At 38.3% G+C, this 72,089-nt stretch overlaps 2 protein-coding genes across 2 annotated transcripts; one reads left to right on the top strand and one right to left on the bottom strand.

The window, feature by feature from the left end:
* Positions 1 to 5,141: 5,141 nt before the first annotated feature.
* On the bottom strand, positions 5,142 to 13,215 carry PRDM13 (PR/SET domain 13). The gene is made up of 4 exons (XM_072638445.1): positions 13,075 to 13,215; positions 10,963 to 11,094; positions 10,687 to 10,807; positions 5,142 to 6,985 (listed from the first exon to the last, which is right to left on the bottom strand). Exons 1-4 carry the CDS (start codon positions 13,213 to 13,215, stop codon positions 5,142 to 5,144), a joined length of 2,238 nt encoding a protein of 745 aa, XP_072494546.1.
* Positions 13,216 to 48,944: 35,729 nt separating this feature from the next.
* Positions 48,945 to 69,507, top strand: CCNC (cyclin C). The gene is given in 14 exon segments (XM_072642927.1): positions 48,945 to 48,986; positions 48,989 to 49,081; positions 49,084 to 49,367; positions 51,948 to 52,054; positions 54,076 to 54,160; positions 54,388 to 54,457; positions 55,880 to 55,931; positions 58,067 to 58,122; positions 59,168 to 59,203; positions 59,901 to 59,992; positions 60,677 to 60,744; positions 64,440 to 64,519; positions 65,374 to 65,492; positions 68,246 to 69,507. Coding segments are annotated over 14 exon segments (1,239 nt in total). The 3' UTR covers positions 68,301 to 69,507.
* Positions 69,508 to 72,089: the final 2,582 nt, after the last annotated feature.

Genomic DNA, 72,089 nt, shown 5'->3' with positions numbered 1-72,089 from the left:
ACCATCACCCCCTTCCCCCCCTTCCCAGTCACTTTGGTATTATAGTTCGTTTATTTATCTTTAACTTCTCTTCACTCCTCCCAGAATCTAAATCTAAAAAACCTCCGTCTCTTTCTCCTCTCCCCAGCCTCTAGCCGGGAAGATTCCTCTTAAATCCAAACACGGGCAACAGTTCAGGATAAGATGGAAAAATCGTGGCCAGGGAAACAGGATTCTTCGGGGAGAACCAAGTTGTTCAAAGGCTACCCAGGACCGTGAACAATGAACGTGAACTACTATAGACTTGCAGTGGCACAAATGTGTCAGCCCGAGACAGGAGCATCAGCTTAACTACGAGCTGAATTCGGAGTCCGCGGGCTGCACACTTCCAGAAGGGGTGAGAATGGAGCAGTGAAACACTCATCCTAGATCCCCCGCTTTTTGGAGAAAGGACAACCCCCCCACCAATCGCAACCCAAGCTTTAAAAACCAGCCAATGGGATGATACACAAGTTAACTGGTCTCAGCCAATCACTACCTTCTCTGTACCACCAATCCCTACAGCCAGCCCTCTAAAACCTTCCCTAGCCCCCCCCAACCCTTCCTACCCCCAGCCCCCACCCAACCCTGGTAGGAGTTCGAACTCCCTCCCCTGCACCCCAAAGACCGCTGGAACTGGCCCCGAGAGCGTCCCACTCTCCCTCCTCCGTGTCTGTCTGGATTAGAAATGTACCCCGAGGTAGAACTACATTGGATTGCAGGAGCAGCTGGGTCTGGCCTCCTGCAAGATTGTCAAGCACCTGGTCTGCCGGCTCAGGGTGGGGGAGTGGGGAGGAGGGGAGGAAAGGCGGCAGTGAGGGAGAGGGAACATTGAAAGTGGTTTGGAGGATGGGGAGGAGATGAGCGAGGGTTAGTCGAAGCCGCTGGATCTCGCTGCTGCTGCAGACTTCTCCGAATAGATCAAGTCCTCACCGTCTCCCTTCACCATCAGAGAGACCATCAGAAAGAAGGAGAAAAAGGAAAGGAGGAAGAAAGGAAGGAAGGAGCGAGAGAAGAAAGAAAATAAAGACACTTTCCATGTACTTAAAATTGCAAAACATAAACTGGACAGCTCCAAAACCTGAGCTTAGGGTGCAGGAACTATGGTGAGGGACTACCTTTTCCTCCTGCTGTTTCTGAGAATTAAATATCTTCTAATGATGCTGATATATAATTTAGGACTAGGAGGAACAGTAGCCAAGAACTTTTTGATCAAAGGAAAAAGTTAATGCGATACAACTGTAAAGAGGAGCTCTAAAGTGTTTACATTTTAAAAATTGAATTGCAGGGCTATTTATCAGGAAAGGGTTTCAGCTCCTTTTTATGGAGGGGTAGAGGAGATCGAAATTGTCATTGAATGGATAGGGGGAAGATTCTAGAATTACAGTATCACAATCAATGTGCCCAGATGAACTTACTGTATAATCATTTACTCCGTATCATAAATGTAGAAGGGACTTTACAGGTCTACTCCAACCACTTCCTTTCATAGATGAAAAAAATGAGGATAAGAGAGGTTGAATGTTTTGTCCAAGGTCACACAGATGGCAGAACTGGGATTTAATCTAGATCCTCCAGATTCTAAATCCAATACTCACGATTGAAGCAGTTTATTAATATTGTTAGTATTTATTATATTATATAATTATATATTTATATAATATAATTATATGTTATATAGTAATATATTACATTTTTATACATAGCTAATATAGTATTAATTATTTATTATTATTAAGAATAATGCATTTATAAAGTACTGTTCTCACAAAAATTCAGTAAAGTTATTGTGAATTTTATCATGCCCATTTTATGGATGCAAAAACTGAATCTCAGAATGGTCCATTGCAATGTCCATACCCAAGTAACTAAAGTCAAAAAATATGCATATATAAATGCATGAATCCCAGTTCTTCACAGTCTTTATCACACCATGATAACACAGAACATGAAGAAAAAATTCTAAGAATTAGTTGTATTAATTAGCATTGTGCTCACGTTTGCATTAATTGATATCCAAATCCCATTGTAGCAGGAAAAGCACTGATCCTAAAATAAAGGACTTAGTTTGTAATTATTAAGGTTCTGTTTTGTGATCAAACAATTGGGTGACCTTGAGCAAGTAGCTTAATCTATCATGAATTTCCTGTTCCTAATCTATTAAATGTAGAAGTTAAACTAGATGATAATGATAACAGCTATATTTTCAAGTTGGCAAAGCTTTGATACATCTATTATCTCATTTGATCCTCACAACTAATATGTGAGGTAGGTATTATTATAGCCACCATTTCACTGCTATAGAAACTGAGACAAGTTAAGTGACTTGCCAGAGTCACACAGCTCATAAATGTCAAAATCAGAATTTGAATTTAGGTCCTTCTGACTTGAAATCCAACACTCTGTCTACTTCATCACCTAGATACCTCAGTGATCTCTGAAGTTCCTTTACTTTGGGGGGAGGAGGGGAAGTAATGACAATGAAAGAAGACTAAAGGAAATTGTATCCATCTGAAAGTCCTCAAAGGAAGACTAAAGTCACTTTGACCTAATAAACCTAACAATAATAAAGTAGTTTTCTTTAATATGTACATGTGGATAGAAAAAGTACATTGTACAACCAAACTATTAAAATGCACTCCATTTTACTTGCATAATTCTACTTAAACTCATTTCTCTATGGACTTCTCTGCTTAGACTTATTTAAAAAAAAAAAGCTATATCAGGGACTTAGGGGACTTGTTCCCTTTAACTGGAGAGGGGTGAGTCCATTTTAAACTGCATTCCTTCAGAGAAACTATTCCTAGATTATTAATTTGCAAGCTTTGCTCACACAAAATCACAGTTTTTGAAATTAGTAATGTAATTCGGGAGGTAACAGGGAGATGAGAGAACATCTTTGTATTTAGGATGTCTTCCGTAGGTTGAAATCACAGGATCATTCAATTGTCTACTTGGCTTGGTTTTTAACCACTTTACATGGAAAGGGGAAAACGTCTAATTCAAAAAGCTAAGTATTCTTCTTTAAAAGTGGGTTTGGTTCAAAGTACTAAACATTACAGATCTAATGTTCCAATGATAAATACCCTTCTGAAATTTTTTTTTAAACTAGACAGCAAGCACATTTTTATTCTTTGAGCTTTCATTTAAAATACAAAAATGTTTGCAGGCACGTTGTATTGGCTCTGCGTGTTGTGAATCCCAAGAACAGAGTATTTTATCTCAAGGCGGGGCATTGTGACCCTTCCTGCAGAAAATAAGCCATTGATTTAGAGATTCCACACTGGGCCTGCTGCTGTGATAGATGAGAAAGGACCCTTGCACCACCAGTCAATATCTACCAACAACAGGATCACAATCGGTATTCAGGAAAAACAGTTCTTTCAGGACAAGAGCATCAGGCTAACTATCATGGAGCACCAATGGTTATATCTCAGTGTAAAAGGTAACATTGAGTTTCCTGAAGAGCACATAAGATTGAGGCTTATTCATTCAAAAAGTAAAATACAAATAAAAGATTTCTCCAGATCCTACAAAAGTCAGGAAAAGATCTCTTGCCCTACCCATCAACTGAGTTGAATTGATTCCTTTCTCCCTTCCCTGTGGGTGATATAAATGGTCTAATGTGAACTTTCGGAAGTAAATATGTAGGGTTTGTTTACTGGATTATTTTTGTTCTTACAAATCCTATCAATGAGTAATACTGAACTCCAACCCCAATTTCACTCAACAAAATAATTTCTTTTAGTAACTCCTTTCATAATGGCAAATGTGTGATTAATGATTTTCATTGCCTCTATCTTAGAAATACCTATTTTAGCTATTAACTAGGATTTATCCTCCATCTGACAGAAAAAGTAATGTCCAAATAATACTCGATAAGAAATATCTTCCTTGGGATAATTTATTCCTACAGATTGTCTCCTTTTTCTTTCAGTAAGTAGGAGAAAAATAATTACTCAGAATGGTTTAAATCGTTTTTTGTGAAAATGCTCCATTCTTGCCTCTTATCTGAAAACACTTGTGGCATGCGCAGGTGTCTTGAGCCTTGTTTTTCAGAAAATTGATTTATTTCTCAGCTACAGTACTGAGAAGAGTGGACATATTTTTGACAACTATTTGTTTCATTAAGTTCAAGAATTCTGAGATTCATTTCATTCCTAATTTTCTATGAAATTTTGTTTTCAATTTTTAAAAAGATTCTTTAAGATAGACATCCTTTATGTTAAGTGAAAACATAGCCAAACAGTAGTTTGTCAGTAACTTTATTAAAAAAAAAAAAAAAACAAAGAAACGCACGACAAACTGGCACCAAGACCAAAATGCTGTATGCACTTTACATCATTCATTATAAAACAAACATACATCACATATGTATTCTACCAAATAACATTTTCATTAAATTTATATATTTCGTGCTTTAGTCATGCTTTTGATATTTATTTTACAGTTGTTACTCAAATATCATTTTGTTATAAATAATTACAACTTGGTCAAATTATATATCTGTTTTGTAGATATATTCAGTGCTGCAATGTTTATTTTTAGACAGGAGTGACCACACAGGAAGTAGAAATAAAGTGTTTCGATGCCTGGTCTGCAGAATTGTGACTATAGTTTATTTCTGGAGAATGAAATGCTAATGTAAAATACACAGAATATCAGTTGTTTCAAAAGGCACAATTTTCTCAACACAAAAGTACTTTTTTTCCCCAGACAAAAATATGTGACAGTTAAAATATTGGTGGCAACGTGGCCTTACAATATTGGGTTTAATTCGACTCTAGACTCTTGACAGGTGAATGCTTTGGCCGACCAGGTGGGATGCCTTACCAAAGAGCAAAAGAGTGCAGGCAACGTGCCCCCTCTTCTTTATCCCAGCGGACCGGGATTGGCTCTATTTTATGTCAGCTGAGCCCCACCTAACCTTTTGCCTTAGCACTTTGCGGAGAGCCAGAGAAACCCTTACGCTGTTCCAAATCCTATGCAGGAAATTCAAGAAGGATTCTCCTCCTAGACCACATCTCTCTTCTACTGTGTGGATTCTCCTTTCCATCCAGGACGGGCCCCACACCCTCCCTTCCCTTGTTTCCTTTCTCCGAGCTTCCCTTTTGGAGAGGAGGTTACGAATCTCGGTCCCTACTGCCCCCAGTTTCCTGATCGCTCTGATCGTCTGTGAAACAGACGTCCACGTCGCTGTCGTTGTCGCTCTTGGGGTCCCTAGTCTCTGGTGGGTAGCCCTGGGCACAGCCCTGCTCTTCACTCGCCTTGGCATGCATGCTCTGGCCGGGGTGGCGGGACTTGACGTGTCGCTCCAAGTCCCTGCGCCTGACCAGCACCTTGCCGCAGAATTCGCAGCGGTACGGGGTGTTACCTTCTGCGTGCAACCTGATGTGCTTGTTGAGGTTGCTAGGATCGCCGAAGGGCCGCAAGCACACTTTGCACTTGAGCGGCTTGTAGCCGGTGTGAGTCCGCATATGGATCTTGAGCCCGTATTTACGGGAGTACAACTTGCCGCAGTACAGACATAGGTGACCTGTCTTTGGCTTCCCACCGACCCCGGGACCTCCACCCCCTCCACTGCCTCCACCGCCTCCCCCGCCTCCTCCTGGGACCCCGATGGGCTGCAGTGCCCCATCCAGGCGGCCGCGGCTTTTCTCCGCAGCAATCTCTGACAGCTGCTGAGTGTGCATGGCGATCTCTCGGTCGATGCTGGCCAGAGAGCCCAGCTCGCTGGGATTCAGAGCCGCAGCAGCAGCAGCAGCTGCTGCCGCCGCAGCCGCAGCCGCCGCGGGTCCGCTGAAGTAAGACATGGACTCCGGGTACTTGAGCAGGCTGCCGAAGTGCAGCTTGAGAGGGTAGTAGGCGGCAGCGGCGGCCGTAGGGGAGCCGTACAACAGCTCCCCGTTGTACACCGTGAAAGCCGGCATGACGGCTGGGAGGTGGCTGCATTCTCCAGGGTAGGACTTGAGGCCCCCAGACTCAAAAGGAGGGAGCGAAAAGCGCTCCAGATGCAAGCCCGTGGACTGGGGTACCTGGGCATAGCGGCCGCTGGGAAGGCCGCCCGTCGGCAGGGCCCGCTCCACGTGCTTGAAGGCCGAAGCCTCCTCCAGGTGCCCGGAGAAGAGCGGGAAGCCCCGAAGCGCCCCGGCGCAGGGCAGCACGGGAGGAGGGGGTGGCGGAGGCGGGGGAGGAGGGGGGACAGGGGGGCCGTCTCCTGCGTGCAGGCACTTGGCGTGGTGGTGGCTGTGGTGATGATGGTGGTGGTGGTGACCTCCGCTGCCGCTCGCCACCAGGGATTCGTGCCCAGGACGGCCGCCGAGCTTGACCCCGCCCAAGAGCTTGCCAAAACCCAGACCGCCTCCTGCCTTTCCAGCACCTGCCCCGCCGTCCTCTCGGTAGGAATCGCCGCCGTGGGCCGCCACCGCAGCAGCAGCAGCAGCCTTGGCGAGGCCCGTGGGCTTGAAAGCAGAACGAGCCCCGGGATAGAAAGCCAGACCTCCCGACCCAGACGGGGAACCGCCTACCATGCCAAGAAAGGGGCCATGCCCCCTGCCTGGGCCCACACTCATGTCCAGGGCGCGTTCCTGCTCCTCGCGGCCGAACACATTTGCCTTCTTGGCCGAAGCCCCTAGCTTGCCAGAGGGCGGCGGCGAGGTGGACGACGACACCTCGCGCTTGATCCCCTCGCGTGCCCCACAGGCCTGGTGGGGAGGTGGCGGCCCTTGCGAGTGGTTTCGCGGAGGGGCCGCGGGGGCAGCCACAGAGAGCTCAGAAGCTGCGGGTTTGGGGGAGAGACGGAAGCCGTCTAGGGCTGGGGCAGCCGCTGGACGAGCCACGTGCTCGTGGGGCAAAAAGGGGCGACCCCCGCCGCCACTGAGCACGCAGTGGAAATGCAAGTGAGCCTTGAGGCTATTGGGGTACCGAAAAGTCCTCCAGCAATACCAACAGATGTAGCGCTCCTCCCCTACGAGAGAAAAACAGGGTAGCAGGTGAAGAGACTGAGGGACTCGAGGAGTGTGATACACTTTTCTTTACTCATTTAGGGAGGATGCTTAGATGGATCGCTCTGCCTTTAAATTACCGTTGTCTATGCGCCTGCCTATCTGAAAGTTTCTTGTATCCCTAGGAGAAATAAAGACCCGAGGAAACCTTAAATAATGTTTAAATCTCATCTGAACTCAAGTACCCTACTATAGCCCCGGGGCTGTCGACCTGGCTCGGTCCTGCTCCCACCTCCTGGGAATCGATGAAGGGAACTGAGGTAGACTGGACTGATCTGAGTAAGGTTGAGTATGGACTAGGGCAGTGCTGAGCTGATCCGGCTTGTGTGGGGAAAGACCAGAACAGCTGTTCCCTTAAATCATGTGTCGAGGCTTGTGGTGTGCCCTGGCCCATCTGTTGACGTTTACAGAATAGGTGGCGTATGTCAAGGAGTTTGGATAAACTGAACAAAGGCCAATCTAATGGTCGTGAGCTCCTCATTACCAGGCGAGACAATATCCTGTATGTATGGGCCATATGTAATCATTCCTTTTCATAGGACAATGTCTTTTGTGTTCACCACCCACCCATCCCTCTCCCTCCCAGCCTTAAACACTTTGCCTGAGGTTTTCCTGGAGCGTGACAAACCAAAAGGACCACGTAGGGACTGATTCGCTATTCTTCAAAATTGTTCCTGAGTTGTTTTTTCTCCTTTGCCCCCTTTTAATTGGATAGAAAAAAGATCTCAAACTAGACAGTCCAAAGATTTCATTGTCTTACTATCTTAAGTCGAAGTAACTATCTCAAATACTTTAACGTTAAGAAGGAATCCATAAAGGCTTGGGAGGAAAGCTTTCTATATTATTCTAAAGAAAAATATGGTTAATCCTACCAAAGTATGCGGATAGTTTACAAGTGAATTAATTCCTTAATCAATATTATTGAAAATTTAATAGTATATTTGAGCCACAGCACAAGTAATAAATTGAAAAATCCAATACAGTATAGTCTTCATGACACCTCCAGTTTTTTTTTAAATAAAATATCAAGTATTCAGGGATTGTTTCCCCTAAAGAAACAATCTTTTTGTTTCTGTGTTAGGCAGGGAAAATTATCTTTTGAATAGGCTCACTCCATTAATAATTCTAATAACTTATAAGGATGAGGTGGATGAGCCTACTGAGGAAGTTAGTTGACAAAGATATGATCACAACTCTTATCAGTCTTAAACCACAAAAATGCTATCATCCCTATATTTTCATAAAAAATCCAAGTTTTCCTCAGTATATATACATATTCAGTTAGGCATTCAGAATGTCACCCTCAAAGCACACACTACTCCCAAAAATGTTTAAAGATACCATCTTCCCAGGAATGAAAATATCCTTTTTGTCATAGGTATCACTGATTGAAACAGGTGGTCATGAACATCCTAGATGAAAGTCAAAAGGCAGGGTCAGGAGTTATTCCATCTGGATAGAAGAATTGAACTTTTTGTTCTAGAGCAGCTCTATACACGTGTGTGTGGGCAGGTATATCAGGAAAAAAAATGACCTGGGCTCTGTTAATGTAATGTTTTTATTTTAAATTGCCCTGACACCCCCCTAGAACTTTTTCTAAGTGAGGATTTTTTTTAAAGTCTTTGCTAAATAATTCAGCAACAGTAAGGCCCAAACTTAGCATTGTTTTAATGGTAGAGGGCCAAAATTATCCTATCTCACTGTTGTTTTGAATCCTGCCAAAATTAACAAATACATAGAAATGATAGGTGCCCCTTCTGTAACCTGCTCAGCCTTGAGTCAATGTTCTATTTTCAATTTTGAACATGGAAAATAACCTGTGTTTAATGCTGAACTAGACTCCTCTACAGTTATCCCCAATGCCTAGAATAGTTTTCTAAGATCCTACCCATGAGCAAAATATAATAAATGTACTTAACGTGTGATTTTTGTCTTGTTTTCTTTCTGGGTGCCTCATGCTGTAAAGGTTTCTCTGAAACATCTGGAAGCTGGGGAAAAGTTGTTATTCAGAATAATATAAGAATGGATAGCTAAGGTTTTCAGTTCCTCAAAAAGACTAATGAGAATTGTGACTGCTATTTTTCCCTTATTAGCAGATGCTCATTTAATCAGTGAAAAGAAATCGAAAACATTAAGACCATTATTCCAAAATTTGTTCCCGTGACCATTAGTTATCGCTGAAGAGTGGTCTCAGGTTTTTAGATTCATGTGTCAGAAGGACAGTTTGTGCATATACATTTGAATGTACTTTTTTCTTTTACTGAAAGTTGATAATAAGATTTAGCTTAATGTGGTGCATAAAGCAAAAGTTCTTAGAGTAATTTTATCTAGACATTTGCATGCATACATACACAGAAAGCAAAAAACAAAACAAATTAAGTGAAACGAACTTGTACAATATTAAGCAAATTTAGGAAAGAGCATTCAATGCACTTCATTCTGCTGCCTCATTTTCAAGACATAGTCCCAAAATTGTATTAAATTCTTCAAATCCTCAATATGTAGTTTCAGAAATGAGGTGATTGAACTGATAGACTAAAATGAAGTATAGCTGTGTATTCTGATTCAATAAAATCCCTTCTTTTACTTTTTGATGTTGTTTTTTATGTTTCTGATATTGATTTCAAATGGCCTGAAGCAACTGAAATATAAAGAAAATCGATGGAAGTGGTGTATTGATGGTGGGGCCTAGTAACTTAAATAAGTCCTACTCAGCTCCACTCCTCGGCTCCTCCTTCCGGGGAAAGTATTCTTCACTTTTCTTCTAGTGAAGTGAAAACGGTTTCATCTTTAGTTACTGCATCCTGATTTGCATAAATAGGCTGTTGGTTTTGGAAAGGATCGAATAAATCTAAGTAGAAACTGGGAAAAGTCCCAAATTCAATTTAAATGGGGAGGGGGAGGAATGAATAAATACAATTTAAGTGTGGGGGAACCTGAAGGAGCAGCCAACTGGCAGAGTGGGAAGTACCGTAATGTTCCTAAAATGGAGTAGAGCAAAATTACCCATCTCTCTACTTAGGGAGTATATTTCCATCAACTAGAAGAGTCTCTATTTTTATGTCATACTTTATTGTATGACATTCTTTAATGTCATACAATTCTTTAATGTCCAGTTATTGTGTTATATTTTCTTTATCTGTGGGTAGAAGAAAGGGTCAAGAAAAGATCAAGAATAATTTTTTCAAAAAATTGAATCCTTAATATTATTAATTAAAAATTGCAATCAGAGCACCGGATTTGAAAATCGCATGAGATAAACCTAAGCCAACCTCCTCGCTTTTACAGGTGAAGAAACTGAGGCCTGGAAAGGCACAGTGGCTTCCACCGAATCTCACACCTAAGTTTGGCAAAGGCGGAGTTTCAGAACCCAGATCTCCGAACTTCTTATGTGAATTTGTGCAAGTGGTGCACTGGGGACAGTAATTTCTAGATGACAGCTAAGCTTGTCGTCCTTTACCGTCGGTGGAAGCTAATAACATTTGCAGACAGCGACTTTAAAACTGCTTATGTTCCGAAAAATTGCTAAAAACCTGTAATATTTTCTCCCTCAACCTTAATGGAGGTGCATGAGTCATAAATGGACGATTATAACCCCATCCCAGAGTTGCTATCTTCCGCCCCTGCCTCCGCTCCCCTCCCCCCCCCCCCAAGTAGTTAGTACCTTTCTCATCATGCGTAGGAGTAGCAGTGGTGGGTATGTCAAACCATTGAGCCAAAGAGTTCGAATACCACACAGTCAGCTCTTCACCTGGCTGGACATCTCGTAGTGCTCTATAGAAGATCTGTTAGGGAAGAGATTTTAAACAGCGTCATTTGATCTACAATTTATGAAAAACACAATTAAGATGTAAAGTAGCTGCGCTTTCAAATAAAGTTTTCGGAGTGAGAGGATTGGAGAGATTTTGTTTCAGGAGAGAAAAGAGGTGAACTCAAATACCTGTCCTCCTGGTAAATCCGCAATAGCTTCCAGAGTCTGCTCCTGAGTGTTCCTCGCCGCTCGAATTAACCCTATCCACTCCAGAGGGGATCCTCCAGATTCATCCACTAACTCTCCTCTCACCATTCGCACCTGCCAACAACACGCAATAGTCATTTCGCTTCACTCTAAGACTCAAGCCAAAGATGATGGAGGATCTTGCTTACATCCCACCTGCATTCCAAAAAATGAATTTCTTAATCATTCAACATCTAGGGTTTTTGTTGTTGTTGCGTTTTGGGGCGGGGGGGGGGGGTGAGGAGAAGTCATGGAAGAGTAGCAGGGAGAGGAGAATTCTTAGAACACCTCCAACAGTGGGAAATATAGATGTTCGTTTCAACAGTTCGGTTAACTTTCTGCAGCAAGCAAAGGTCCTGTATTCTCTCTGGAGAGTATGAGTTGCTTTTTTTGCACCCATTCCCACCTCCTCGCACCCCAGTTTTGTTTAATGTTGAGTTTTGGACTACACTGGAAAAAAGCATTGTCTGGGCCAAAGCTCTTTCCAATCTTAGATTTCTCCTGTGGGAGAATGATGCTTCCTACAGACCCCTAACTCTCTCACATCATAATCTGCCTCACTCTCACAGAGAAAAAGAAGTATCAGATCATTTAAGAACCGTGCAATAAAAGTCATCCGAACAAAGCGACCTAAAGAGAGAAACCAATAGCTCCAGATGAGAACTGAATTTGAGAGGCCTGGTAGAACGTTTAAAGGTAATTAAAAGGCATTTTCAAAGGAAAGGCATGGTGTGAATTCAGCTCTCCCTTTACCTCGAGAGTAGGGAGCGTATATTTGAGACAGAAACCGAAGAAGTACAATTGAGGGCATGAAATTACGGCAATTCCTGAAGAAGAGGCACATTTAAATTGTTTCCCTCTCTTCCCAATTTTAATCTCTTTCAATTCTATCAATTTTCCTTTGGACACCCAAGTGAGAAACTTTCTAAACCTTCCTCCTCTAGGGTGAGTTCATCCGTCCTTTTAGGTGCTCTTCAGCGTTGAACTCTCTTTGGTCAGGTGTGCCTGCGGAAAGTTTGAAGTGTTCTCCCAGACGCTTACGACTTTTCCTATTCCTCCAACCTCTTGTGCCTGGGTGGGCTTGTCATCTATAGCGCTCCATCACTAGGATATTAATCAGTTACCCTGGCCTCTGGACTGAGCTCCAGAACTGACGCTTTCTCTAGAGCTGGGACTTCGATGGGAACCAATGACCCAACCCAAGACAGTTCACTGCTCACTTAAGCAGCATCTAGGACAAGACTTTGATGGACGGTGTCATTTTGACCCTTGCAATGGTACTGGCGCTCTCTCGCTCTCGCTCTCTCCTCCCCCACCCCCATTCATTACCGTCTTACCCAATCCCGAATTTTTTTATGGTTGCCTAATGAGCTGGGGAAACGCGATGGTACCTGAAATAATAATATAACTTTTTAAATCTCAAAATAGGAATTGTCTTTCACAGTGACTACAGGCCAATACATCCCTCAGCTCCAAAAGTTATAATGTACTTACTCCCTCTCACTTCATTGCCCTCCTAGAGTCAGGGAGGAGTAAAAGGTGACAGGAGTATTGTTTGCGGCTGAGATCAGTGCCCACACTCTCTCCGGGACTTCCTCTCCCTCCCCTCCATCAGGGAACAGGGAGATTCGTTTACCTAGCCAGATGCCATCACCACCACCCCAAACCACAAGCCTGAGTGACCCACAAGCTTCAGCACCAAAACAATCTGAAAAGGGAAGTTTGAGACCTGGGCTCGGAGAACACTCTATCTCTAAAAGAGTCAACTAGAATTCCAACTTTCTGTTTCTGCTCAGCGTTATCCCACCCCCACACCCACCCCTCCTACCCCACCAGCCCAACCCTCCACTCCGGCTTTCCTTTAATTATAGACTGAACTGAGAATAGGACTACTCCTAAAAGGCAGAGCAGACAGGGAAAGAACAAACCCCCTTCCTCTCTCTAGCTTTCCTCCCTTCCTCATCCCCGCCCTGGGATGGGAAAGCTGTGTGCAACTGGGAAAGGAGAAGGTTGTCGGAGCAGAGGCAGAAGAAGGGGGCAGAGGACAGAAAATACCTTTTTCTTGGGTCCTGGTTCCCTGCGGTCTGACAAGTATTTGCCCAGTTTGAAGATACCGGGCACAGGACCCAAGCGCAAACCGGCTGGGATGCAGCTCTCTGCGCTCACGCTGATGGCGGCAGCCCTGTTTGTGTGCATCGCTGCCTCTGGGTACAGGCAATCAGGAGCCCAAACTACTTAACAGGGTTGGAGTGACAGAGACAAGCCAGGGAGAAGGATGAACCTAGGCGTATCTCCGCCCGCAGAGTGACGCGGCTTGTGGATGCACGCCGGCTTTTCAATTGGACCAGGAGGGCTCCCCTTTTGGCACGCTGAGGCTCTAGGGCGCAGAGTTTGGTGAGAGAGTTGAGCTCTTAGAGCAGCTGCAGAGTTCCATCCAAGAGGGTCACATGGAGTCGTTCCCTCACCCCCCTGCATAATCAAGTCCTCTGAATGGCTAGCAAACAATGGTCCAGGCGACCTTCCCATTCCTAAAAATCCAATTTGTCAAGGGCAAAGAAAAGGCGCTGGTGAATCAAAGGTCTGGCGGGACCATTAATCCTCAGCATGGGGTATTGTTCCCGAGACAGTTACGATATTTTAAGTGACAAATCCACTGTATAATTTCTCCATAAATTTTACTTCCTTTTATTGTTCTCCGACAAACCAGTTTTGGAAAATAAGTGACTACTTTAAGTCTACTTGGCTGATTCTTTTGAGGCTGAGTATACTTCAAAGATTTTTAATTCTCTTCCCTTGGCTTTATTGTAAAGGAGATTAAACAAAGAGATGGAGAATGTTTTGAGGACTTGTTAACTTCTATTGATTCCTGGCGTGTGCCATACAGAAATTGGGCAGGTACTTGATGGGAAAACACCAGAAAATACCTACACTTTTTAAATAACGACCATATTACCATTTCAGTGGATTGGTTTCAGGCCAGTAATCTATTTATAACCGCTTTATTCTTCCTTCTGCTCCCATTTTCCCCAAAATATGAAGCATTTGGAGGCCTTTTAAAAGACAAGAGGTTAGCTATACATCATTGCACTTCTGAACACAGAGGGTATGACTTTATTTGGCTTAGTGGGAAACCCAGCTGGAGAGTCACATAGAGTACTGGATAAACAAACCTCCCAGGCTACGGAGTAACTTAGGGTCCAGGACCCCTTGGGGGTCCCAGAAAGTAAAATTTGTGGACCCAGTTATACCTCTCGACCAGAACACCTTCCCTCAGATGCCAATCCACCCAAATGCCTGTGTTCATAGAAATACTTTCAAAGCAGTCCATTAAGAGATCTGCCCTCCCCTGATACAATCAGAATTTTTACTAAAATCCAATTTTTCATATACAAGAAGAGAGGTAGTTAAATATTGATCACTTGTACAAGGAAAGCCATTTTGATAACCAGTTTCTCTAGTTAGCGAACTGGATCAAAAAATTATATCACATCTAAAGAGTACTTCTTAGATGTCTGCTTTCTCTTTTAACTTCTGCCATCATTTAAATTTTAAAAATTTAATGGCCTGAAGACTGATTTCCTCAGATGCTCATTTTTCAGGTGAGCAAATAGTAGAATGGAAGGACTCCCTGCTCCCCATGCCACTTCTATTATTTGCTTCAGCCATTACTTCTTCTAGAAACACCGTCTTCGGAAGACTGATTGCTCTGTATGGGATCATGTATATCTCACTAGGATTCACCTTCCAAAAGAAGACTTTGGGTGGGAAAGAGGCACTTCTCTGAGGAGAGTTTGGGGCTTCATTTTTTCTACCATTATTGATGGTAGTTAGGACTCGGGTCCCTTGTGAGATATAACACCAAGGATGGACTCCATTCTTTGACAAAAAGAGAAGAGAAAGGAGGAGACCAAAAGGCATCAATAGTTCCCCATTTCTTAGAATCGAATAATATATCTTTGGTAGCTACAAATTAATAAATCTGTATGTAAATGTCTACAGTTAATGAATTGTGCCAAACTGCTAGGATTTCCCTACCTTCTCCAATCTATTCATCAAGCCAGTTGTCATTAGAGTTAGATGACCAGTCTGTAGTATTCTGAAGGTACAGAGATTTCAAAATATGGCATTTGAACCCAATTAGGTAAGATAGGGTCATCGGGCAAGTGTCTGTACAGATTCTCCAATGCCACAGAATGGCAATTGACAAACAGCCAGCCTCTTCCACTTGGGTTCTTATTAAAGTCCTACCGAGGTGCCTAAGCCTCTGTGACCCACCAGTCTCGATAGAGACAGGTTGTGAGGATGATGAAGTTGAATACAAAACTACACCTCTTCTTCTTGGGAGAAGTCCTTTAGGCAGATCTAAGGGCAGCAGGAGGGAAATGGAGAGGGAAGGGAGTGGATGTTACAGGTTGCCGGGGCTCAGTCAAGTTGGTGTTGCCTCTTCCTATAGCATCTGTACAAAATTCACACCTGACTTTGGGACTATGTAAACAAATGATTCCTTTCCTTGGTCATCGACAATGTAATTAAAAATAATTTTTCACCCCCCAACTCCACTGTTGTGGTCAGTCCTGGCTGGACTGCTGTGGGGGAGGAAGATGGCTCCTTTGATCATACTCATGAATGGCAAAAGAAAAAGGGGTGGGGGCGGGCAAGAAGAGAAGAACCAAGAAGTAGAGGGCAATAAATTTAAGCCATGAACATGTCCCTATAACCTCTGGCCTGGCGACTCTAGGATGACACCCAGTTTAAATTACCAGAGCTGCTGAGGGAAGGGGGAGAGAGAGACCCTACTGCTTGGTTTGGGGAGCCTCCCTATCCCCTCCTTAATGAGTCAAAAAGCGTGAACGACACGCGAACAATTTTATCAATAGGACCATGTAAAGGCCGACTGTGAGGAAAGTTATTTATTAATATAGCCAATTGTGGCTGGTTCCCATCCCCCGAGAAAAGAAAGACCCTGCTCTAGAAGCATTCACACCAGCTCGCCAATTTTTATTCTGTCCTGTGGCTCAAAGTTGAAGTTCCCCAAGTGAAATAAATTGCCCACAAAAGAGGAAAGGAACACATTTTCTTTTATTTTTCCTTCCCTAAAAAGCAAGGGTGAAACCAATCTAATGTGCCCACTGGAGCAAGATGCGGCATGAAAGGCTGGGTGTTAAAAGTAAAAGCAGTCTGTGGAGCAAATGGGATGGAAAATTAAATGAAATTAAATAGCTTGAACGACCGTATTGTCCCTTATTAAAAAGACACATTAATTACATGGTTTCAGCCTTATTCAAAGACAATGTTTAGACTCAATCAAAACATTCCACTATCGCTTTTTATAGACTTAAGCTGGGCTTCCCGAAGTACCATTAAAGCGAAATCACTTTTGCGGCCCAGCTTCGATGAAAGATATTTTACAAGCCAGCCCTTATTTATGCCCAGCGCTGAACTGCCCATGCCCCGGAGGAACACTCTGGCACAGTGTTCTTTTTGATTTAACAGGTTGCCCCATAATGAGGCATGAATGTTAAGGAACAACAGTCATCCAAAGAGGCACAGTTGCAGGGAGCAATGTCCCACCAGGGAGCTCCATTCAGCCCCTCAAACTGCTCCAGCCCCGAGAAGGTTCAACATTACATTCAAATCAGCATGAATGCCTGTAGACAGGGCCAACTGCATTGTGCCCGGGAGAAGCACAGGAACAAAACACCGCCGGCCTCTAGGCGGTTCACCAAGCTAGATCCTCGCACTTGGGCGAACCCGGCAACTCTCACGCCTGACCTCAGGGGTCCTCTGAAGAGGTAAAAAGCGGACTTTAAAGCTTCGAGAGATCTTTCTAGACGAGGTGCCTCGAACAGAGGTAGCTCTGGAAAGGTTTTTGCTTCTTTGGGGATAGAATCATCCTGCTACCCACCCTCGAACCTGACAGCTCCCTCCAAAGACAGTGGACTCTCCTTGTAATCAGGCTCTGCGCAAACGACCGAAAGGTCGTTGGGCAACCCAGTTAGTCTCTGAGCCACTTGGAAGGGGAGCCTCATTTCCCCCGAGCTCTTAGGCGGCTTTCCAGACCTTGAGCGGGAGAGAAAGAAGGCAGATGGCGAGGACCGTGGGCCTGGAGAGCCTTTGCATCCGGAGAGGGCAATGGTTTTGCTAGACTATCTGTTCCATCATATATTTGGGACGAACTCTAAATTGACCTGTACGTACTAAGTTTAGAAGGGGGAAGTAACCGTTTCCCCATGGAGTGGTGCTTTTCTTGGAACAGGACCCTTTGAGCTCCCCTGGTGTGGATTGTCCTGGAACCCCCACCCGGCTCCAACAGTCCAGCCTTCCCCCAACCAGCTGCGCGGCTCAGACGAGATGCGGGTGGGATATTAAGGCTGTTTCTGAATAGCCACGCCGCTTCTATGGGAATCCCACCAGATGACACCATCTCAATTTGGACATTTTATTCTTAATTGCAAGACTCCTTCGTGAGCCGATGGCAAGAACTTGGGGGGGGGGGGGGGAGAGTTGGAAAGGAGAGGAGGGATGGGCACATCCCAGACTAGGTTTTAAAAGGGGAGGGGGGCGTCCATTGGAAGCGGCTCTATAAAGTATTCAGAGTCTCTATAAAGTTGCCTTTTAACCGGATTCCCTCAACGTATTTCTTGGTTCTTTCGGTTGACATGATGCAAATAAAAGTCAGTGAGCTTGTTGCTGAATTGAAATGTTTCGGTGTACCTTATAAATTCATACCTTTTCTCCCCAGATCGCCTCAGAATGAGCCCCTCACTCAATTCGATTTTCCTTGCTGCTGGGCACATTTAGCCAAGACTCTATTTGTGAAGTTCATTTCTAGGCAAATGTATTCAAGGGCTGATTGGGATGAATAGGACCGTGTGTCAGCCGCCCCTAATTGGGATTAAAGCACTTAGGACCATATGCAGAGAGTGACAGAAATTCTCAGGTTTCATTGTATTCAGACTTCCACCCGCTTGGACACTCCTCCCAGAAAAGAGATTTATAAAGATTTCAGAGAGAAACTGAGGAAAGAAAAGAGGGATGGAAAATAAGAAGGCTAATGTCTCTCTGTGGGACTGCAGGACAGCAAGTGGTCATGACAGCTTCTGAGAAAGGATTATTAGAAAGAAAGATGCTAGGGAATAATTGAACTCTGGTGGGGGGAACAGGTCTGAGCTCTTTCATCACAAACTCCCTAAGGTTTAAAAAATAAGTAAATAAAAGAAATAAAGATGTTCTCCAATTTCCCAGACTTCCTAATGTTTAGGCCTTTGCTTTTTTTTTTTCCTAAATCTCCCTGAGCCCAAAGAATACACTCCAATATCAGCTCAACAGTAGGTATTCTAACAATATAGTACTTTATCTGTCCAAATACTCCTCACAGATAAGACTCTGCCTCTTTCCCTCTCCTTTTTAAGTATAAAAACAATTTCATACCTTCAAAAAAAAAACGGTGGAGGCTTATGATGTAAATGTGGAAAAGTATGACATGTTAAAGTAATATATAGAAATAATATGCATTGTGTCTTGCTCTGTACATGTAAATAATAGTATTTTCATAAATCTTGATGCTTAAGAAATGATAACTAGAGTTATAGGACTGAAAAGTAATCCTGGTTGACAAGGCCTAAAAATAAAAACTAAAATACAGTGAAATTAGACCATGGACCTTGTTTGAAATCGAATGTAGTGACAACCTCATTTACCCGTTAAGGAATTAGAGAAAAGAGATGACATATGAATAATAGACAGGAAATTATCTAGCAATCTAAATATTTTTAAATAGAGAACAATATAGATCTCTTAAATTACCTGGATGTTTCTATGTGAAGAATTCCCAAAAAGTTGAAGGAGGAAGAGAAAAAGAAAAGGAAATAGGGGACAATGCTTGGTCATTGCAATCCACACCAGACCAGGCTTTGGCAATTCTCTGATTGAAGTATAGTAATCATATTTCACCTTACTTTTTGGCTTCTTCTCATAGCATCCATGGTAGCAGTTTTAATTGGGCTACTACTTAAGGAGATTATGACTTCAGGATTCTCCTCCCATTCAGATAGCCAAGCAAAAGAAGGGGGAGGAGAAGCTGTACTCTTCATTTTAAGCAGAGATAAATTTTATTAATGAAACTATATCAATTCTGTACATTTTTGCTCAGAGAAAGAAAGGTCTAAGAGGCAGAGTTTACCCTGTGTGTTTGGAAATCTCTATTTGAAAAAAAAAAGTTCTTTAGGAATTACAATTTACAATCTTAAACCAAGAAAAATTCCCCAGTATGAGAGAATATAGTCATAAAGCTTAGGTAAAAGTTCATTTAACAGTATTCATTCACCAGTCATTCATTCACAGAACAATTGTCATTTAAAATATTTATGGTATATCCTAAAAAAAAAAAAACTTCTCAAGACTTTTAATTTTGTCCAAGGAAAGCCACATTTAATCCTGGTCAGGGTCAGTTGGGTGTGGAACAGTTACCCTTATAGGTATTATTTATTAAAGCAAAACCAAAGACACATTGCTATTTCCACACTAAGAAGAGCATATCTTTTTGTGGTGGCAAAGAATTGGAAATTGAGGGGATGCCCATCTATTGGGGAATGGCTGAACAAGTTGTGGCATATGAATATATTAGAATACTCTTGTGGTATAAGAAATGATGAGCAGGTCATTTTCAGAAAAACCTAGAAAGACTTATGTGAACTGATGCTGAATGAAGTGAGCAGAACCAGAAGAACATTGTACACAATGACAGCAGCATTGTTTGATGATCAACTATGATAGATTTAGCTCTTATCAGCAATCTGATTCAAGACAATTCCAAAAGACTCATGATGGAAAATACTATCCACATTCAGAGAAAGAACTATGGAGTCTGAATGTAGATTAAAGTACACTATTTTTACTTTTTTATGTTTTTTCTTTCTTGTGCTTTTTCCCTTTTGTTCTGATTTTTCTTTCACAACATGACTAATGTGGAAATATATTTAATATGATTATGAAAAAAAAAGAAGAGCATAGCTTCCTATCACAGTACATATCTCCAAGGTGAGGGTGACTAATCAATATACGTACTTATCTTTTCTAATGTCAGCATAAAGCTCTTCTGTAACCCAGGTGCTATGAACTAGACTCCAGTCCTTGTCTTTGCCTCCTCGCTCCCCTGGTGTCCTTCAAGTATTAGTTAAAATTCCATCTTCTGCAAGAAGCCCCTTCTAATCTCCCTTACTGTTAATGGCTTTCCTCTGAGATTATCATAGATACAGATACATCTTGTTCCTGCATAATTGTTTGCATGTTTGCAAATTAGATTATGAGATCTTTGAGGACTGGGATTCTTGTTTTAATGTGTATCCCAAGCATTTAGCACAGAGCAGGCACTTAATAAATGTTTAATTTAGGCTTGATGTAAATAAAAGCTTCCCAACAGTTAAAGCTGTCCAAAAGTGGAATAGGCTACCTCAAGAGATAATGGTTTACCTTCACGAGAAGCTTTTAAAGAAAGACTAAATGACCAATATCAGGGAGATTGACCTTCACCCAAATCACTTTGCTTCTCTGGGCCTCAGTTTCCTTATCAGTAAAACGAGAGAATGAATTAACTGAACTCTGAGTCCTTACCAATCAATTAATCAAGCTTCTATTAAATTTTGCTTACTTTGTCTTCTCCCTTCTTCCAAGGCCCTACTTCAACCCTAGTCCACTTCACCTTCTCCAAGTTGTCTCTCTTTCAATAATGATGCTTTTACTAGATTGGGACATATTGGAATGGCTGATTAAGACCCCAGAAGTTAGACTAACTCTTAGTCATGGAGGTCTGGATAGCTCACTGGTAACTCCAGGTAAGGATGTCCTTCAAGAAATATCCATCAATACCCCTCTAAATATTTGCTTTTATAAACCTTTCACTCTACCCTACAACATAAGAAAGTTTTCCTTTGGTTGATGTATGACAAAGGTAAATGCCAAATCACCAAATCCGAAGTAAAATAAATTCACATGGATGAAATATTTATTTGTAAAACTGTGATTTGCTTGACAACATCTCTGGAACAGTCCTGAAAGGGTTTCACCTTAGGTAAGATAGGAAATTTTGCCAGGGAGACACAGAACTATACTATCTGTATGACCTTAGGTAAAATATTTAGTCTCCCTGATCCTTGATTTCTTCAACTGTAAAATAAGGAGGTATACATATATACATATGTGTATACATATATATATGTATATATACATATATATATATATGCCTTACCTTAATAAATGTTTAATTTAGGCTTGATGTAAATGAAAGCTCTTAATCTATGAGCCTATGATTCTATGACCATATAGAGCACCCCACAAGTTAGGCTAAGACTAATTAAAAGACTGAAAAATCTCAAAGGTCCAGAACTGGGGAGCAGTAATAGCACTTTGCCTCCCTATCAATTAAAACACAAGAAAGTCTAAAGCAGAGATCAAGAAATAGCATCTCACTAAGACCCAGAAAGAAATGCAAAATAACAGAGAGAAACAATTAACCACTACTGCCTCTGTTAGTTCTTGAATTACTATAATTAAAGGCCACTAAAAAAGTTTTATGTATTTCCCCATGAACAAAAAAACACAATTGCAGTTTTTCTCCTTGCATGCAGCCTGAACAAAAGATGGAGGAGATAACTCTAAGGTTTCGCTTCCAACCTACAACCTGCTGAAATGTTTTGCAAGGGCCAGGGAGTAAAGAATGGGTGATAAAGATGAATGACCTGACATATGATCAAGCTGGAGAAATGGGAGTTATACCTTTAACCCCCATCTCAGATAAAGCTCCAAATTTGGGATTGCATTTCCTCTTTAGAGGATAAGGAATTATCATATTGTTACCATGCTGCATATCTTTGTGATCTTTATGTCAAGTACTATGTTTCTATTCAAGATCTAGGAGCTAGTACTGTTAGCAGAATTTGAGATTACATATACCAAAGCATCTGTTTTGTTGAAAGTAGTGATGCTTTCCCTGAATTAAGTCATATATTGTTCTCATTTAGGGAACATACCCTAATTAGAGGATTCAAAGTTATTGAAATACTATTTTGCTATATCTTTATGTGACTTACTATTTAACATAACAGTAAGTCTGAGTTAAATGATGGTATTGAAAACCTAACTTTTGATTGCAATATGGACAGGGACAGTTACTAACCTGTCTAGCATTATAGACAGAGATGAATGAAGATAAGCCCAACATCTCGTCTCCAAGGGACCCACTCCAATACAATCCTTCATCCCACGGGTAATTAGACAACCCTCTTTAAATGTATTCACTTGGAACACTGTGGCAGAAGAATTTGATACCAGAGACTGAAAAATATAAGGAGCAGGGGAGAATATCAAGGTTCCAGGGTGTAATAGTAATTTAAAATGGAAAGATCTTTCTCATTAATTAATAGGCCCATATGATCTGCTTGGATCACCTGAAAGCCTGGGTCACATGTGGTGGGAGGAGCTTGCTGAAGAGGCAGAACAGGAAGGGTGGAACTGAATTGAGAGGAAATGAGTGAGTGGGGTCAGGTCAGAGGGGAGGGAATGCAGGCCAACAGACACAGGCCAACGGATACATGATGACAGTTGATACTGAGAAGGCCCTGGTTGAGGGAGGGGAGGCTTGAGAATGGATTTGCCTCCTGCTGTGATCATGTTTATTAACTTCTTGGTCACCATGACAGATTTTGCTTTCTGGTTCTGGGATTTGGCTTTCTGGTGTTCAAATAAATGTTTTTCTTTTGCCTTCTATATTTTACATTTTGTGATTAAGAACTATACTGGCATATTCATAGTCACTACCAATGCTGTGAATATTGCCTTGGCGATACGCAGGGTCACAAACATCTGTTCCAACTTCTTGGCTGCTGATTGGTTGGTTCAGGAATGGAAACAGGAGATTGAATAACTGTCAAATCCCAAATTGAAGTTCAAGTTAAGCCTGGTGAGATCTGTGCAGCTGAAGGATTCAAATTCTCCTGAAGGAGAGCTGAAGGGAGATCTATACAAAGTAGAATGCCTCCAATCTCAAGGATAGAGAGTGAAGGGAGAGAGGTAAGAAAAAGGAGGAGTTACTCCTCCAAATTGTAGGTGATCTTCATTGGGATAGACTGAAGCACTCAAACAACGACCAGGAAAAACTAGTGCCAGATCATGCAAGAATATGTCCTAGCTCATGAAATAGGCTCAATATTAAGAATAAAGACAAAATCCAGAATGTATATGCATGAGAGATAGTTGCAATGTCATTAATCTAATAGGCAGCACCATTTAATAGGTGGCAACCCTTCTGATACATCAATGATTATTGCTAATTAGGGTATGAATTCAACCCCACTCTATACCAAAGGGTTGACTTTTGAGATGACTGCTGGGTACCTATATCTCTAGTAGAAGGCACCCCAGCCCACCAAGTATACTAGTTTGCTGATAACTATTTAAACAACCACATCTCCAAGGGGGAAATGTAAAACAATACACTTTTAGGTTTAATCTGCATTATTAATATTTTCTCAATTACCTTCTTAAAACCAGATAACCAAAATAACAGTAAGTGAAGTCCTGACTTGTAGCACTTGCTGATTTCCAAGGGTTAAATATTCACACTGAAAATTTAACAATCAGTTCTTGTGAGTTGTTTCAAGTTAGTTTCAGCACACTCCTGCTTGTATCCTTATTCTCTCAACCCAATGAGCACATCTGCTACTTGGTAGAAGTATAGGCATTTGGGTCTACAGGGCAATTTTCTACTACTTGGAGAACAATTTAAGAAGATTATGCCAAACATAAGCTCAAATAGTTACAATGCCACAGAAGATGAAGGACTCACCTACCTAATCAAAAATTTGCACTGAGGGAACAAAATACAGCAGGTAAGTGAGCCTTTCCGTGCAGCCCTTCAGTAGGGACCTAGCAATACATTCTAAGACTAATATTATTCAACACAGGGCATGAAAATTGAAGTATGGCACAGTTTATGTCATAGAAGTGGTAACAATGGCACAGGAAATCAGATAGTAAGAGGGAATAAAGTGGCCCACAGAACCCAATCTATGGATTCTTGAATTGAGTCCAAGTTTGGACAAGGAAAATTGTAACATTATACAGGCTTGGACCATTGCTGAGGCTTTCCTCCCTATTATTCTATTCTATTGCTGCTATTATGATCAAGAAGAAAGAAGCTCCTGCCACTACTATTTCCCTATTAGAAAAAGTCCTTGATGCTAAATCCTCATTAGGAAATCAAACCTAAGGAACTATAATAATTACAGGATACAGTATATGAGGGGAGGGATAACATAGATCAAATGAGTGACTGTTAGGTTAATCTGAAGTTATGGTGTGGCTAGGAGGTGGGGGTAGATGTGGACATAATGTAACTGTAAGAGTATGCCCCTGCATGGAAGATTCTCAGAAAGAAAATTCTTATCAAAACACACTATAAAATCCTTTCTTGCTCAATGAAACCCATAATAGAGTAATGAGAAGTCTACGGTTGTTGTTGTGTTTGTCCTTCATTCTCAAGGAGGACCATGATATCAAGATGATGACATGGCTTGTAGTTAACTTTGATTTGAGTGAGGGAGGGTTGTGCAAGGTCACCAACCTTACTTCCTTCTCCTGAGTCATCTGAGTCCAGTGGCCTGATATTCATAAAGACTACTGGAGATAGTCCAGGATGCAATGTGAGACCCTGGTCCTTTTAGGCTAAGGTCTTATCGCATTTTCACTTTGAGTGAGATATACCCATTCAATGAATAGGCTTCTTCAAGTAATTACTCAAGGGATGGCCCCTTTAATCAAAGAAAATAAAATCAAAGTGGAAGAGGAAGACCCTCAGGGTTCCTAGGTAAAAGAGAAATAATTACTATTTAGAAGTCTAAGGTGAAGGAATGTGAAACCTCAGATAACTGATATTTGTATATTTTCTGTATGTATAATGCATGAGAAGCATGGCACAATTCTCAGGATCACCCACAGGCATGACCAATCCTGTCCCAAGCAATAGTAATGCCAAAACTTCCAGAATTATAAAAGTACAGCCGCCAAGTTATTCTCAAAAGGGGAGGATGTTTGCCTCAGGCCATGGACATTGGTGTCTAGTTTAGAGATATAACCTACAAAGTCTTGAGACATATGCAGCCTTCACAGACAACTGAAAAATATGAATCTTTGTGGTTATTGCTAAGTAAGAAGAAATGTATATAATCAAATAAACATAAGTCTATATTAGTCATGTAAAAATATGCCTCATTTTGCACTGTGAGTCCATCCCCTCTCAGTTAGGCAGTGAATTAACATTCTTCATCATCTGTCCTCTGGAATCCTAGTTGATCATTGTACTGATCAGAATTCCTAAGTCCTTCAAAATTGTTTGTTTTTACAATGTTGCTTCATTGTATAAATCATTCTCCAGGTTCAGTTTACTTCACATTTCATCAGTTCATACAAGTCTTCTGCAATTTCTTTGAAACTGTTCTTTTTGAGAGGAGCCAAGATGGCAGAGTAGAAAGATACACATATGCTAGCTCCTAACCCACAGCCCATAAAATACCTGTAAAGAAGAACTCCCAACAAATTCTGGAGCAGCAGAAGCCACAGAACATCGGAGTGGAGGAGATTTCTGTTCCAGAGAGCCCTGAAAAATGGATACGAAAGGTCCACTGCATCCCGGACCCAGAGCAGAGCCCAGCCCTGCCTCAGCCAAGAGGCACCGAGGGGAGCAGATCTGAGGAGGCTTCAGGGACAGAATCTCCAGCGGCCGTGCAGGTCCCTCCACCCACAGGTGCCAAAGGTCAGTGAGAGGGTCTTTTAAGCTTGCCGAGAGGGAAGCGGGATGTCTCCATAACCCAGGCCCCCTCAGGAGGCAGCAGCGGAGGCAGCAGCAGACAAGGGCTCCCAAAGCAGGCAGGGGCTGGGATCCATTACTGAAGGTCTCCACATAAACCCCCTGAGGGAACTAAGCCCCATGTGGCAGCCCTGTCCCCACTTGAGCAGCTGAACTTAATCTCACACTGAATAGCAGCCTTCCCCACCCCCCCATGAAAGCCCTGAGGCTGGGAAGCAGCATTTGAATCTCAGACCCCAAGTACTAGCTGGGCAGATCTGGAGGCTAGGTGGCTGTGGAGAGGAAACTCAGAAGTCAAGTAACTGGCTGGGAAAATGCCCAGAAAAGGCGGGGGGGGGGGGGGGGGGGGGGAATAAGACCATAGAAGGTTACTTTCTTGGTGCACAGATATCTCCTCCCATCCTTTCAGATGCTTACCATCAGGGAAAGACAATAGAAGTCAAGGCTTCTGTATCCCAAACATCCAAAATAAATATTCAATGGCTCAGGACATGGAAGAGCTCAAAAAGGATTTTGAAAATCAAGTTAGAGAGGTGGAGGAAAAACTGGGAAGAGAAATGAGATGCAAGAAAAGCATGAAAAGCAGGTCAACATCTTGCTAAAGGAGATGCAGAAAAATGCTGAAGAAAATAACACCCTAAAAAATAGGCTAACTCAATTGGCAAAAGAGGTTCAAAAAGCCAATGAGGAGAAGAATGCTTTAAAAAGCAGAATTAGCCTGATGGAAAAGGAAGTTCAAAAGCTCACTGAAGAAAATAGTTCTTTCAAAATTAGAATGGAACAGATGGAGGCTAATGACTCTATGAGAAACCAAGAAATCACAAAACAAAACCAAGAGAATGAAAAAATGGAAGATAATGTGAAATATCTCATTGGAAAAACAACTGACCTGGAAAATAGATCCAGGAGAGACAATTTAAAAATTATGGGACTACCTGAAAGCCATGATCAAAAAAAGAGCCTAGACATCATCTTTCATGAAATTATCAAGGAAAACTGCCCTGAGATTCTGGAACCAGAGGGCAAAATAAGTATTCAAGGAATCCACTGATCACTGCCTGAAAGAGATCCAAAAAGAGAAACTCCTAGGAACATTATGGCCAAATTCCAGAGTTCCCAGGTCAAGGAGAAAATATTGCAAGCAGCTAGAAAGAAACAATTCAAGTATTGTGGAAATACAATCAGGATAACACAAGATCTAGCAGCTTCTACATTAAGGGATAGAAGGGAGTGGAATATGATATTCCAGAAGTCAAAGGAACTAGGACTAAAACCAAGAATCACCTACCCAGCAAAACTGAGTATAATACTTCAGGGGAAAAATTGGTCTTTCAATGAAATTGAGGACTTTCAAGCATTCTTGATGAAAAGACCAGAGCTGAAAAAGAAAATTTGACTTTCAAACACAAGAATGAAGAGAAGCATGAAAAGGTAACCAGCAAAGAGAAGTCATCAGGGACTTACTAAAGTTGAACTGTTTACATTCCTATATGGAAAGAAAATATTTGTAACTCTTGAAACTTTTCAGTATCTGGGTAGTGGGTGGGATTACACACACACACACACACACACACACACACACACAGAGCACAGAGTGAATTGAACAGGATGGGATCATATCTTAAAAAAATGAAATCAAGCAGTGAGAGAGAAATATATTGGGAGGAGAAAGGGAGAAATGGAATAGGGCAAATTATTTCTCATAAAAGAGGCAAGCAAAAGACTTTTTAGTGGAAGGAAAAATAGGGGAGGTGAGAGAAAAACATGAAGTTTACTCTCACCACATTCCACTAAAGGAAGGAATAAAATGCACACTCATTTTGGTATGAAAACCTATCTTACAATACAGGAAAGTGGGGGATAAGGGGATAAGCAGGGTGGGGGGGATGATGGAAGGGAGGGCAATGGGAGAGGGAGCAATTTGAAGTCAACACTCTTGGGGAGGGACAGGATCAAAAGAGAGAATAGAAGCAATGGGGGGCAGGATAGGATGGAGGGAAATATGGTTAGTCTTACACAACATGACTATTATGGAAGTCATTTGCAAAACTACACAGATATGGCCTGTATTGAATTGCTTGCCTTCCCAAAGGGAATAGGTGGGGAGGGAAGGATGAAGAGAAGTTGGAAGTAAAAGTTTTAGGAACAACTGTCAAGTATTGTTCTTACAACCAGGAAATAAGAAATACAGGTAATGGAGTATAGAAAGTTATCTGGCCCTACAGGACAAAAGAGAAGTTGGGGATAAGGGAAGGGAGGGATGTTAGAAGAGAGGGCAGATTGGTGATAGGGGCAATTAGAATGCTCGAAGTTTTGGGGTGGGGGAGGGGACAAATGGGGAGAAAATTTGGAACCCAAAATTTTGTGAAAATGAATGTTAAAAGTTAAATAAATAAATTTTTTTAAAAAACTGTTCTTTTTATCATGCTTCATATATGTCACATGACATGTCATATGAAAACATTCCATCATATCCATACATCATATTTTTCAACCATTTTCCAATCTATGGACACCCTGCTTTTGTTTCTAGTTTTTTGTCACCACAAAAAGAGATACTATAAATTTTTTTGTACACATGGATCTTTTTCCTCTTTCTTTGATCTCTTTGGGGTGTAGGCCTAAATAGAGGTATTGCTTCCTGATTGCCTAGGTACCATGAATTAGATTCTTGCCACTCCCACTTCCAAAAAGAGTGACAAACTAGAGATAGAAAATAGGATTCCTCTTCCCTAATTCAGTCACTCAAACTTGTCCAAAAGCCTCCTAGTCCTGATATACCACTGGACATTTTTTTTTCCCATCTCAGAATAAAACAAAATAGACATCCTCTCTAATGCAAATCTTAAGTGTTAAACAGTTGGATAATGGCTTCCTTTTTGTTCTAGGATCAAATATAAATACTTCTGTTTGGTATTTAGCAATCTGGTTCTGACCTGCTTTCTAACCTTAGTATATAATAGTCCCCTTTACAAACTCTATGGTCCAGACAAATTGGCATTCTTGTTCACATAGAGCACTCCAGCTCCAATCTCTATACCTCTGAGAGACAGGCTGTCTCTCATATCTCTTCACCTTGACCTCTTAGAATCCCTGGTATCCTTCCAAGCTCAGCTTAAGTGTCACCTTCTACTTGAGACCTTTCTGATCTTCTCTCCTCTATCCAAGAAAAAAAATGCATTTATTGTGAATATGTTTATTTATGGACATGCTGTCTTCCTCAATAAAATGAAAATTCTTAAAGGGCAGGAACTATTTCTTTATATTCCCTGTGCCTAATATAGTGCTAGACCTTTAATAAATATATTTTTATTGATTAATGGATTGGTAGGAGGAGGAAAAAACCTAGAGAATGATTTTTTAGAATCTGGACAATATGGTAGTCAGTATGGTTATTTAATAACATAATTCTCATGGATGTCAATGGGAATTTAGCAATCCAAAGGTCTTGAGATCTGATAAGTCAGCTGAAAGTTAAAAAAAAATAAGTCAAGCATTAGGGAAGAATAATTAGCAAGTCCATTAAATTGGGGACTTGTTTAAACTTTTTTTGCTAGCATTATCTAACTTAGGAGGGCAGCTAAGTGGCTAAGTGGCCAGTCCTGGAGTCAGGACCTGAATTAAAATCCCATCTCAGACACTTACTAGCTGTGTGACCCTGGGTAAGTCACATACTTATCACTGTTTGCCTCAATTAAGCTGGATTGCACATGTATAGCCTATATCAGATGGCTTACCATCTCACAGAGGGAGAAGGAGAAGGAGGAAGGGATAAAATTTGGAACTCAAAACTTAACAAAAAGAATGTTAAAATTTGTTTTATATGTAATTGGGGGAAACTAAAATATTATTCAAAAATAAATTTTGAAAAAGAGTACAAAGAAGGATGAGTAGTGATGAAGGTTACTGAAACCATATCAAAGGGAAATAGTTCAATTCATCCTGGAGAAGAGAAGCTTGAGTGAAAATCAGACTGCCACTTAGAGAACAAATCTAGGACGTGGAGAAACAACAAAACTCTGCCCACAAACAATAGTCAATGCCAGGGCTATACATTATTGATGATAATAAGGGGACAGGACACTGCAGGTAACCTATCTGCTTCAACACTTTTTAAATGTATAGCTTCCCAGATTTCCTGTTCTTAAAAACTCTAATTTTATTTGAGGAATAAGAAATGCTAATTTTTACTTTAGAATCTTGAACCAAATAAATCCAAAAGGCAATGTAACTTTTAGCTTTTTTCAGTGGCCACATCATGATTATTATATTACCCAGAAGTAGGTAAATTAAATTACATTTCTCCTCTGCAAACACAAGGGGGAAAAATTTCCATATTAAGATGAAAGCTGAGCAGTAATTAGAGTATTGTACAATAAAAACACTCTCATCTCCTCCCATGCCACTCATCTACGTAACCTATGAAGAATCATATTCAAATATTCTTTCATTATTAAAATGGAAGGTAAGAGAGAGGACACCAGGGAAGGAAAAACATAAATAAATTTCTGGTTCTGGAAAACAAAAGAAGCCCCAAACAGACTAAAAGAATACTTGAACCAAGCATTATCATGTTTTATTAAAAGCTTCTGAGCAAACACACTTCAACTTTTGAAATTCTAGTCGATGGCATTGGGAAAGAATTTTTTTTCATAGAAGAGGAGAGAGACTCTTCTTTATTTACTTTGTAGTCATTACATTTGAACAGGAAGATTTCTAATGGCCAGAATATAAAGAGATAGTATGGACAGAATGGGCAAATCAGAGTTTAAAAAATGAAATCATTTATTTAAGATTCTATACACTTAAGATAATGCTTGGCATTTTACAACATCTCACAAGCATTAGGCAGACTATGAACTCACCATTCTTTCTTACTTTTAATAGCATGGCCCTTTGACTGGAAAGGTCTATATAAATTGTTCTTTAAAAAAAATAGTATTTTATTTTCTTCAATTACATGTGAAGACAGTTATCAACATTCATTTCTATAAGATTGAGTTCCAAATTTTTCTCCCACCCTCTCCTCTCCCACAAGGCAGCAAGCAATCTGATATCAGTTATACAAGTAAAATCATGTTAAACCTATTTCCACATTAGTCATGTTGTGAAAAAAGAATCAGAACAAGAGGAAAAAATCATAAGAAAGAAAATCAAAAAACAACCAAAAATGAAAATAGTATGCTTTAGACCACATTCAGGCTCCATAGGTCTTTCTTTCAATGTGGAAAGCATTTTCCATTGTGAGTCTTTTGGAATTCTCTTGGATCATAGTATTACTGAGAAGAGCTAAGGCTATCACACCTGATGATCAATGTTGCTGTTACTATACACCATTTTCTCCTGATTCTCCTCACTTCTCTCAGCAAGAGTTCATATAAATCTTTCCAGGTTTTCCTGAGATCTGCCTCCTCATCGCTTCTTTTTTTTATTTTTGTAAATGCTTTATTTTACACTTAAATGCAAAATGAGAAAAAAAAACATTGCAATGTACATAGCAGACCATAATAGGATTCAATATAAAACAATAAATTTCCATTTCAAGAAAAGCTATTTAACAAATACTACACATTATTTTCAAAAATTGCCTAGCTTTTCTTTGCTTCCTTATTGGTTTCCCTTTGTTCTCTACTTTGCACTTTTTATTTTATTTTTTCCCATTCCTCCCTCCTCTACCCTAAAGAAGGTTGCAATTAAGCATGGATATATATACATAGATATCTATAAACATACACATACATGTAAGACCATAATATGCTTATTTCCTCCTATCATCTATCATCTGAAGGTGGATAGCATCTTTCTTCATAAGTTCACATCTTTCCATGTTTCCTAAATTAGTCATCTCATAATTTCCTAGCATATTCCTGTCTGGATTCATATAGCATCTTCCTGCAAAGGATCTTTGAGATTAATTTGAGTATTTATAATAGAATATAATATAAATAGACTTGGTTGCTCAAAGTTGTTCCCAAAATAATACTGTTTTTACTGTATACAATTTCTCTTACTTCTGCTCATTTCACTCTTCATTATTTTATGGAGGTCTCTCCATGCTTTTCCAAAATTCTTGAGCTCATCATTTCTTATAACAGAATAATATTCCATCATGAACACATATCACAATTTGTTCATCAATTGATAGACATCCCTGCAATTTCCAGTTCTTTGCTACCACAAAGAGAGATGCTATAAATATTTTAGAATGTGTAGGTTCTTTTCCATTTTCCCTAATCATCTTGGGAAATAGCACTAATAATGGTAATAATTGTTGGGTCAAAGGGTATAGACAGTTTAATAACTCTTAGAGCAAAATTCCAAATCTCTCTCCAAAGTGGTTGGATCAGCTCACAGATCCATCAACAATGAATTAAGGTCTCAATTTTTCCACATCCCTTTCAACATTTGTCATTTCCCCTTCTATCATTTTAGCCAATCTGACAGATTTAAAATGATATTTCAAGGTTGTTTAATTTGCATTTCTCTAATCAATAATGATTTAGAGCATTTTTTCATGACTATAAATTGTTTTTATTTCTCCATCAGAAAACTGCCTGTTCATATCCTTTGACCATTTATCAATGGGGGAATGACTCATGTTCTTATAGATTTGACAAACTGCATTATATATGTGAGATATGAAACCTTATTCTGAGAAACTATTCTTTTTAAATTCCTGGTTTTCAGCTTTCCTTTTGATCTTGGCTACATTTGTTTTATTTCTACAAAACCTTTTTAATTTAACATAATCAAAATTATCCATTTTACATGTCATAACACTCTTTAGCTCTTATTTGTTCATAAATTATTCACCTATCCATAAACCTGATAGGTAATTTGTTCCATGTTCTTCAAATTTTCTTGTAATATCTTCCTCTACATATAGGTCATGTATCCAGTTTGACCTCATTGTGGTAAGTGGTGTAAGATACTGATCTATGTCCAATTTCTGCCAAACTGCTTTCCAGTTTTCCTAACAATTTTTACCAAACGATGAATTCTTATCCCAAAAACTTAAGTCTTTATACTTGTCAAACACTGGGTAAGTATATTCATTTGCTTTTGTAGACTGCATGTCTACTCTGTTCTACTGATCTACCTATTTCTTAGCCATTACCAGATATTTTTGATAATGACTGCTTTATAATATAGTTTAAGATCTGGTACTGCTAAGTTTCAGTTTTTCATGTGCAAAATAGGGATAATTCTATTTATGCTACCTTCCTTACTGGGCTCTTCTGAAGACCAAATGAGATAATTTGCATTTAGCACAGAACCTGGAACATAGTAGTACAATTCCTGGCACTAAATGAATATTAGTTATTAAGGTAAAGTACTTTCTGAACCTTAAAGATCTCTATAAATGAGAGCTATTTTTATTCTAAATAACAGCAGAAATGATACAATCTTCTAATGATCAACTACCTGCCTTTTTAGACGATTGCAGTTTGCCTGGCTTTCTAGTGATACATTAGTCATTTCAGGCAAAAAATTGTTACTCATTGCTCATGATTTTATGTAATTTCATCAAAGTAGACACAAGGAGTTTTAAAATAGAATAAAGGAATAGAGTAGTAATAAAGGAATAGAAACAAAGCATGAAGCATTGGCTTCTTGTTCATCCTTGGCAAAAGTTTCCTGACATGTTCTTCCCAGTGACTTTTTGGGTCCTTCCACTACTCCTATTGAAAGAGAAATGAAAGAGAAGCAGACCCAGAAACAAGGGATATAAAATTGGAGGAAAGAAAAGAGAAGCAAAAAACTCTTTTCCCTTAAAATACATGACCAATACAAATAGGTGAGAGTCTAGATTAGGGGGATGGGACCCTATTACTCTAGAAAGAATAGTTCTGTTAGAAGTCAGGGGATACCTCAGTAAACAAGAATCTCATGGCCTTACTTCCATACAAAAAGAGCAACCACAACATATGAGGAAGGAAATTGGTCCTCTGCTTCACTGACTGCAGGTTCTAAAGAAAAAAGAAACACATCTATAATAAATCCCATTCTTAATTTTCCCCAGGAAACCATCTCTATCCTACCCTCATACGAAAAATAAGATAATGTTGAACATTCAGTGCTCTTCTCCTAGCCAGGCCTGACCCAGGAGTCCTATTGGGCCTGTCCCTCCCTCCCAAGTGGATGAGTGGACAATTGCTACTCTACCATCTTACTGACTCCAATAAATGTCTCCCCTGACCCTTTGTGTAGCCTCCTTCCTACAGACTTCAACTCAGCAGTCTTTTATCTCCATCAGCAGAAAGCTCTGGTCCAATAGCCAGTTGCAATCAGGCTAAAGCTGGGGACAGAGCAAAGAGGAGTTTGCTCAACCTCCTCCATACCCCTAAGGAAAGTTAAAAAGAGCTTTCAGTCACCTGGGGAATCTTTTTCCCACCTCCAGAGGTTAGGTAGGAGAGGAATAAAGTGGAAAAGAGTGAGGAAGTTCTTCAATTGTTTTCCCCAACCACCTGAAATCAAGTTTCCATTCCACTATGGGTCCCCTTTCAAATATCCCACTTCCTAGAAATAAATACATTGGTATATTCTTAAGTTTGATTAATTTTGTACACACAGGAATAAATAGTGATGGCAAATGGGGTAAGCATTAGTATTTCATAAATGACCACTTGTCAGGGATGCTTTAGAGCAGAGATTCTTAACTTTTTTGTTTCATAGACCTCTTTGGCAGTCTGATAAAATCTATGGAACCCTTTTCAGAATAATGTTTGCTGCCCCAATTCACAATCAAGGGAAATATTAAATTTCAATTAGAAGTTAGTGAAAGTAAAAGTCTAAGTTTATCCATGGAGGGTCTAGAGGTCCCCAGGTTAAGAACTTTGCTTCAGAGAAATTTTTACTTAACTGGTGTTAGTCTAAAGGACCCTTCTGGCACTGAGACAGTGATTTTTATGCCAAATTATATTTTCACAGAAAAATAAGAAATCACACTTTCTGTCCTAGGTAAGATAATTGAAGCAAGGGGTTAATTATAGAATCTTGGAGTTAGGAATGCCCTAGTTGCTGTGACCTGCACCTTCTGATTCTCTTGGTTTCAACATACCATACTATAGAACCTTCTTTCTTGACCAAAGTGAAAGTGAGTTATCCAGCTGGTCTTTTAGCTAGCTCTTTCACTAAGGAGGTTAAAAGAGACTATCCAAGAACTAGGCCAAGCCAAAGTCTAAATGGAGTAGTGTGGGTGATAAGAAGACTGAAAATACATTCATTGAGACATTGAGTCTCTAAAGAGGAAAAGCTAGAAACTTCAATAGTAATGTGAACTTTATCCCTAGAATGCTCCTAAATACTCTGCTTAACACCCCCCAAATTAGTCCTTAATTCCCCAAATCTTTTAAAAGCAGGAACACGCACATGGGAATTCGCTAAAATTCTTTTTTATGATTTTGTTAAAATTCTTTTTTATGATTATAAGAATGATCAATCAACCAACCAGTATTTGCTAAGTACTTATTAAGTAGCAGGCTAGGTGACAGACAGATGAAAGTGAAATAGTCCCTGCTTTCAAGGAGTTTACATTATGATAATGAAAACAAAATGAAAATTCCTATAAGTATTGTGTACACAGTTTTGAATCTGTGCTTTCCAGCACTCAAGAATAGACAAAGTTTCCATTCATTCTCATCATCTTCACATCCCTTGTCCATTCCTACTGCTCTAAATAGAAACTTTTAGTGAAATTTAGTGAAATATTTTTAAAGGAGACTTTAGAAGAGACAGATCATAAATTAAGGCACTGAGGCTCATTTGAACAAATCTTACAGTTCCCTGACAGCTTCCAGTTTCCTTCTCTGAGTCAGACATAATTTCTGCTAGTTTAAGCATTAACATCCACAGCATTAGTAGCTTTAATGCACTTCCTTAAAGAGAAAAATGCAGAAAAAATCTATTTCATATATTAAACATTTGAGGAAATATGAAACAAAAATGTGAAAAGTACATTTTATGTTTGGACAGATAGTTGTAAATAGAACTGGAAAAACCTGGGATAGTACATATTTGGGAATAGTCATGTGAGCAACTTAATACTGGAAAAAAATATTTTCTAGCTGTGAATGCTAGTTATATTTGCATAGAATAATGTATTGACTGCCCATAAATTTTCTGGGCAATGTAGGGAGGGTAATTTTTTATTTTAAAGCACAAACCATCTAGCAGAAAATTTCAGTTTACAAATTTGGCAAAATATAATTTTACAGACAGTAAAATTTCTTAGCTGCAGTTGCTCCATATTCTTTGTGAACATTCCTCCAACCCATAGAGACCTGGTCCTGATAAAGAGATAAATAACAAAGGGAAAGGTGTCACAGTAACTTCATCAAATCTTTAATTTACTACTTTGACAGAGCTCACACCAAATGATAAAAGACTCTAGAGATAAAATGTAACAATCGCCATTTGTCCAGTTTCCAATGTCATGTTTCCAAATATTGATCTCACTATAGCTCATTGTAATTCTACTAAATCATCTAGCCTCTACTCCTGGGTTCTGCCTTTATCTTTCTCTAATCTTTTGTTAGATGCCACACTGGCAGAGATACCTTTCTCCTAAATCAGAACAAAAGAGAAAAATCGAAAGATCAAAGTCTTGTCATGAAGTTTTAGGATTACTCCAGTGGGTTTTTAGTAACACCATAAGGCATATTGTTTGTCCTCTGGTTGCCCACTACTGAATGGCTGCACACATTGAAATAAAACACAAGTTTTAGGACAAATGAACAAATCAGATAATTTTGGTAGTAACACACTAGTCTTTGAACCCTTACCTATCTCCCTTTTGAATTTACTACTCAATATTCCAGCATCCCCACTATAGTGGCTTAGTGCTAACAAACAGTGATCATCACAACTCATCATATTGCTTTAATTAGGGACTATTGGTTAAAATCATAGAAAGCTTTTGAGTTTGGGAAATTCACTGATTGCGGTGTCAACATTTTCTGTGGTGGGTAGGAAGGTTAGAGGATTTCTTCTGTTTATTGCCATTTGTCACAGATTCTTGTGAAGAGATTGTGGTTCTTCAAATATATTTCATCTTCTTTACAGTCTGAATGAGGTCTGGGATTTGTGGGCAAGTCACTTGACCTCTGAGCCTCAATTTCCTCTTGTAAAATAAAAGGTTTGGATTAGATAGCCTTTTGAGGTTCCAGCTCTAAAATATTAAGTAAGAGAACCTCCTGCAATTCAACATGAGAGTCATTTCCTTGCTGATTCCATAAATCAGGTTTTTCTACTGCAACCTAAGTTCTGAGCAAATTCAGCAAGGACAGATTTCTTGGAATGTTCTAATACACAGGGCTCAAGAATGAATATCTATCTCTATAAATAGAGACCACAGCAAAGAGTGCTCCTCCATTCCCCAAAAGTTGCCTTGGAAGTTTCTTTAGTCCTATATGAGTGTTTCTATAGCCAAGGAGCATATGACAATTGCCAGGAACTACAGAACAAGCAGTTGCTAATGAAGAGCTAAAATAGTTATGTTTTCTTAATTTTAGCTATTTCTTTCTGATTTTCAAGGAGTTTAAGTCAGCCTTACGAGATAGACAAGGACCAAATTAGCTGGCTAAGTTGCCTGTGGAAAAATGGAGGCCTGAATTGAGTTTGTGATTTCTTCATTGTCCCACAAGAAGAGAATGGTAGAATTTTGCTCTCTTAAAAGCGTGTGTTCATCCTTCATTGCCGAAGAAGACCATGTCATCAGAGAAAGAAGGACATGACTTGTACTTTGACTTTTGTTTTTTTGAGTGAGGGAGGGCTGTGCAGGTCACCAGCCTCATTTCTCCTCCAGAGCCATCTGAATCTAGTGACCAGAGATATTCATCAGGATGACTAGAGATGACCCAGGATGAGGCAGTTGGGGTTAAGTCACTTGCCCAAGGTCATACAGCTTGGGAGTGTCAAGTATCTGAGGTGAGATTTGAGCTCAGGTCCTCCTGACTCCTGGACTAGTGCTCAATCCACTGCACTGCCTAGCTGCCCCCTCTCTTGAAAGTATCCTATGGTAAATAGCTCTCTTCAGCTCTCTTAAAAGTATTGCATGGTAAATCATACAATCATAGATCTAAGAACTGGAACTTTTCCAGAGATTATCTCATCCAGCCTACAGGCAGATAAAACATTATTATCTCCATCTTCCCAAAGAAATAAAAAAGACTTACTTAAGGGCACAGGGTAAATGACAGAGCCAGGACTAGATCCCAAGTTGCCTGCCTCCCAAGGCAGTACCCTCAATAATACATGGCACAGAAGGGTCTTTTCCAATAATCAGGCCTCTCGGGAGGCTCAGCACATCAGACTCTAGCATGACTGCCCACAGAGGAGTCCCACCAGATAAAGGCCTCTGAGACAGTCAGCTATAGCAGGCCTGTTGATCAGGAGGCCACCTGGAGCCTGAAGCCTGGAGGGGAGAGTGAAAGGGATGATGGCTGAGTGAAAAGGCTGCCTAGAGTGCAAGACAGGGGAGGCTCCTGGTGCAATCTCCACACAGCTGTTCCTGGTCCCTAGGGTAGGAGGAAGCAAACTGAATTTCCTTCTCTGTACTAAATCCCAAAGTGGGAGCCCACCAATCTAGATTCTGCATGCATGCTCATAAGTGTGTGCACACACATTCACACTCACTCTTCATACAAGGTAGTTTCCATAGAAGTTATATTTTCTAATACATAAACACAGGTGGGGATACAACAAAATCCAAAAAGGTGATCTACATAGCCATAGCTACACAAGCAACCCATTCTTACTGCAGAAAATCCTCAGATATTAGGAATAGTTCTGGGTTCTGGCTCCATTATTTTTATGGACCCCTTCTGTATTTCTAAGCACTATCCACAGATGAATTTTACCATAAAGGGAACTGTACAACAACAACCAACACCCTCTCAGTCCTATCCTTAATATGTATAAATATGATTGCTACAAAACATGACTCAAGAGAGAAGAAAAACAAGTGAGGAGAAAGTAGGGAGAGGAAGGAAAAAAGAAAGTAAAGGAAGAGAAGAAAAAAGGGAAGAAAAGGGAAGAAAAAAGGGAAGGGAAGGGAAAGAGGAAAGGGGCTTCTATCAGGCTGGAAACTCTGTTACACTGTTTCAATAGAACTCGTTGCCTCTTTTTAAATATACCAAGTTTTCAGAGGAACAATTAATGAAGAGATTAAGCAGGTTAGGCTTATATAATCATCAATAAACATTAAGAAAGCACTTAATTTATGCCAGGAACTGTGCTAAGCACTAGGGATACAAAGAAAAAGGAAAAAGAGTCTCTGCTACCAAGGAGATTGATTCATTCTAATAGAGAAGATAACATATAGAAATGGGCATATACAAAATACATACACAATAGATGAAAGTAACTGAAGAAAAATGTACTAGTAGTTTCGGGGACCAGGATAGACCTGCCTTGAGCTGAGTTTTTAAGGAAACCAGGTGTTCTCAAAGGTGAAGAGAGGGAGAGCATTCCAGTCATTGGGAACAGCCAGCCCAAAGAGCTGAAGAAACAAGATGGAACATCATGTATGAGGATAGCAATTAGGCTGTTATTACTGGCCCACAAAGCGAGTAGGGGGGAGTAATATCTTGAAAGAATAGAAAGGTAGGAAAGTGCCAGGTTGTAAAGAGCTTTAAACACCAAACAGGAATCTTTCTTTGATCTGTTTAAATTTATTGAGAAGGGAGAGTGATTTGATCAGATCTGTACCATAAAAAAATTACTTTGGCAGCTATGTGGATAGGGTAGCATAGTGGAGTAGGGTGGATACTTGAAACAGAAGTCCAATTAGTTAAGAAATGGTGAGGGTTTGGATTAGGGTAGTAGTTATAAGAGTAGAAAGGTGACATCTGCAAGAAATGTTATAGAGAAAGAAATTACAAGGTATTTTCCCTTTGCTAATAGAAATATTCACAAAGAAAAAGCAAGGTTCTTTCTATTCTATGTCTCAAGGAAAAATGAAGCATGTCTTTATAGTAATAAGAAGACTGAAAAGCCTTCAGAAACAATCTAAGAAAAGCTAAATCCTCTGTTTGTAGGGAGTTCCTGCATCCTGTAGACCTGTGACTCTCAAACTCAAACCCCTTGACCTTATTTTTTTAAACAAAATTTTATTGATATCTTTCAGTTTTATATCGCCTACTTTTCCCAGGGTATACCTCCTCCCAGAAAGCCATCTCCTATAACAAAGAACAAAAAAGAAAGGGAAGAAAGCAATTCAATAAAACTAACATATCAAAAAGTCTGATACTAAATAGAGTCTGCCACACCCGAGCTCCCCAAACTCTGAAAAGAAGCAGGGAAAGATGTCTTCTTATATGTCTTCTTTGAAGTCAAAACTGGTCATTACAGTAATAGCATTAATATGTTCCCTGTTCAGTCATGTCTAACTCTTCATAACTCCATTTGGGGTCTTTTTAGTAAAGATACTAAAGTGGCTTGCCATTTCCCTCTCCACCTTATTTTAAGATAAGGAACTAAGGCATACAGGGTTAAGTGATTTGCCCAGGGTCATACAGCTAGTATCTGAGGCTAGATTTGAACTCACAAAGATGAGTCTTCCTGATTCCAGGTTAGGCTCTATCCACTGCACTACGTAGATGTAAGATTTTTAAATTTGCAAAGTGCTTTATATGTTATCTCTTTTTATCATGATCCTTACAACAGCTCTTTAGGGTAGATGCTATTATCTCCCTTTTACAGATGAAGAAACTGAAGCTGAGACATTCACATAGCTAGTAAGCGTCTAGGGTAGGATTTGAATTCAGGTCTTCATGACTCCAGTCTATCCATTATACCACTTAGCTGCTTTTCAATAGCATCCAGTTTCATTTTTGTTCTTGTGATTTCCACTTACATTGTTGTATAGTCTAATTGCATAGTATGATGAACTCTCTATTTATTTAGCAATAAACTAAGCATTGTTCAATAAAGCAAACCCCATGGTCAACTGCTCCCATTTCTTGCCTGGTTTCACACACAGGCAGCCCCTCTGCTCCTGCTCCTTGTCTCAGTTCAGAGTGACTGTTCCACTCCAAACTCTTCCTGTTTCTGCCTGACAGCAGGCTCCAGGGGCTCCTTTCTGAGCTTCTGTTTCTAGGAAAACAAAGTTTAACAGGACTGTAACAATATATACATACATATATATACATATGTGTGTGTGTGTGTGTGTGTGTGTGTGTATATATATATGTATATATATACATATATATATACATATATATGTACATATATACATTACCAGCACCATCATCTCAATTCACTCATAAAGGGCTGCCGACCTCACAAACATTCTTTATGTTAGGCCACCCCACAAGCAAGTTCCCTTAGTCCGCTCACAGTCATTTCTCTCTCTCTCTCTCTCTCTCTCTCTCTCTCTCTCTCTCTCTCTCTCTCTCTCTCTCTCTCTCTGTTCTTCTTCTCTCTCTAAGCAATACAACATATTTTCAATTCTAATCAAAGATTCTTGATTGATTCAATTAAAGGCAAGATTCAATCAAAGGCATTTGATTGGCTAAAACTAAATCCAGAAAAACCCCCCAAAAATCCTAATTTGCTTACCATTATATTTGCTAATACAAAAAGTAATGCTGTAAATATCTTGCAACCTTTTTTGTTGTTATTGATCTCCTTGGGTTATATAACAACCGAATCTCTGGTTCAAAGGGTATGAATATTTTAGACACTCTGTTAGTGTGATTCCAAATTGTTTTCCAGAATGAGTGGACCAATTCGCAACTCCATCAACAATGTATTAGTGATTTAGAGCATTCTTTACCAGCAGGTACTAAGCACCTACTGTGTACCAGGCCACTATGTTAAGCACAGTTAAAGTCTCTGCTCTCAAGAAACTTATAATCCAATGTGGGAGACAACATAAAAACAAATATGTACAAACAAGATATATACAGGATGAACTGGGAGTAGTCTCAGTGGTAAAAAATTAAGACTGAGGAAGACTAAGAAGGGCTTCCTGCAGAAGGTGAGGCTTTAGCTGAGACTTGAAGGAAATCAGGGAAGCTAGGAAGCAGAGACAAAGAGGAAGAACATTCCAAGCATACAGGACAGGCAGTGAAAATGTTTGAAAATGTCATGTTTGAGGAAAAAGGAAGAAAGTCAGAATCACTGGATTGGGGGCAAGGTTTTGAAGGTCTTTAAAATCCAAACAGAGCATTTTACATTTGGTCCCAGAGGTAACAGGGAGCTACTAGAGTTTATTAAAAAGAGAGGTGACCTGTCCAGACTGGTGCTTAAGGAAGATTAACTAGACAACTGATGCATTAAAGTGTGAAGAGACTTGAGGAAGAGAGACTAATGAGTAGGGTATGGCAGTAGTCCAGACATGAGATGATAAGGGCCAAGCAGTGTGGCTGCAGGATTAGAGCAAAGAAAGGGCATATATAAGAGACGTCAAAATAGTAGAAGCAACAGGATTTGACAACTAATTGGATATGATTCAGAGAGAGAGATAGGGGAGTAGATGACTGAGATGAACCTGAGTGACTGCATACTCTCAACATTAATAAGGAAGTCAGGGGCAGCTAAGTGGCACAGTGGCTAAAGCACTAATCTTAGACTTACGAAGACTCAGCTTCCTAGATTAAAATTTGGCCTCAGACACTTCCTAGTTGTGTGACCCTGAGCAAGTCACTTAACTGTTTTGCCTCAGATTCTCATCTGTAAAATGAGCTGGAGAAGCTGAACAAGATATGGTATATGAATGTAATGGAAAATTATTGTGCAATAAGAAATGATGAACAGGTTGATTTCAGAAAATCCTGGAAAGACTTGTACAAACTGTTATAAAGTGAAATGAGTAGAATGAGAAAAACATTGTACACAGTATCAATAACATTGTGTGATGATCAGCTGTGAATGACTCAATTCTCAGCAACACAATGATCCAAGACAAGTATAAAGGACTCAGTAAGGAAAATGCCATCCATATTCAGATAAAGAACTGATGGATGCTGAATAAAGATTGAAGCATATTTTTTTCACTTTATTTTTTCTAGTATTTCTTTCCTTTTGATCTGTTTCTTCTTTCACAACTGTGACTAATTTACATGATAGTACATTATAAACTATATCAAACTGACTTCCATTTTCAGAAGAAGGGAGGAGAGTAAAGAAGGGATGGAGAAAAATTTGGAACTCAAAATCTTGTAAAAATGAATACTAAAAATTTTCTTTACATGTAACTGGGAAAAAAATAAAATACTATTTAACTTTTTCAAAATGAGCTAGAGAAGGAAATGGCAAACCACTCCAATATTTTTGCTAAGAAACCACACAAGGAGTCTCAAAGAGTCAGACATGACTGAAATGACTGAACAACAACAACAAACCAACTGAATAGCAAATAAAAACTTTTTTTAAAAAAGGAAGTTAGGAATAGAAGAGGGTTTGAGGAGAAAGATAATAAATTCAGTTTTGGTCCAGTCTAGTTTAAATGTCTACAAGATATCCAGTTCAAGATTCACAACAAGCATTGGAGATGAAAAACTAGAGGTAAACAGAGAGGTTAGAACGGAGTTAGATTTGAGAATTGTTAGCATTGTTATATCCAATTCTTTGTGATCCCATAATTAGTCAATTGGGGAAGTGTAATCACATTGCCTGACAGAAGTGAAGTCCCAGTTCAGTTAAGCTCGAGCATAACCCTTGAGCGGACCAAGTCAGCAAGAGGCCTCAGTTTTCATCATGTTTCCTGATTTTCTCTAGCTTCATTCAGCAGCACCTAAGAAGGAATAAAAGCAATGGATGGTGAAAAGAATCTTAGCCTGGGGATTGACAGGGCAAGATCTTAGATAGGATAACAGGCATGGGACTCAAGAGGACAATACAGAGTTGAACTTGTTCACCAATGAGTCAAGATAGGGAAGGAAAGAGACTGTAACCAGTGCAGGGGTGATGGCTTGGAAAAGAACTGAGGAGATGGAAGGATTTGGGGTTGCAGTGTTCACAAAGAACAGGGTTTGGAGTTGCAAGGCATTGGAAGTGGTAGAATGACTAGATTATGATAAGCTAAAAGATTTTCGGAATTCATAAACATTACTTACGGGTGATGGCAAAAATCAAGAGTATGATCATCCCTGTGTATAGTGGGAGTAGGAGGTATAGAAGTTATAGAAATGGGTAGGCTGAAGAATAGATTTTGAAGGAATATCAATATGTATGTTGAAGTCCCCTAGTTTGAGGGCAGGAGTTGAGGAAGAAAAAGACTGTGAACCAAACAGAACTCATTGAATAAGTAAGAAGAATATCCTGGAGATCTTTAGACAATAACTACCAGAATCTTGATTGTGTGATAATCATGGATTGAATGAATCTCAAAGGAGGTAAGGTTATCAAGTGATGATGGTAGAGGGAGAGGTTAGAAGTGGCAGTGGGAAAGAAGGAGTAATCCAACTTCCCTATCATAGCAAGTGAATCAGGGAGTATAAGTAAAAAGTTCAGTTAATGATGGAAAGGGTATCCAGGGAAGTTGTGTCATCAGGAAGAAGTCAGATCTCATCAACTGCAAGAAGATAGCAACAAGAGAAGAAAAGGTTTCAGATGAAATCTCATTTGTTACCTATGAAGCAGGTGTTCTCGAGATTACAATAAAAGGGTTGGGAAACTTTAGAGTAGGAGTTTTGGGGTGTAGGGAGAGTTTGAAGGGGATGTGAATAAGGTAGTGGGTCAGTGGGGGATGAAGAATGATGTTTGAACAATGACCACCGGGGTTCCGAATCACTGGGATGGAGTGAGTATGACAGGGTAAAGTATATTATTTAACAAATGAATTCAGGTAGGTTATCATTGTTCACAGGGGTTCAGCCTCAAGTAGTTGTCAAGTAGTAGAGCATCAAGTAACTATGTGTGACTGAAAAGGGAAGATGGGGTGGAGGGACATGGAAGGTGAAAAGGCAAGGTCTATAGAGTTGTAAAAAGCTGGAGAGGATGCTTGAAGCACTGCTGTTAATAACTTCAAATTCTTTTCAGAACCATTCATTCATATCGTTTGGCTACTTAACAATTGGCTTCTGCCCTTAAACCTTTGCTAGTTTTCTACATTTCTTGTCTGTCAGACTTTTATTAAAAATACATGAGGCAAAAATGAATCCTTTACTTTAAATAAAACTTCAGTGGAACACTACCTATAAATATCTTTTAAAATAATTTTAATGCCTCTTGACTGATTGTTAAAAATATTTTTAAGTTCTCTTTTATTCTAAATCTAATGAGTATAAACAACTCAGTGAAAAGGATGCAGTTGTCCACTATAAGCAAAATGTTTTAAAACTGGAGAGTAGGGGTAGAAATTGGATGAGTAGTTTACCTTGTAAGATATTTCACAATGTTTATTTTTATTTATTTATATAGACCAGTATTTGGGAAGATTGCTTTGATTCATTATATTTTTACTTTTAGAAATCTGAGTTTAGTTTTCAAAATGTAAATTTGCCAGAACCAAAAAACTATTTTTAAAACTTTTGATGCCATAACACACTCTAAATGAGGATCACTAGAGATATCCCTAAACTGGAGACAACTTACTCATGTTTTTTGGGGTTTTTTCTATATCTCAGATTTGGTACTCAAACCAAGTGCCAGGATAACAGTTTCATCTTCAGGATCTTGCTTATTTCTTCACATTTCCTAATTTTATCCAATAATTTCTAACAGGCAACAACAAAAAAATTGTATAATGGCATTATTTTGTTATTTACATTTGTTTTGCTGAGACAGACCAACCACTAATGAATTGATTGTGCACCCAACAAACATTATTAAGCACTTTCAGAGGTGTGCTACATCAACCAGAGGGTTTATGTTGTGAAAAAGTACAGGGTAAAGTTGAAATCAAGCCAGTCAAAAAGCATTATTAGGATGAATAGACAGGGTGGGATCATATCCTGAAGAATATCAGCAACTGTGTATAGAATAAGATCGTCTACCTTTCTTAAACATTTCTGAAGAAGAAAAAAAAGATATATTGTAAATCCAGTATTTCCCAAGAAGCCAATCAGAACTCTGAATATTAAAGAATTGGAGATTGCAAAATGTGCTCTGCTTGTAATAACTGCTGGCACTCTGCTTGTCAGATATGCTTTCAGTGCTTAATAACTAAATGAGGAGGAATTAAAAGGAATGAGCAGTGTTCAATGATCAATTAGGCATCCAGGGCAATCTATCAAGATTAGGAGGTGAGAATCATGAAGTCTTAAACAAAACTGGAAAAAATAGGAGCAATATGATCTTGATTCTTCATCTTTTCCCTTTCTGATCAAATTAAATTAAACAAATATTTATTAAGTGCCTAGTATTGTAAGGCACTATAATAGGCAATGGGGAACAAAGATACAACAAAGACAGAGGTGTCAAATGATTTACAGTAGTCCAATAACAGGGACAATTTTAGATCAAGAATAAGGCAACTTTTTTATCAAGTGATAGATTTCTTTTATTGATGTTCAGTCATGTCCAACTCCTCATGACCCCATTTAGAATTTTCTTGGCAAAGATACTAGGATGGTTTGCCATTTCCTTCTCCAGCTCATTTTACATATGAGAAAACTGAGGCAAACAGGGTTAAATGACTTGTCCAAGGTCACACAACTAGTAAGTCTCTGAGGCTGGAGATGAATTCAGGTCTGCCTAACTCCTGGCTCGATGCTCTATCCATCGTACCACTTAGCTGCCCAATGGATTTCTACTAATCCTCAATGATTCTACACAAAGGCTATCTTTGGAACTCACAGAAAAGCAGACAAGCCTGTTATCTGTCATCATTACTCTTTCTGACTCACAGACAAGTAGGACAGCTTACATGCTGAACTTGTTATACAGGAAACATACATTATTTATATTTTCTATGTGTTACATAAAAGAAAAGCAAGCTGTGCATAAGAAATCCACAATTTCATTTACAATACTTTTCCTCTCTTACACTATGATTATGGAAATGCTCATTTTATTCGGCATCTAACTGTAGAAGAAAACATTTTTTTTTCCTTTGGGAAACTTTTGATCTTCCTGTCTCAAGTTTCTTACCACTCCAATCTATTCTCTGTTCAGCTGCTGAATTTCCTAAATTTCCTAAAGTACAGGTCTGACCATGTCACCCTCTCCTACCTACTCAATAAACTTCAGTGACTCCTGATTGCCTCCAAGTTCTGTGGAACTAAGTTTAGGAAATGCTGCTTTGTAGACCTCTGCCCTCCCTTTATCTTTCAGACACTATTCTCTGAATAATATGGACCTATCAAGAGAGTCTAGGCCCTATGTCAAAAAGGGTGAGGCACAATATATTATTAAATTATGTCACTGAAAGCAGGACTGTAGGATGTCAGATACTGAAGACATTAAAAAGACTTCCTACTAAAGAATATTTTAAAAAAGAACTACTTAAGATAATCTGTTTAATTGAATTGAATTAAGGACATTACAATAAGTCTGGTGCTGGTAGGTTCACATATTTTAAAAGTAGCAGAGGGAATTCAAATGACACCATGTGATCCCCTCTCCAACCACTTTGAAAACTGAAGAAATAAAATCAGAAAGTCATTGTATTGCTTCAGAATTACATTTTGTTGTCTCAAGGGCCATGAAGATTCAGGAAAAATCATAGTTGATTAGGAGCTTATATTTAATCAAACTCAAACTGTCCCTCTCCAGGGCAATTATAACTAAAATGAATATTAGGGACATTTCATTCATGTCTTCTCCAAGCTTACCAATGATATTGTATTTACCAAATTCAATGTTTTGGGTTGTTTTTCTTCTGTTCTTATCTTTGGCTTCATAACCTGAGCCTTTCCTAACTTTTTTATCTTCCTAATTCTACCCCCTCTCCAGACACTCTAAAATCTAGCTACATTGGTCTACTTCCAATTCTTTCCTTCTCCCTGTTAGATGCTTTTGTATTGGCTATTACCCAAGAATATTCTCCATAACCTCTGCCTCTGTTTTCCTTGATTCCATCAACATTCAATTGTAATCCCGCCTTCTGCTGAAGTCCTCCCTCAGTCTCCCCTTCCCCACCATTCCACACCAGAGCTTTCCTTTTGACATGCCTTCAATGTGACATTGGGTCACTGGGTGGCTAGTAGTAGACAGAGTGTTGGGCATGGAGTCAGAAAGACTTTGGGTTCAAATTTGACTGCCGACACTTTCTAGCTGTGTGACTCTGGGAAAGTCACTTAATAGGGTTTTCCTGTTTCCTCATCTGTAAAATGAGCTGTACGTGTCTCATACGTGTATAGTTATCTGCATGTTGTCTCTCCCATCAGAATGCGAGCTCTTGTAAGGCAGGGTCTCCATTGTTTGCCTTTCTTTGTATCACCAGTATCACTTTGTATCACTTTCTTTGTATCACCGGTACTTAGCACAGTCCCTGACCAAAGAAGGATTTGATAAATGCTTGTTGATTGGCTAGACTCCTCCACATACCTCCCTAGCAGAGCTAAGCTCTCTTCGGAGCAGTTCTGCACTTTTCGCAGTGTCTGAGGACAAAGCGAGTGCCTGCTGAATTGAGTGGAACCGAGGGAAACAGTGGTGGTGTAGTAAAACTCAGCACTGGATCTGCAATCGAAGGGTCCAAGTTCGAATCCTGCTTCTATGGCTATGACCTTGGTCAAGTCCCTTCATCTTGCTGGGTCTCGGTCTTCCCATTTGACAAATGAGGAGGGAGGATAGGGATAGGAAAGTTCTATTACAAGACGTTCAAGGTCCCTTCCAAGTTTAAATCCATTAACCTGCGGATTCAGTGTCACGTTGATTCATAGTCAACATGGAAGGGGGTTGGGGTGGAAGATAAGAGTCCTTAAGCTATGGTGAGAGCTTTGTATACCACTGGGTACCAGCAAGCCTTCCCTTTCCCCTCCTCCAGCCCTGTGAAATGCCATTTCAAGCAGCATGTCCAGGGCCCCCCAGCCCTCCTTCACTTCGCTCCGCACGTCGTCACGGCCCATGCCTTGGGTACCGCTCCACATGCACAATGGCAATGAGGCGAGGCGCACGCACGCGCACGCGCGAAAGTGAGCGCAAAAGGAGGGGGCGGGAGGAGGTGAAGGGAAGTATGGGGACGCCTGCGCAGTGGCTGGTAGCTTCGGCGGCTCCAGATCAGTGGCCGCTTGCGGGCTTCCCGCGAGACCTGCCCTCACGGCTCGGCCCACGAGAGCTCGGGCACCTTCTCCGCCGGCCCCGCCTCCTCGCCGCTCTCCCTCTTCGGCTCTCGCTCCCGAGACGCCTGGCCGGACCGGAACTTGTGTCTGCGGGAACGGCTTTGTGCGGCGGCGTGTTGCCGGGCGGCCCCGAGGAGGACGGGTGCTCTCCGCTTCCTTTCGCTCCCGCCGCCGCCGCCGCTGCCGCCGCGGAGCCGAGCGGAGCGGGGCCGGCCGGCCGGGCGCTGGCGGGGTCTATGGTCGCACGGTCGCCTGGTGCTCTTCACCTCGGGGAAGCCGCTCTCCATGGCAGGGAACTTCTGGCAGAGCTCCCACTAGTAAGTGGAACCCTTGTTCCCGACGCCGGGGACGGGCCTGCGTCTCCTCCGGACCCCCGGCTCCGTCCGCGTCCCTCGGGGCAAGGGCAGGGGCGGGAGGCGGGGCTGGGGAGGGGGTACCCTGGAGACGGCGCGGAGGCTTTCAATCGCCCTGCGCCTTGTCGCTTCCCCCCAACTCTGGCTGAGGACAGGCGGGGGTGGCTGCCCCCAGACTCGGGGGGCGAAGGTGTGGGGGGCAGGAAAGGTGAAGGAGCGGCCGGGAGGGAGGGCGGAGCAGGAGTCCGTCCCGGGGTGAGGAGCGGAGGGATCGGCGCTCACGGCCGGCCCGGGCTAAGATCCTTCTAGGGAGAGGCAGGAGGATGGGGGGACCCTGCTCGTGAGGGGCCATCGGAGGGGCTCCGTGGCCCGGCCTGGCGAGGGATTCCGCCGTGAGATCGAAGTGGCGGCCTTTTGTCACCATCTGCCATCCCACGGAATAGCAAGTGGTCTCGAGGAGGGTCTGCTTGTTCGGCGGTTCCTTCCTGAAAACTGTGACTGAGACAACTGCTTCCTGCAACCCCCACATGGACCGCACTTTAGTGCTGAGGTCTTTTGTCTCCCCAGATGCTGGGGGATACCCCACGTTGGTGCAGCCCTTGGCTACGTACAAAGGGATTTGCCTACATTCTTTTCCGTGCCCCACCGCCATCCTGGGAAGGGAGAAGGAGTCTTCTAATGGGCCCGGATTGAGATGCAGCTTAGTTTGGAGGAGGGAAGGCTAGCTTTGAAATTTAGAAAACCTGGGTTCAAGTCCTTCGGTTGAAGGAAATAGTTTCTCAGCGACCCCAGGCAATTGTCAAAGCTCGCTAAATACTGGCAATTTAACTGTATCTTTGGAGGGAGAGAGTTCCCTCCATGATTATTTCCTCCCACCACCCCACTTGGCAAGCATTATCCCAGTCCCAGAGAGATGATGCTTCAGTGAAGACTTTAAGTAACTTGCCTAGGGCCGAACATCCAGTATATGATAGGGAAAGAATTCAAAAACAGCTTTTATGTATGATTCAGTGTGCTTTTCACAAAGATCTCTGTAATTGTGGTGTTCTGGGCAGACCAGCCCATCTGTATATATTTTTATACATACACACACATATCCTGGCCTATATACATTTAGGCATCTATATATAGATAGATTCCTTACTGTTTTAAGTTTCTTCTGCCCTTTTTTAATTATGGGAAAGGGAATAGGAGAAGCAGTATTTCCTTCTCTGTAAGTTAGAAAACCGAATTTAAATGGACAAAATTATCTAGGTCTCCAGAAATAATGACTATATCTCACCAGTTTTTAGTGTTAGAGTTTATGTACTTATTCATCACTTCGACTTTGATCACCAAGATTATTAAAGCTCTTCCCTCTAGTTGGGCCCCTGCATCATAAAGAGTTGAACAGGAATTTTGGAAAACTTGCTTGCAAAAAATATGTTTGTCTTTTTAATATGAAGCCGTTCTGTGGCAGTGAATGTACTACAGAATCTCCAAGTCTGATTAAGTCACTTTATAATTCATCATCTTTTGTTCACTGAAGCACTTTTCTAAGGAATGAATAAACATTTTCATGGTATAGGTTGTAGAAAAGTGAGGTCTTTTAGATAGACTTTGGTTTTTTTGTTTGGTTTTCCTTTCCTTTTACCAAGCTAGTTGGTACCATATACAAGAAAGTAGTATCAGTTGCCAGAGAAAAGCAATCCTCATGCAAGTGTTAATAGAGTATGAAAGACATGAAGTTGTTTTTAATTGAAAGTGACTACTTATCTCAAATACCTAGCTTGCAAAGTTGTTGGGGCTGCTAGGTGGCTAAGTGGATAGAATGAAAGGCCTAGCCTCAGGAAGAGCTTGGATACTCACTAGCTCTGTGACCCTGGGCAAGTCACTTAACCCTGTTTGCCACAGTCTCCTCATCTGTAAAATGAACTGGAGAAGAAAATGGCAAACTACTCTAGTATCTTTGCCCAGCAAACCTCAAAGGGATCCCAAAATTCATACATGACTGAACAAAAGACATGAAGGAATAAATAAATTTTTTTTTAAATGAAAAGTGACTACCTTAAATGCAGAGCTTGCAAAGTAGCTATTAAAATATAGTGGTGCTGTATTTGACAAGTTCTCAGTTTCTTCACTTATAAAATGAGAAGATTGAGCATAAAAACTTATGAGGTTTCCTTTCAGCTCTAAATCTATGCTACTATTATGAGAGCTAAAAAAAGCTTTTTCTCTATCAGTATGATGAGGATCTTTAAAGGTGCGGTATGTGGGTTGGAGAATTGGGAACAGGACTTAATCATGCTACAGTTAGACATAAATGGAAATGGGGTAAATGGAGTAAAATGAAGATTAATAAGAAAAGATAACATTTCCATTCTTGATCAGAATGTTTTGAAATGTCCAAGTTTTAAAACATTTGAGAAAATTATTTTCTCTCAAGAATGCTTCTTCCACACAAAGTGTGCTTCAGAAAATATTGGCAGCCTATTTAACTTCAAAATGTTATTTTTATTGCCTTGGTAGATGTTCAGTAGCACATTTTAATGTCTTATTTTTTAGTTTACAATGGATTTTGGATAAACAAGATCTGTTGAAGGAACGCCAGAAGGACTTAAAGTTTCTCTCAGAAGAAGAGTATTGGAAACTGCAGATATTTTTTACAAATGGTAAAAAAAATTATTTTTCAGTTTTGTCTAAATAATAAAGTTGATCATATCTAAATTAATATTTCTTTACATAACCATTTCAGGCCATACTTAAGATTTGTATTTATAACTTATGCATGTTTATAGTGCTTTTCATAGTTTTAAAGTTTTCTAAATTGAGATTTTTTTGGTTTTGTAACCAGTACTTCAAAGATAATCTTTAAATAGTTTATCCTTGTGGAGCAATTCCCAACCTGTGGATGTTTGTTAGTGGAATCTTGTCTGTCATATTTGTAGTATACCTTGACTTCTAAATATAGATAACAAAGTGGGGTTGTTCCTATCTGAAAGCTTTCCAAAACAGTAAATTCATTAAGACTGATGTTATGTTGTGCCTATATGCTGAAAGTTTGCTGGGTTGATTTGAAAGCTTTTAAAAAGAATTGCCACGTAATACCTAAAGATTTGTCTCCAGAATTCTTAGCTATTGCGTTTCATGTTACAGTACTAGGTGGGGAGCTTTAATTTTATCTCTACCACCCAAAAAATAAGTCATTGATATTCTGTGGTCCAACACCTCTAATTGTCATTATCCAGCCAAAGCTGCTGCCTTCTCATCCTTCACTGATTGCAAGAAAAGAGACAACTGGTGACTTTTGGAATAGATAATCTAATCTCAGTGTTGGCTCTCTACTTTTCTTCTAGCTGCCATAATGAAGGATGTAAGTTTAGAGCCAGGTTTGAGCTCTGGATTTGCTATTCCAGAGGTACCAATTCCAATTGCAAATTACCTGTAAATCCTTTTTTCTTTAAAAAAAAGAAAGAAAGAATGAGGAAAGCAGCATATGTGGGCAAAAAAATGAGTTGGTAACCTTACCTGAAAGTGTAAGAAGGGATTCTATCCTGGTACTAAGAGTCCTTCCTCACTGCTTTCTTTTTGCCTAGCTACTTCTTGGCTCTAAGGTTTCAAACAGAACAGCTCTGGGTTTCCTTCAGTACCTCTTAACACAGTCACAGGTAATACAGCTGAATGTGAAACACTATTTGGGCTGGCCTTGTCCTAGACATTATGAGCTAATCTGGGGACTCAGACAAGGCAGGTCAAATGAGAAGTCTTGCCCTGCCCTGCTAGCATGCTTTTTATTCCAGAATAGCAGTACATCTCAGATTCTTTTATCTTCCCAGAATATATAATGTCGCTTGCCTTTTTTTACTTGCTTTTCCTTTCCTCTCTCTTGACTAATGCATATATATACATATGTGTACACAAATATATGTATTACTTAGAGGCTTCATAAGAGCTACCAGAGTGTTTTGTGGACCAGATGAAAAATACATTGTTATGGAGTTTCCTTCGGTCTCCCACCCCTCTCAGGAAACAAAAATAAATACAATTTCTAGAATATCACTGTCTCTATGAATTTTTTTAAAAGACATCACATAATTATTTTTATTGTTTAGCTTAAAACAATTTCTTCACATTGGTCTCTTCTGTTTTTCATATAATGTAGAAGTTGCAGTTAAGTCAGGAGACCTGTGTTCAAATTCTGGCTCCAACCCTTAGGTATATATGACTTGGGCAAATTACTAACCCTTCTCCAAGATTTAAGTTTCTTATCTGTAAAATGAGGATAGCAGTATTTACACACCTCCCTCGCAGTTGTAAGAAGTACTTTATCAACCTTAAAGTTAAATAAAATTGTTATTAATTATATTTGGAATTGTGAATGCATTGTGAAAGTATTAAATTTCCCCAAGCCCCTGTAATTGTTTTCATTTTAAAAGATGAGTAAATCAAGGTATTTTGAGGATGATTGATTTGCCTAGTTTATATAAATTTTTAAGTTTCATATAGAACTTTTATATACTACTGTAATCACTATTGCTCTACTTCGGTGAAAGCAGAGCTTTCTAGGAAGCATAAGCATTCTCTTTATATTGAAAATGATTGTAGCTGTGACTTAAAACCTCTTTTGAGTCACTTTTTAATGTGTTTTGTCATTACCATGTTATAATTGGTTTGTTTTTTTTTTTCCTTAAAGTTATTCAGGCATTAGGTGAGCATCTTAAATTAAGACAGCAAGTTATTGCCACTGCTACAGTCTATTTCAAAAGGTTCTATGCCAGGTAGGACTATTTTTTTTTTTTTACTATGATGATAGAACTTTTTTTAATAGATTAATAAGTTTTTAAAATCATTTTTAGACACTAATATCTAATGCTGTTGAGCTTTAATATAAAATAATTTTACATTTCTGAAATAAGTCCCTTTTTCTCCCTAACATAGAGTCTGGTTAATTTTATAGCATATGTGCTTTTCTATGAATAATATATATCTCTGATTGACATTTTAGATATTCCTTGAAAAGTATAGATCCTGTATTAATGGCACCTACATGCGTATTTTTGGCATCCAAAGTAGAGGTATGAAGTATTTTAATTTTATGTTAGTAAGTCATTTGAAATATAACAAAATATTTTGAGTTTTGTAGCTTTTTGATTAGGTTTACTAATTTAGGGAGAAGCTATATGAAGTATGTACCTCCTCTTTACTTTATAGCCCTTTGACATAATTATTTAGTGAAAAAAAAAAGATGTTATTTACCAGGTCTTCAGAATTCACTAACATGCATGGAACTTTACTTCCAGCATGTGAAAGACCATAACTCTGTGCCATCTCATAGAGTATCACTTGAGGATTTTTATTGATAATTATTAAACAGCTTTTGTTACAACTTTTTTAAATGGCCATTTGTATTATTTTATTTTGGTAATTCAGTTAAAAATGGAGTCTTTTAGATTTAATCATAGAAGTCTTTCTTTATGGATGTATGTTCATATTACAGTGAGTATGATGGAAAAATTAACTTGGTCCTTTTTTCTATTCCTCCATGAGATAGTTTCTTGAAACATAGGACTACTATGTCCAGTTTCTGATACTTGTATAAGAACAGGCTTCTATGAATAAGAATGATCAGATCTTTCTGTTTTGACCTGTTCTTCTGGAGTCAGGTATACTGGCTGTTATATAAATTATCTAAGAAGTATACTATGTAGTCACTACGTGAATATTAGAGCTTCATGATTTTTACAATAGAGTGTGATGATTCCTTGTATAAATGATGAAGGTAGCATTGAGGTATTTAGGTTCTTGTTGAATCTGTCTTACATATCTAATTTTATTCTTAAATCCTTTAAAGAACATGACACTAATATAAAATGCAGTTTATATAGCATCAAAAAGAAATGGGAATCAAAATCTACCCAATGACATCTCCGGCAATAGAACTTGGGTTACCTTGAACAAGAAACTTCTCTATGTTTCATCTGTTCAGAGGAGATAATAATTGTAAAATTATTTGAGATTGAATTTATAAAATACTCTTTAAAGTCACTCAAGTATCATTATTAAATAATACTTAAGTTATTTGATCCCGTTTCAATTAAAGACATATTTGATATTTATTTCAACCAAGAAAAATAAAAATTGTTATGTTTTCACATAAATTGAGGTAATTAGCCTTACTGTTTGTTAAAACATTGCAGTTATATGTAAAAGAGCATGGTTTTCATCCTAATTTGTGTGTTTAGCCAGTATTAAGCATTGTATAGTTTTCCTTTGTATTATATTTAACTCACCATACAGTGAGTACAGATAATGAATATCATCTGAAGGTTCATGATAACCACTTCAAAGCTCAAAATAGTAAAAAAATAAATAAGAACAGTATATCTCCGTCTGGTAGGAAAATGAAAAAATAGTCTGTCAGACCACTGAAATACTCACGTACTGATCACTTTGACTGCATTCATGGTCTCCTTAACTCCTTTTTTTTTTCCTTAAAGGAATTTGGAGTAGTTTCAAATACAAGGTTGATTTCTGCTGCTACTTCTGTATGTAAGTACAAAAAAAATCTGCCAAGAAGCTACTTCTCAAGAAAGACTTAGAGGATCTAATCATTCTTCATTTTATGGGGCACTGTCACACTTTAAGGTTTGGAGATAATGATGAGTTACTGTAAGTCTTATGCATTTACAAAGAAGTATTTTTGTTTTTAGCCATTGATAAATTTTAAAAATTTAATGGGTTTGTTTTTGCTTTGTAACGTTTCTTAGTGTCATCTCAGAGATAAAATACTTTGGGAAGAATTGGACAGGATAAAAAATGAGTCAAAATTTTAGGTCCAGCAAAAATCAATTCAAAGAAACTATACATTTAGTTTAAGAGAAAACATAGTTCATAAATCTGATTTAACTGAAATGCATTTTATTACCTCCTAATGTCTAATCAGCTTGCCTTTTTATTTAAGGATATGATATACTATTTTTATTTACTAATTATTTAGCCTATGGCCTTTTGGTCAGCTGTCAAACTGTCTCTTGGCTCTCTGCTCTCTATATGGGAGAAATGGAAAGGATCTTTTTTTTTTTTTTTGAAGCCCCACTAGTCAGACTAACTAATATCGATATTTCTTTACCTTCAAAATCTGTTTAAGAAGAAATTTTGTTTGATTCAACCTCCAAAAAATATTACCCTCAGTGATATTAATAGAGGTAATAGTAACCATCTTAATGGAAGTAATGGACCCTCTTTCCTCTGCCTTGGTCAGACCATATCTGTTATCGTATCCTGGGCACAAAAAGAACAATGATATGGAGTTTGTCCTGAGGAAGGCAACCAGGTTGCCTGTTTACTAAGACTGTTTACTAAGTCATCTGAGAATTATTTCAAGAAACTGGTGGTGTTTAGCCTGAAGAAGGTTTAAGAGGTAATTTATTACACCTACTTCTCAGGGTTGCTGTAAGAATCAAATGAGATATTTGTAAAGCATGTAGCACAGTGCCTGACACAGGGTAGGTACTGCATAAATGGTAGCTGTTTTTATATGTGTGTGTGTGTGTGTATACACATATATATACATACATATGTATATGTTATCAGATACTGTAGAAGAAAGCTTAGGTTTATTCTGCTTGTCTCTGAATTGCAGAACTAGGGCCAGTGAATGGAAGTTGAGACTGATTTTGATTTCATCATTAGGTAGATGATTAGCTACATAGTTGAGCAGCAGAATTTTGAGATGTCAGACAATTGCTTGGCTCTTCAATATCTGTTTTGTATGTTACCAAAGCATAGAATGATCATCTGGAAAAATCCTATTTTAAAAATATTAATGTAGAGCAATTTGGCTATGAAATCAGTAATGTTTATATTTTTAGTACCAAATACTAAAGTTATAAAATTTTTGAGTAGCATTATTGAAGAAGATTGGGAGTTTTCATAAAGAGACAGATTTACAAGGAGAAATACTACTTTTACTTTAATAATACTGCCTTATTATTTTGAATATTATATCAACCATTAAAATTTAATGGCAAAATGATTAAGTGTGCATTTCCCAGTCTCATTTCCCATACCCATACAAGAGGGCCAGAATCTCTAATGTTGGGTAATTTTGCCTAAAAGAAACATTCAGTGATTGATATTCAATGATTGATAACCAGTAGAAATGTTATAGTTATCAGTAAATATAAAAATTCAGAGTATTTTCATTCATTGTGATAAGTCATTGACTACTCAAGTTTTAGAATTTTAGAGCTCAAAGATCATCTGGTTTGATTCTGATGTCTCACAAATGAAAGAACTGTGACCCAGAGAGTTAAGCCATTTGCCTAAGGTCCATTACAATAATTATATGAAATATTCTTAATTTACCATGAATTTCAAGCAGAATGTTACATGTAAAATGTTACTGTAAAAGTTGCTATGGTAATCCATAAAGGGAATACCATAAATTTGAAGAAAATTATCATTTGAAGCCTTAATTCTTTGAATTTCACAAATTCTGTGTTTATAAATTTGCATGATATAGAAATTGAATTTAATTCTCTTCCCAGGCACAGATAGACTGGACCATTTAGCTCTTTTTGCTCTGAAATGCCTCTCCACATTCCAGTGTCTTAAAGAACTTTTGGTTCAATTTTTATTTAATGCTATCCCAGTTTAAGTTGGTGTTTGTTTGTTTTCTGCAGTAAAAACTAGATTTTCATATGCCTTTCCAAAGGAATTCCCTTATAGGATGAACCATGTAAGTATACCACGTATCAGAATCATATTGAAACCACTAGTATTGGAATAATTTTATCTTTCTCATAGAAAGAACAATTCTAAAAAATGTAAAACTAGAAATTAAAACTATAGAAGTCTAAGTTGAAGTTGTAGAGTTTCTACCATATAAAAAATTTCATAATAGTTAGCCCTGAGAATACTTATGTAATTTTTTTCTCATATTCATTGTCTTCATACAGTGGATTACTGTGAATTTATTTTTCTAGCCATCATTTTAGCTCTTAAGCAAGCATCGTGCATTCTTTGTTGGCTTCACCTGCTATATGCCTCTAACATGGCATAGATCTGACCCTAAATTTTCCAAAGTTATGTAATTAGAGCATAAGCTCTTGCAGGTCCTGCCAAACTTGAAAAGTTTTGAGTACACACCTATCAATGAAGTGTGTATCTGTTACCACAAACAAGTCTAGCTAAATTTGAAGATACATATCACCAGAAAACTAGTGGCCATCAGGTGATGGATTTTTTTGGCTACAGCAACTCATAAAGATTGTCTTCCCTGGATGTGTAAAGGTCTGTGATTTGCATTAGTGGAGAAAATATCTATACTAATGAAATGATGGATGTTTGGGGGTTGTTATTATCTAGTTTCTTTTCATTTCATTTTTAGTATTTCCTTTTATAATTTTAGAGTGTAACATTTGAAACATTGCTAATTGTTCATTCATAATAATGAGTTAGCCTAAGGACTGTAGCATTTCAAGATACCTTGAGCATACAGGTTATTGGGAATATTTGAAGTCCTGCACATAACATTTTTAAAATATAAAACAAAAAAGACAGGCATATTGCAGTCTAAGAAAGCATTTCATGAAGAATGAAATACTTTCTCAGAATAATCAGACAGGTCATATTAAAGTAATATTTTATTTCTTCTCATTTTCTTTCAGTATCATGCGATAAAATACAATATTTCCATATGCTGTTACTAAAAATGAAGTAAACATGTTATATCTAATTTGTGATCTTGTGAAAATTTGATAAAATCCTATTTTTTTAAACAGATATTAGAATGTGAATTCTACCTTTTAGAACTAATGGTAAGTGTTTATATCTTTCCCCTAGTAACAAAAGAATTAAAAGTTAAGTTTTAAAACTAAAGTGATAGGGAACCTGAATTTTAAGAGAGAACATTCAGGTGGCTCTTTATAAAGCCCCCAAATGATTTGTGGTAGCAAAAGTAGTTATGAGTGACCTGGAAGCACTGCAATCCACAACATCTCTGGAGACTGCAAAATGCTTTTCATTTGTATTTTTTAGATGAACTAGGAAAAAATTTTCTGCTATTATCATTGACAGTAAAAGAATGAAAAGCATACCAGTGAAGACATTAAACCACTGAAATTATTTGCCCAATTTTGAGTATGTGTGGTGTCATTTAAAGATAGATTATGTCTTGGAAGAATTCTGTTCCTCCAGTTGGGAATTATGACTTAATAGGCTAATAAGAGGTTTTAGTGTGTTGCAGATGTGACACTTTGAGTCTCTAAGGGAATGGATGCTGACTGGCTGCCAACCGATTTACCAAGGTATATCCCAGAGAGAGTACTGCCTTCACTATTAAAGCAGAGCTTAGGGCTGCCATACTCTTTATTTTTAGACTAAAAGGGAAGCAAACATGACTTAGAGAAATCCCAAATCCATTTTTTTAAATTTAGGATTCAAGTGGGTTTTAGTATGTTTCTCTGTTGTAATAAATCTGACTATACATACACATATTTTTCAAACTGTTTCTAGGATTGTTGCTTGATAGTGTATCATCCTTATAGACCTTTGCTCCAGTATGTGCAGGACATGGGCCAAGAAGACATGTTGCTTCCCCTTGCATGGTAATTAGAACAGAAGTTATCAATAGTGTAACATATGATTAGATAGGAAGATTAACAACCTATATGAAGATTTTGTTTTGTTTTTGACAGAGCTAGCAAAATGTTCTTCTGTAGGTGACATTCCTAAATACTTATTTAATTACAATATTGTAGCTGTTGAGTTGAACTTGACTAGTATTTAAATAGTACATGTGCTAAAAGGAGTAATTTTAATTATCTGATATTAATGTTAATTGTTCTTATTAAATATATAACTACCTTTTCAACACTATAAAATATCAGAACATTTTTAGAGTTATATCCCAAACATATTTAAGTATACTATGTGATAATTATTTGTAAGTATCCCTATTTGATTTCTTTGTTTTTAAAAATTGAAAAACTACACATATGTGTACATACACATACATATATAGTGTATTTTTAAAAATTCTATCTTTTTTGTTGTTGTTTAAAAGAAAGCTTTTACTTGGACCTAAATTTAGTCATTAAAAATAACATTGAAATGACTTTGTTTACTTATCTCCATAACTCCAATGTCCATCTTATGTCTGAAGCTTCATTTAGACAAGATACTTAGTTTTGTAAAGGAAGATAAAGTGAAGTCCTCCCTGAAAGGAAATATACAAGTCAAATGTTGTTTTCTCTTTTCAGTAATAATTGTTTTTGTTTTTATTTGTATAGGAGGATAGTCAATGATACCTACAGAACGGATCTTTGCCTGCTGTATCCTCCTTTCATGATAGCTTTAGGTATGTAAGAGTAGATATAAGTTTATTGCTTTATTTTGTGTTGAACTCATTTATATTATGTGACAATTTCACATATTAGAATATAACTCATTCATCTTTGTTCAGTTCCTTGTGATTACTCACTCGTACTTACTTTTAATGTTCCTCTTTATTCCCGTGTTTGTATTTCAGAGTTTCCACTCACTCTACTGTTTCATCAGGAATGCTTGAAAGACTTCTATGTCATATAAGATCATTTTTTTCTGCTGTAGGATTATACTTTTATTTTTTTGTCTGTTTGCAAAAAACTTTTTTAGACCTAGAACCTTTGGGTTTTGACTGTGGCATTCCTGGAAGTTTCCCTTCATTTGGGAGATTGTTTCAGAAGGTGATCTGTAAGGTCTGTTTACAATTTGCCCTCTGATTCTAAGATGTTTGGACAGTTTTCTTTCAAGATTTTTTTAAATGTGGTGGCTTTTTTTTTCTTTTTTCTTTCTTTTTTTTTTTTTGGTCATGACTTTCAGGAAGTCCTGTTATTAAATTATCTCTCTATAACAAGTAAGCACCCAACATGCACACGGGGGCCTGCTTATCATAGGTTCTTAGATCTGCATTCATAAAACAAAAGGCAACTTTTGAGAGGTTAACAATCACTTTAATCAAACACATGTATCATTCCTTTAATCAAGCACATTTATCATTCACCTAGTTCAGGGGAGTCAGCACTCTGAACTTCAAAGAAAATACAGAGAAATCAAAAAGTCAACAGACATGGCTTCCTCTGCCTGACAACTGTCTGACCGTAGTTGCCAGAGGAAAGCACTGACATCTGGGTTTTTGGGGGGAAGGGGAGGAGGCGGCTCCTTAAAGCAGCCTTCCAGAGTCCTCCTCAGGCACTCAAACCTTCTTCCAAAAACTAAGCCCCAAAGTAAAACCTCATCCTCAGAGTATTTATACACTTTTTAGAGCCAGAGGGCATAACCCTCTGACCCAGTGCCTCTATAGAAAAAAACAGAAGGTACTTGGGACCCTACTACAAAACAACTCCCCTAATCAAGCTTCCCACAATGGGTGGGAAGGATCTTTAATCACACTATTTACTCAGAGGCACTTTAAGTAAAAAACAGCAAAAGATCCTAATTCGATTGCCATCACACTCTCCTTGATCTGTTTTGTAGACAAGTTTTTATTTTCTTGTTTCTATTTATTTTATTTTAATATTTCTTGTCTCATGGAATCATGAAGATTCTTTTATCATTCCTTCTAGGAATTGTGGTTGATCTTGGGGCTAAACTGTGCTTTTCTTCAAGGCCTTACTCATAGGTGTTTGGGAGTTAATCTACTCTTCTGAGTTTGGGTCTTGGGCATTTCTGGCATCATAATAGTTCTTTTTCTTTATTTTTTTCCTGTTAACCTGCTCTGGTCAGCCCCGTATTGCAGGTTTAGTGGGAGATTTGGGAGCTGAATCTGTGATCCTGTCTCCTCTGAGAGATTTTGTGCTGCCTGCCTGGGCCTGAAGTTGAGTCGAAGATCAGCTGTGACCAACCCCACACTTCAGGCCTAGCGTAGAGATCTGGGTACTGAGTCCATGATCTGACCCCCTGCAGTTCAATAGTTCCTGCCTGTTCACTTGCTTGTTGGTTGAATTGTGATCTTAGGCTGCTTAGAGGACCCACTTTAATTTCTCCTTTGATTTTTAATCACTAAACAGTTTGGTATTCTTAGATTGTTGCGGAGTATTTGTGGAGGGAATTGGGCTATATTGCTTCCTCTTAGTTTGTCATCTTGGACCCTCTTTCTTTTACTAAGCCATCACTCTATCTCCCTCTCTCCCATCTCACCCTCCCCCAAAATGGGGAGGTTACAAAAATGTAACACTTGTTACAAAACAGATTCTCACATTGACCAAATATGTATGCTTTATTCTGCATCTTGAGTTCATTAAGTCTTCAGAGAGTGGGCATTTTGCTTCATCATCAGTCCTCTTAAATCATAGTTAGTTGTTGCATTGATCAGAGTTCTTTCTAAATTGTTTCTTTACAATGTTGTGATTATGTAAACTTTTCTCCTTATTCTGCCCACTTCACTCTGTATCATTTCGTACAAGTCTGATCTATGTTTCTCTGCAACTGCTTCTTCGTTTCATAGAATGTAATAAAATTCAGTTACACAGCTTGTTTAGTAATTTCTCAATTGATACATCTCCTTATTAGTTCCTTGCTGTAACAAAAAAAGTTGCTATAAATTTGTTTGTGTATATTAGTCCTTTTCTTAAAAGTCTTTGGTCTCTTTGGGAAAATATAAATAAGCCTAGTAGTATCACTGGTATACACTAGTAGTAGTAACTATGAGGCAAAATTCCAAATTGGTTTTCAGGGTGGAGGAACTATTTCACAACTTGAAGAATAATGCATTAGTGTGTCAATTTTCCCTCCAACAATTGTTTGAGTATTTTTATCCATTAAGTTTTAAACGTTTGATGAAAGTTGATGCCCTTCATAGGACAAACCAAATTTGTTTCAAGGTCACATTGTTCCACCACTCCCCAAATTTGACCTGAGGAATATCTTCCTATTCCCAACCCTCTTAACCTTTCTTCACTTTCCTTTGTTCATTTGTACATTTAACAGTGAATGAATCACTTTGTTATTTAGGTCTCTGTCTCCCTTGACTAAGACCTCTAGAGGTAGTTAGTGGTGCAGTGAATAGAGTCTTGGGTGTTGAGTCTTTCTTGACCTAAGTTTGGATCCAGCCTCAAGTTACTAGCTGTGTGATAATGGACAAGTCACTTAATCTCTGTTTGCCTTAGTTTTCTCATCTGTAAACAGGGATAATAATAGTACCTATCTCTCCAGGTTGTTATGAAGATCAAATATGAGGTATTTGTTTAAAAAAAAAACAAAACACTTAACATAGTACCTGGCACATAGCAGACACTATTTAAAAGATTATTCCCTTCCCTTTTACTCTTGGCAGGCATTGGGACTTCTCCAGATCAGGGATTTGTCCTTAAGGTGCTAAGATGAGATCAGAATATCAAGATTTAGCCATAACTGTAACCAGCCCTAGACAAAATTATGAAGTTAGTAAAGTTTGTCTTTGAGCCCCCCCAAATAAATTTTTATTTGTTACAACACTAAACTCTATGCACATATGTTTAGTATTTGTTATGTGATGCTTATGTAGAAAGGGTGTTTGTTTGTTTTGCTTTTTACTGTTTCTTTCAGTTTAGAAGAAACTTAAAAGAACATTTTTGTTGATTAATGTTTCTAAAACAGTTTGCAAGATTATTTTTCTGCCTACTAAATTAGGCCATTCCATTAGGCAAGTCAGCCTCTGAGTACAATAGCAACTGACTGTGGTCTGTACTACATTGCTGTGGGGTAGCTAGGTACTCTTGTATTCCATTTCATTCTTCAGTCTTCCTCTGTGACAAAGACGTCATGGGTAGTACAGAGGAGCAAGACTTTGGCCTTTGCCTACTCCCTTAGGTTGACTCAATAATCTGTATTGTAATGATAGCTATATTAGACCAAATTTATGGAATAATTAATATGTCTGTTTAGAAGGGGAGATAGGACTCATATATATGTTAATTTATTTTTGAGTGATATTATTAGAAAGTATAAGTGAAAGTAACTTCATCTGTATTTGTAAGACCAGGTATTTTTGTATGTGCATTTTTTTTTTAATCTTTTTTTCCCTCTCTCTTCCAGCTTGCCTACATGTAGCCTGTGTTGTACAACAGAAGGATGCTCGACAGTGGTTTGCAGAGCTTTCTGTTGATATGGAGAAGGTATTCTTTAGTGTTCACTCCCCTGTTTGCCAACTTGAACTTTTTAAGATTAACATTTTATTTACTTAGCATTTATCTTTTTGAAACAACTTTGGTAAGACGATTACTAGTTAAAACCTTTAAGAAACAGAAATTAAGCACACACCAAAAAATTATTGTTAATTCTTTAATGTAATAAATTGCCCTTTTTGATTTAAGACTAAATATCGTGGGGTACCAAGTATTTCTGGTTGGAGACTATTTTGCCTTGTATTTATTCACTCTCTGTGTCTGTGTCTCTATCAGTGTATGTATAAATACATACTTGTATTCTTGAATATTTTATCTTTGTGCATGAATGAATGAATATACTTCCCAGAAAGCTACTGTACTTAAATTGTGTCCTGTTTCCCTTTTAGACCTACTCTATTAGAACTAAAGAAATGAATTAGAGTCATTCAGGCAAGAATGACAAGTGTTATGAAGCTTCAGTTGAGAGTTATTAAGAGGTGAAGTCAGAGCCTGCTTGGTTATTTCTCTGTTTTCTGTTTAAGTGGTTGTAGACCCAAAGGACTAGAGTAAAAAAGTACAGTGCCTTTGCTGTTAGATTGAGTACTTAAATAGATGGAGTAGCAAGAAATAAATGCTATATTCTTGGAGGAAAGAGGGAGTAACTTGTCAACATGTGATTAAAAGAAACTTTCCAAATGTATTAAGATTTGGTGACCTTCATTCTAACATTTCATCTCAGAAGAGGCATATTGCATTTTTTAGTGTCTTCTGACAAATGCACAGGTTGTATGTTGTGTGTTCTCTTTACACAATAGAAATATATACTGTAGCTTCTGAATAAACTGTCTTGGATTTTTTTTCAGATTTTGGAAATAATCAGGGTTATTTTAAAATTGTATGAGCAGTGGAAGAATTTTGATGAAAGAAAAGAGATGGCAACTATCCTTAGCAAGATGCCTAAACCAAAACCACCTCCAAACAGGTATGTGGTGGAATTTAATTGCTGATTTCATTTTATATAATCTTTTATATACAATATTATAATTATGATAGATTATATTGAATAGTTGAGTTATTTGTTTTTAATTTTAAAAATTTCCCCTATACAAGTGACTGGGAAGAACTGCTTTTTAAAAAATCACTTGATTTCTATTTAGCAAATACATTAATAACTTAGTATCTTTAAATAAATTTCACTATAGACATGATATATCATTTTGGACTTAATGGGAACTTAAAGTCTAGGAGTTATTTTTTTTCTTTTTTTTAAAAATCAATTTAGTTTTAATTTTCAACATTCACTTCCACAAAATTTTGAATTTCAAATTTTCTCCCCCATCTCCTCCCTCCCCCCACTCCAGGACAGCATGTTTTCTGATTACCCTTTCTCTGCACTCCCTTCTATTACCCTCTCCCCGCCCCATCCCTTTCCTTTCTATTTTCCTGTAGGGCAAGATAGATTTCTATACCCCATTGCCTGTATATCTTATTTCCTAGCTGCATGTAAAAACAATTCTTTTTTTTTTAATTGAATTATTTGTTTTCAGTGTTCAACAATCACTTCCATATATCTTAGATTTTTTTTTCCACTTCCTCCTCCTCATTCCCCACTTCCTCCCTGAGATGGTGTACAATGTTATACAGGTTCTACACGTTCATTCCTATTAAATGCATGTTGCATAGAAGAATTAAAATGAATGGGAGAAACCATAATACAAAAGAAAATGGTCTGTTTCTATCTGTGATCCAATGTAAAAACAGTTCTTAATGTTCATCTTTAAAGCTTTGAGTTCCACATTCTCCTAGGAATTGATTTGATATAAATTTTAGAATTAAAGAATTTGTTAGTAGTCCTGTGATATATTGGATCTAAACTATCTACATGTCCTAGCCAAACTGGATTTCCCGTTCTTTTCATACACCTTCCAGTATCATGCCTATGCTCATTTTCCTATGCCTGGAATGCAGCTCTACCTATCTCTCTTACATGACTGAATTCCAGTTCAGCCTTTCAAGCCCAATTAAAAAATAACCTCCTTTGAGAAACTCTGTGAAATTTTGTGTCAGCTATGATCTCCACTTTGTATTTCACATAGCACTTTGCTTGCACCATTTTAATACACTTATGTATTATACTGTAATTATGTGTATGTACAGCATGTCCTCTACTGAGAATGTATATTACATGAAGTCAGCGACCATGCTTACTTAAACTTTGTGTCTACATTGCACAGTGCTGCCTAATATATCCTGCTGTGCTAGAAAAAACTTTAAAGACAAGGGCACCACTTTTTTTCACATCACTTAATGCATTTCTAAATTGGAGAAAATGATAGTCTTGAATGCATGTGACTGACAGTACATGTATTCCCTTATTCTTTGGGGCTATTCATAGCCCCAAATTGCTTGATATTTTTTTGAAGTGACAATAACCATTACTGGCATACCATTCTAAAAGTCCCACAGTTACAAAGAGCTTTTTAAAACCTAAACTCTTTCAGATATAATAGTAGAACAAGTCTTGGTTAAAAATAAATATAATCCCCCTTCTTTTGAAACATGATATGACCAATTTAGTTTTGCCAACAACATTGTTCCTCCTTAAGAATATCCCTTGCTATCTAGTAAATCCAAGTGATTTATCTGAAACTGAGGACAGACTACCTCTCTACAACTGTGAAAGTTTGACAGCCTATAATTTAGAACATGTCACCTTCGAGGCACAGATCATAACCCCCACCTATGGGTATGTCAGGGAATGACTAAGGTGATGATCCTACAGAAGATGAATTGGCTAAATGTGTTTGAAATACTTCTGGCTTTCACCCAAATAAAATCATTCAGATTCAATAAAACATTGTCACTCCTTACAAACAGCTTGGAGTACCATCATAATGGTGTTGTTAGGTCAATTGGTGTAGTCCTAGGAAAAAAGACTGTTTAATTAAGGAGCCAATACAGCCAGGTAAGGTCAAGCAGCAGAAAAAAAGTAAAGAAACTACATTTACTTTGTGTCAGTTAACCAGAAACCAATTAAATGATATCTTGTCCACATTATGCAACAGTTTTGCAAATCCTTCCTGATAATCTTAATTATGAATGTTAAAATTTTTTAGGAAGAGTTACAGGGAGCTGTCCAAAAAAGATGTCATCAAACAGCTAATGGTTAGGTTTATTAATTACAAAAATTATTTGATATTCTACTAACAATAGGGCATTTTAAGCATCAGGATGGTGATGAGCAAGGCAAGGCAGGCAGTAACCCTTCTACCACAGTTACTGATATTTGCAATGTTTTTATTTTGAGTAATTTTTAATTAAAATTTATAAAAATTTTACCTCATTATTAAATATCATTTGATTATGTCTCTAAACCAATACATTTGTCTATAGAAACTCCTGTTTTGTTTTTTATAATGTTGATTTGTGGGAATATGATTTCATAGACAGAGATGAACTTTAAAGAAAACTTTTTCTGGGACAGATCTATTCCATATTTGATGGACACCTAACTTGATGAAACCAAAAGTTAATTTTCATTTCTTGATCTGATCATAATTTGTCTTATAGATAAAAACTTGAGACCAAAAATTGGCTGCCTGAATTTTTAAATAATTCTGCATAAAATTGTCTTGTTAGGGGTATAGCAACAATAGCTTTTTTTTTTTTTTTAACAGATTTATCAAGCTGTCTTACTTTTAATTTTTTAAAATCTGTTTCTCTCTGCTTGAACAGTGAAGGAGAACAGGGTCCAAATGGAAGTCAGAATTCTAGCTACAGCCAGTCTTAAAACATTCCGAGGACCTTCAGAGTGGACTTTTTGGAATAAGACAATGTGTTTTTGCTGTGCTAAAAAAATGAACGGGTTTCGATATTGTCTTCAGTGGAACACAAATGAGAATGGCTTGTTTCTGTCAAGCGTTTTGGGAACTGTTTTTATTTTTGCAAAATAGTTGAAATAGCTTTCTTTTTAAGTTTTTCGTTCACTTTGGCTCTAGAAAAAATTAAGACCCTTTTGAATTGCAGATGTTTCTGTAAATTAAAGTACAAACAGGTAGCTACAAATAGATACTTCAAATTGAATAGCTGTTTCAAGAGGGTATCCTTGTTTGCATTTAGATTAAAATTACAGTTATTAATTTGGGATTAAGGGAGGGAAAGCTTAAAGTAACCAGGAAACCTGGTGCATAATTTAAGAATCTTTTTAGTCTTCGAAAGAAGGTTGTGCATCAACTATTCAATACCTGAGAATTTTCTTCTTAAATTATTAAGAACAATTCTTAAAGAATGAAATCCATGAAATCCTCATATTGCTAGTTTCATTGACATTTTCAGGGGGAAATAAATTTAAGTACCTATACATGTAAGACACACTTTATTCAGTAGTTTCTTGCCATGGGAAATAGTTACCCAGCTTTGCAGAAAGGTGCAATATGTACAGTGTACTTTAACAGTTTTTAATGTTATATGATTTCCTTAACCGTTTTGAATGCTGGGAAAACTTCTTTAAAATCTATTTGTAAATTATTTGCAAGTAATAATTTAATCAGGTGTTTTGAAAGTGAAACAATAGTTGAGAAAACCCACCATAATCTGGATGAAATTTATAAAAGTTCATTTTATCTTTATATGGGAAGTTAATTCATTTTTATCTAAAAAGGCATCTACTTTTAGGTTTTGTTTTTTGTTTTTCACTAAAGATTTAAATTACTTACAACAGGTTTTCCTGAGCCAGGAACACAATCAGGTTTCAAGCCAGTTTGATACTGGCCATTGTTAATTCTAAGCTAAGTGTGAGACTTCAGAGAAAGTGTTGTCAGTAAGACTGCTGACTATTGAACTCAATAATTTTCTTCAGACTTGAAGGAGGGTGGTACATAGGACATTAATGTACAACTTAAGGATTTTAACATTTTATAAAGTTTATGGTCAATGGATTATAAAATTAAATGTTGACTTCCTAGTATAAATTTGCAACAATAAAAGCAAGTTCTTCAGCTGCTGTGTGTTGAATTTTATATATTCTTTGTAGATCTGCCTATGTTCCTTCCTTTTAGATTCATTTAAATTATTGTTGCTTAGTTATCATAGCATGACAGGCCCTACTATCCTCCACTATCTCTTGAAGTCTGTCCAAGTTTGTATTTGTTGTTTCCATAACAATATCAATCCATCTCATCTCCTTCTGTCCCCTTTTCCCAACAGTGGGGTCTTTGCCAATGAGTCCTGTATTCTCATTATGTGGCTAACGTATTTACATTTTATTAATAATTATTAAATTATGGTCTCATTAATAGAATAGGAAAGAGAGAACTTCATTCTACCTTAGTAAAAGCAATAAGCTCCCAGAAGAAAAAAGACCCACCAGCAAATTTACAAGCAAATTCTATTAAACATTTAAAGAACAATTGCAGTCCTAAATTGTTTGAAAAAATAGGAGATAAAAGGGTCCTACCAAATTCCTTCTGTTATACAAATACGGTCTTGATACCTTAAACTACAGAGAAAGAAAATTATAAACCAATATTCCTAATGAATATTGATACAAAGATTTAAAATAAAATGTTGGCAGGATTATAACATCACAAAGATTAAACTATGACCAGGCTGAATTTAAACATTGAGTTGATTCATTATTAGACAAACTATAAACATAATTGACCATACTAACAAAAATGATGTTATCACTGATGAGGAAAAATCTTTTGACAAAGTAGTACACCCAGTCCTGTTGAAAACATTAGAAAGCAAAAGAAAGCATCATCTCTCAAGGTGTTAAGTATTATCTATTTAAAACAGCTGGCATTATCTGTAATGGGGATAAAGTGGAGACCTTTCGAGTAAGATAAAGGGTAAAGCAAGAATGTACATTATCACCATCATTATTCAATATAATGCGAGAAATGCTAGCTATAGTAGTAAGATAAATTGAGGGAATAAATATAAGCAAAGGAAACCACTTTTTGCAGATAATAGTTTACTTAGAGAAATCTAGGGAGTCAACTAAGAAAAAACAAGCAAGGTTGCAAGATATCATCAGTTTGTGTTACCAAAAAAATCTAGCAGGTAGTGGTAGAAGTTCCATTTAACGTAGCTTTAGAGAGTACAAAATGATTGGGAGTCTACTTGATAAGACGCACAAATTACATAAATTACAATACATATCTAAATAATTGGAAAGATACTAATTGCTCATGAACAGGCCAAACCAATATGATAATACTACCTGAGTGCACAATATGCAGAAGCAAACAAGCACAGTAGTCTAGAATGTGATAACTAAAGATCCCAGCTATTGGGGCAAGAACTTACTATTCAACAAAACCTCAGGATATTTGGAAAACAGTCTGGCAGAAACTTGGCAGCATCTCACATATATGAAGACATTCTAAATGGGATATGTCTTTGACATTGAAGAGTGACATCACAAACAATTTGGAGGAGCATGAAGAAAATTACCTGTGAGATCAATGGATAGGGGGTGATTTTATGACCAAACAAAAGAGATTGATAGGAGGTAAAATAGGCAATTTTAGTTACATAAAGTTTTAAAGTTGGTGTGCAAGTAAAATAATTCAACTAAATTAGAAGAGAAGCAGGAAATGGGGGCAAGGGAAATTTTGCACCAAGTTCCTCTGATTAAGGTCATTTCTAAGATACGTAGGGAACAGATTCAGATCTATAAGGATAAGAGCTATTCCCCAATTGATAAATGGTTAAAGAATATGAATAGGCAGTTTTCAGAGGAAGAAATCCAATCTATCAGTAACCATATTTTTTTAAATATTCTAAATGACTAATTAGAGAAATGCAAATTAACTCTGAAATGTACTACCTCACTCTCCTCAGACTGACAAAGTTGACAAAAAAGAAATTGACAAATGCAAGAGAACTAGAAATACGTTCATTAATGCACTATTGGTGGAACTGGTCCAGCCATTCCAGAAAGCAATTTGGAACTGTGCCCCAAAAGCAATTAAATTGCACATACCCTTTAACTCGGCAATATTGTTACTAGTTCTGTAGTCTAAAGAGATCGAAGAAGAAAAGGATGCATGTACAAAAATATTTATAGTATTAATATTTTTGTGATGGTAATAAAAAATGGAAACAAAGTTACCATTAATTGGGGAGTGACTGAACAAGTTAAGGTATATGAAAAAGATACAATCCTACTGTGCTGTAAGAAACAAAAACGGGGGAGGGGTGTTTCAGAGAAACAAAAGAACTGATACAAAATTAAGTGAGCAGAATGAAAAGAACAATTTCAACTGCACAAAAGGTATTATAAGGACAGCAACTTTGAAAGACTTGGAGATTCTGATCAAGATAATGATCAACCACAATTCCAGATAACTCATGATAAGGTATGCTAGCCATCTCCAGATAGAGGTGATGGACTCAATATAGATTGAGGCTCTTTTTCCCCTCTGGGGGGAGGGGGTGGGCATTGTCAGTGCAGGAATTTATTTTGCTTGACTATACATGTTTGTAACATTTCATTTTTAGTTTTCTTGGGTGGGGGGCATGAACAGGAGGGGATAGTTGGGAGGGAAAGAATTTGGACTTGAAAATAAAA

This window comes from Notamacropus eugenii, chromosome 2, assembly GCF_028372415.1.
Source record: "Notamacropus eugenii isolate mMacEug1 chromosome 2, mMacEug1.pri_v2, whole genome shotgun sequence".
NCBI lineage: Eukaryota > Metazoa > Chordata > Mammalia > Diprotodontia > Macropodidae > Notamacropus > Notamacropus eugenii.
The sequence above is the reverse complement of the archived record's forward strand: the minus strand, read 5'-3'. Positions and strand labels throughout refer to the sequence as shown.

Coding starts and splice junctions, on each gene's coding strand:
- PRDM13 (XM_072638445.1), bottom strand. CDS start 13,215: ATGCACACAAACAGGGCTGCCGCCATCAGCGTGAGCGCAGAGAGCTGC. Junction 11,095..13,074: donor AACCAGGACCCAAGAAAAAG/GTATTTTCTGTC, acceptor TGTTGTTGGCAG/GTGCGAATGGTGAGAGGAGA. Junction 6,986..10,686: donor TCCTACGCATGATGAGAAAG/GTACTAACTACT, acceptor TTTCTCTCGTAG/GGGAGGAGCGCTACATCTGT.